General features: G+C 40.9%; 1 protein-coding gene across 1 annotated transcript; it reads right to left on the reverse strand.

The window, feature by feature from the left end:
- Positions 1-18574: 18574 nt before the first annotated feature.
- Positions 18575-52766, reverse strand: LOC110536277 (secreted frizzled-related protein 1). Its single transcript, XM_021621974.2, has 3 exons — positions 51970-52766; positions 42978-43058; positions 18575-20019 (listed from the first exon to the last, which is right to left on the reverse strand). The coding sequence occupies exons 1-3, from the start codon at positions 52493-52495 to the stop codon at positions 19694-19696; spliced, it is 933 nt and encodes a 310-aa protein (XP_021477649.1). The 5' UTR covers positions 52496-52766; the 3' UTR covers positions 18575-19693.
- Positions 52767-72089: the final 19323 nt, after the last annotated feature.

Genomic DNA, 72089 nt, shown 5'->3' on the forward strand with positions numbered 1-72089 from the left:
GCTGAGGCGAAGACCATTTGTTTGATGTATTTGATACCATTCCACTCTTTCCGCTCCAGCCAATATCACAAGCCTGTCCTCCACAATTAAGGTGCCACCAACCTCCTGTGAATGAGGTTCACTTAAACACACCTCCTATTGAAAGGACAGTTAGGACAGCATGCAACTAGGAACAGGTCCGTCTACATGTTGGTCCATGATGATGAATAAACAATGACTGTGGGGATTCGTCTGGGAGATGTCTTTGAACTATAAATCTGTTATATTATTTCTAACTGAAATGATCCACCCACACAGACAGTGTGTTGAAGGTGCAACAGCGCCTCTTCAACCTCATGAGGCTGAAGAAATTTGGCTTGACCCCTAAGGCCCAACGCACACTGCCCTCCAGGACACCTACAGCACCCAATGTCACAGTAAGGCCAAAAAGATATCAAGGACATCAACCACCCGAGCCACACCCTGTTCACTCTGCTATCATCCAGAAGGCGAGGTCAGTACAGGTGCATCAAAGCAGGGACCCAGAGACTGAAAAACAGCTTCTATCTCAAGGCCATCAGATTGTTAAATAGCCATCACTAACCGGCTACCACCCGGTTATTCAACCCTGCACCGTAGAGGCTGTTAACCTATAGACATGGAATCACTGGTCACTTTAATAATGGAACACTAGTCACTTTAATAATGTTTACACAATCCTTTACTCATCTCATATGTGCATTCGGGAAAGTATTCAGACCCCTTCACTTTTTCCACATTGTATTACGTTACAGCCTTATTCTAAAATGAATTAAATTGAACATTTTCCTCATCAATATTCCATAATGACAATGCAAAAACAGGTTTACACAAACACATTTATTAAAAATAAAGACAGAAATGCCTTATTTACATAAGTATTCAGACCCTTTGCTATGAGGCTCGAAATTGAGCTCAGGTTTCCATTGATCATTCTTGAGATGTTTCTAAAACTTGATTGGAGTACATTTGTGGTAAATTCAATTGATTGGACATAATTTGGAAAGGCACATACCTGTCTATTTAAGGTCCCACAGTTGACTGTGCATGTCAGAGAAAAAACCAAGCCATGAGGTTGAAGGAATTCTCTGTAGAACTCAGAGAAAGGATTGTGTCGAGGCACAGGGGAAAGGTTCCAAAAAATTGCTGCATTGAAGGTCCCCAAGAACATAGTGTCTGCCAGCATTCTTAAATGGAAAAAGTTCGCAATCACCAAGACTCTTTCTGGAGTTGGCAGCTCGGCCAAACTGAGCAATCAGGAGAAGGGCCTTGGTCAGGGAGGTGACCAAGAACCTGATGGTCACTCTGACAGAGCTCCAGAGTTCCTCTGTGAAGATGGGAGAACCCTCCAGAAGGACAACCATCTCTGCAGCACTCCACCAATCAGGTCTTTAGGGTAGAGTGGCCAGACGGAAGTCACTCCTCAGTAAAAGGCACATGACAGTGCGCTTTGTATTTGCCAAAAGGCAGCTAAAGACTCTCAGACCATGAGAAACAAGATTCTCTGGTCTGATGAAACCAAGATTAAACTCTTTGGCCTGAATGCCAAGCGTCACGTCTGGAGGAAACCTGGCACCATCTCTACAGTGAAGCATGGTGGTGGCAGCATCATGCTGTGGGGATGTTTCCAGAGGCAGGGACTGGGAGACTAGTCAGGATTGATGAGACTAGTTCAGGACCTCAGTCTGGGGCGAAGCTTCACCTTCCAACAGGACAACGACCCAAAGCACACATTGAAAACAACGCAGGAATGGCTTCGGGACAAGTCTCTGAATGTCCTTGAGTGGCCCAGCCAGAGCCCGGATTTATACCCAATCAAACATCTCTGGAGAGACCTGAAAATTGCTGTGCAGCAACGCTCCCCTTCCAACCTGACAGAGCTTGAGAGGATCTACAGAGAAGAATGGAAGAAACTCCCCAAATCAGCTGTGCCTAGGTTGTAGCTTCATACCAAAGTAGACTCAAGGCCTTAATCGCTGCCAAAGGTGTTTCAACAAAGTACTGAGTAAAGGGTCTGAATACTTATGTAAATGTGTTATTTCAGTTTTTCTATTCGTAATAACTTTGCAAAAATGTCTAAAAAACTGTTTTGCTTTGTCATTATGGAGTTTTTGTGTGTAGATTGATGGCTGTAATGTAACAAAATGTCAATGGGTCTGACTACTTTCCGAATGCACTGTATATACTGTATTCTATTATACTGTATTTTAGTTAATGCCACTGACATTGCTTGTCCTAATATGTATATATTTCTTAATTCCATTCTTTTGATTTAAGATTTGTGTATTGTTGTAAATTGTTAGATACTACTACACTGTTGGAGCTAGGGACACAAGCATTTCGCTACACCCACAATAACATCTGCTAAATATGTGTATGTGATTTAATAACTGCATTACAGTATTGTGCAAAAGGTTGCGTTTTAATCTTTGGAAGATTGTAAGATGGCTCCCTCTTGTGGAGAGTGCTTGCCATTTGCTTCATTGAGCACATCCCTTTTATAAAGGGACAGAAGCAACGTTTTTGACTAGTACTACTGTAGTTGTCACATAAATTCCCCTGTATTTTTTTAAAACTAGGCAAGTCAGTTAAGAACAGATTCTTATTTTCAATGACAGCCTAGGAACAGTAGGTTCGGGGCAGAATGACAGATTTTTACCTTGTCAGCTCGGGGATTTGATTTTGCAACCTGGTTACTAGTCCATCGCTTTAACCACTAGGCTACCTGCCGTATTAGCAATAAACAGAGACAGAAACTATTCATTATTTATTACATCATCTACCATATTTAATTTTTTATTTCCTTTCTGTGCAAAGCAAATACTTGCTTTAGGCTTTCTACATTGTATAAACTTTTAATCTGTAAATGTGTCAATCATCAAAATGAAACAATGGAATGAAAGTGAGTTAATAGCATCTGTCTAGTGTAACACTAACACACATGGCAGTTAATTGAAAAAGGTAGTTCTTATATGCTACACACCTTACAGCGCTGTAGAAAAATGTCACTGTAAAGCAATTCTCAAAGTGGTTGAAATCTATGAGGAAGAAAGTACTTAAGGGGAATATATATCAGGGTCACCCCTCCACACCTCATTTGATAGCATTTCAATTCTGACCACAGAAGAGCCAACCCTCCAAAACCCCACCCAACTCAGGAGGACTGTTTTTTTTTTAGCATGGGGGGTTTCAGAAAAATCTGGGCTAAAATACAAAATGAAGATTTCAGTGAATGCGCATGGCTCTCACCTAAGAGAGAGAGAAAAGGCTGGAGCAGGAGGATGAGTGTGGGCAGAGGAGTATGAGACCAGCGCCAGGCTTGCCCACAGGGATGGAGGGGAGCCATAGCAGCGGCAGCCTGTTTGTCTTGGAATACCACACTCACTCTGGAGCTCTAAAGAAGACGAGAATCCCCTCAATCTGCTTCCAACCGGAGGGTCAAATGTGTGGTCTGTCAAATGTGTAAATGTCCGACAACATCTCACGTCTCTTGATTCCTGTCCTGACCTGGATGAAGGCGCAATGGCCTGAGAGATGACTGGCTGCGTTCCCTATGGGCCCTGGTCAAAAGTAGTGCACTATATAGGGAATAGGATACTATTTGGGAGGCATAATTGTCTGATTCTGCTCTGTCCCTCCCCACAATAGAATGGATTTTTGGAAAGTTTTAATTACCATTCAACCCCTGCAGGCAGTAGTGTTCCGATTCATAAAACATTGAGGCCTATTACATTTGGCAGATTGTATCTTTGGGTTTCATCCTCCGTGGATGTCACCTTCTCAGCCCTAGAAGAGGTTGCTCAACACTTTGTCCATGATGTAGTGATCCTGTGTGGCTCAGTTGGTTAAGAGCTAAGCTAAATTGTATAGCTTCGGGGGGTTGTGATTCCAATTCATGTAGGGATCACATACCAAAACTACTACAATTTCTTCACTCACTGTACTGTATGTCGCTGTGGGTAAAAGCATATGCTAAGCAGCATATCCTACAGTATGTTAACCCACTGTTCTCTGGGCGCTGATGACGTGGCATGTCAAATTTTTTTAACCATGTAGGCGATTTTTATTTAACCATGTAGGCGAGTTGAGAACAAGTTCTCATTTACAACTGCGACCTGGCCAAGATGGAGCAAAGCAGTGCGACACAAACAACAGTTACACATGGGATTGTCACGTTCTGACCTGTATTTCCTTTGTTTTGTATTTATTTAGTATGGTCAGGGCGTGAGTTGGGTGGGCAGTCTATGTTTGTTTTTCTATGTTTCGGCCTAGTATGGTTCTCAATCAGAGGCAGGTGTCATTAGTTGTCTCTGATTGAGAATCATACTTAGTTAGCCTGGGTTTCACTGTGTGTTGGTGGGTGATTGTTCCTGTCTCTGTGTTTGTTTGTTCACCAGATAGGCTGTTTAGGTTTTCTTACATTTGTTGTTTTTGTTAGTTATTTCATGTGTAGTGTCTTTATAAATTAAAGAACATGAATAACCACCACGCTGCATTTTGGTCCGCCTCTCCTTCAGATAAAGAAAACCGTTACAGGGATAAACAAACGTACAGTCAATAACACAATAGAAAAGTCTATGTACAGTGTGTGCAAATGTAATAAGAATAGGGAGGCAAGGCAATAAATAGGCCAATAAATAGGCCCCCACACCTCTCTGATTCACATTTCAGGTTAAGGCAGCCCCCCGCACCTCTCTGATTCTCTGATTCACATTTCAGATTAAGGCAGCCCCCTACACCTCTCTGGTTCTCTGATTCACATTTCAGATTAAGGCAGCCCCCCGCACCTCTCTGATTCTCTGATTCACATTTCAGATTAAGGCAGCCCCCCGCACCTCTCTGATTCTCTGATTCACATTTCAGATTAAGGCAGCCCCCCACACCTCTCTGATTCTCTGATTCACATTTCAGATTAAGGCAGCCCCCTACACCTCTCTGGTTCTCTGATTAACATTTCAGATTAAGGCAGCCCCCTGCACCCCTCTGATTCTCTGATTCACATTTCAGTTGTACAACTGACTAGGTATCCCCCTTTCCCTTTATACAGTAAAATAATTCAACTCTCCCAGTAATAATGGCCTATAGCCACCAACAGAGGGAGATCTGAAGCCACACATTAGCTCCATATAAGGGCTTAAGAACTAACTGGATCCTGTTGACTGCTTGGGCAACGATAACTGAATGACCATCAGTTCAGTGTCCCTCTTTGTCCATTTTATTTATACAGTTTATCATTTTTTTACTGGCACTGAGTTTCCATTCCATAAACACAGGCCTCAAGTTTCTGCAAGATAGTGTTTCCTAATTCTTCTACTGACCATTACAATGAGGAATTATCCCTGAGAAAGAGAGAGAGAGAGAGAGAGAGAGGGGGGGGGGCGGGGGCAGAGAGAGAGAAAGAGAGGGATGAAAGACAGGAATGACGAGTGATTATTTGTCATAATTGTCCCGTCCATTAATTTGTGGGAGGGAAGTCAAGATTACCTGAAGGCGGCAAGTTATTTCTCAACTGTCAGGTCGAATATTCCTCCTGTGGCTTTCTGTTACAGAGAGGTTTAGTACTCTGCTCCAAGGGGACACAAGATCCATACGCATATGTGTTAGGATCACAGCAGTACTGTTCTGACTCCTACTCTACCCTCCAAATGTCTTCAATGTTTTGCTGACACAGCTGATCTATTACCTGGCACTGCTGTTCTAACAGAAACATGATGTAGTTCATTATGCAGCCTGCAGGCTTGGACAAATAAGAGTTCAATCTTCCATTCAGCAGGCTGAAATATGAGCAGGCTTTTTTCTAGACACACTTGGGATTGTCCCTCAGTCTACAGCGACCCCCTGGGAGTGGGGTACCTACGAAGGTTCATGCAGACATTCCTCTATTTTTATTGTAACTGAGATCATAATGGGGTTTACATCATGGGACAGGATATATTTGTAGCAAAAGAGGGCTATTTATGTTCCTCAAGGGTTCATGCTGATATTCAACCCCATTTAAAAGGGAGAATACTAAAACATATAGTAATGAACATGTAAATGATTAGGTCTACAGTACTGGGCATGTATTACATCGGAACATTTCTTGTGAGTCAGAGAAGCATGACATTAAAAGATCCTGGGACACTATCTATTTTATAGATAATTTGACACAAACTAGCCTACTCATGAATGAATGAGGGGGTCTGGGACTCTTTTTTTCTGAACTTGTTTGAACTAAGCTAACTAAATGGATTCAGAATAACAAGCAATATAAGTCTAATTGCTTTGTATATGAGAGCTCTTGGCAGATCTTCAGCACATTGTAAATCACTATGAGTCACAGCCAGGTGCTACACCAATGGCTGACGGAGACTTTGATTGTGTCCCAAATCGCACCCTATTCCCTATATAGTGCACTACTTTTGACCAAAGCCCTATGGTCAAAAGTCAAAAGTAGTGGACTGGTGAGTCTAATTGCTTTGTAAGTGAGAGCTCCGGGCAGATCTTCAGCACATTGTAAATCATTACGAGTCACAACCAGGTGCTACACCAATGGCTGTTGGAGACTTTGACTGTGTCCCAAATCGCACCCTATTCCCTATATTTTGGACACATCCCTTGTGCTTAGCAACATCCCTTCATAGTAACTGTAAGTAGAGAACACACACACACTGTAGAACATATTGTTATGACAATGGGACTGATCTGCCACTTCACAGCCATATTCATAAAGCAGGACCACTATTTTGATTTATTTATTTAACCAGGCAAGTCTGTTAAGAACAAATTCTTATTTTCAATAACGGCCTAGTAACAGTGGGTTAACTACCTTGTTCAGGGGCAGAATGACAGATTTTGACCATGGCAGCTCAGGGATTCGATCCACCAACCTTTCAGTTACTGGCCCAACGCTCTAACTACTAGGCTACCTGCCGCCCCTACTATAAAAACAAACGAATGTTGAACAGTTCTTAACAACTCCAACTGTGAGAGAGAGAGAGAGAGAGAGAGAGAGAGTGTGTGTGTGAGAGGGAAAGAGGCCTCAAGGGATTTTTATTTTAAGTGTGTTGGAATATACTCCCAATTAAATATCATTCTGACATTTAATTTATGTGCGTTTTGGTAATTGTTCATGATTTCTTGTTTTCTTAATCAGAAGAACCAAGAAGTGTAGAATCAACTGACATATTGCTAACAAAGCATCTGGATGTCGGAGAGCTGTGCTCAGGCTTGATATTCCCATCGCAGATAGCATTCTGGGAGGCAATTGTTATATCAGCTTTGCCTGAGCCATGATTCTAGATTAAACTATTAAGCAAAGCACAAAAGGTTAAACAACAGAACAATTTATTACAGTGATATCTGTTGATAGATGCTCATATCTCAAACTACACGTTAGCCCATTCTTTTTGATTACACAGACATTCACTCAAACTATGACACCAATTTCTCCAACATGCTAGGTTATTCAACCAACCAAGCCACGCAGACAGTCAATATATGTTAGAGCCAGCTAAAATAATTGTTTACGTAAGGGCAAAGCTACCATTCTAATTTCCTCTCACACACTAAACAATCCCATTACCATATGTAATGTTTATGGTGTATTTCTAGAAAGCTAACTGTTTCACTTCCCTGCTCCATCTGGCATGGGGAAAAGTGTAATGTTGTAAATGATCAAAATGTGCATGTTCCTCTTGTGGAGCCCACCACCCCCCAGGCTGAGAATAGAATTTAGAGAGAAAATGTACTTTGTATTATTTACTCATAAATTGAACTACATGGTATAATAACCAGTGTTGGGGAAGCTACTCTGAAATGATAGTTCACCAAGCTACCAATTACTTCACACTGGAAGAAAAGTTACACTAAAGCTATCCTTAAGAAAAATATAGTTTAACTATAGTTAGTTATTTTGAAAAAGTAGTTCACTACATCCAAACTACTTTGTGAAAAACTATCATACATCAATCTGAAATGTAATTATGAGCACGAGCACAGGCACAAAACATCACATACACTACCGTTCAAAAGTTTGGGGTCACTTAGAAATGTTCTTGTTTTTGAAAGAAAAGCAATTTTTTTTGTCCATTAAAATAACATCAAATTGATCAGAAATACAGTGTAGACATTGTTGATGTCATAAATGAGTCCTCAACTGTCAGCTTCATTAAATAGTACCCGCAAAACACCAGTCTCAACATCTACAGGGAAAAGGCCATATCTCAGACTGGCCAATAAAAAAATAAGATTAAGATGGGCATAAGAACACAAACACTGGACAGAGGAACTCTGCCTAGAAGGCCAGCATCCCAGAGTCGCCTCTTCACTGTTGAAGTTGAGACTGGTGTTTTGCGGGTACTATTTAATGAAGCTGTCAGTTGAGGACTTGTGAGGCATCTGTTTCTCAAACCAGACACTCTAATGTACTTGTCCTCTTGCACAGTGGTGCACCGGGGCCTCCCACTCCTCTTTCTATTCTGGTTAGAGACAGTTTGCGCTGTTCTGTGAAGGGAGTAGAACACAGCTTTGTATGAGATCTTCAGTTTCTTGGCAATTTCTCGCATGGAATAGCCTTCATTTCTCAGAACAAGAATAGACTGACAAGTTTCAGAAGAAAGTTCTTTGTTTCTGGCCATTTTGAGCCTGTATTTGCCTCCCACAAATGCTGATGCTCCAGATACTCAACTAGTCTAAAGAAGGCCAGCTGTATTGCTTCTTTAATCAGGACAACAGTTTTCAGCTGTGCTAACATGCAAAAGGGTTTTCTAATGATCAATAAGCCTTTTAAAATTATAAACTTGGATTAGCTAACACAACGTGCCATTGAAACACAGAAGCGATGGTTGGTTAAAACGGGCCTCTGTACGCTGTGGTAAACCGTGGGGTGTTGGGTTGAGCGTACAGAGATTGACACAGAGACAGGGAGGCTTTAGTCCGCAAAAACAACTTTACTAAGAAAAATCACTGAGGTTTTGCTCGGTCCTTCTTCTCTCCTTTCGCTTGGTGTCGGTCTCTCCCCGTTCTCCGTTGCGGTGTGCCCCTGTGCTCCTTTCATTTGGCCTCCACGTCTGGTTGGCACTTTCCTCAAATTACCTCCACTTAGAGCTGTCAATGTTGGTGTGCCCAGCTCCCGTATTCCCAGCAGAGGGAGCCAACGTTGCCTCACGTACCTCCCCTCTATTACCATCCCCCGGGGTATACCTCCTGGGATACCGCAACGCCTATGTAGATATTCCATACAAAATCAGCCGTTTCCAGCTATAATAGTCATTTACAACATTAACAATTCCTACACTGTATTTCTGATCAATTTGATGTTATTTCAATGAACAGAAAATGTGATTTTCTTTCAAAAACAAGGACATTTCTAAGTGATTCCAAATTTTTTAACTGTAGTGTACATAATTTTTGTCCCGTGCGAATCTGCCAACAGATTACAAATGGTTAGAACAAATCACTTTGGTGTCATATGTTAACAGAATGTATAATATAGCCTATTAAACACATGTATCAAGTGAGAATTAGACAGGTCTGATGCCTTCTTCAACCAAATGTTATTTTGCCATAAAAGCAGCTTGTAGTTCCAGTAGTTAGCTAGACCACTACATTGCTAAACGGGTAATTATCTAGCGAAAACACTACCTAGATATGAATGTTGCTCAACTACCACCAAGCTACTGTAGAATGTAGTTAAACTACTAGTAGAATTACATCTAGTTCACTACTCCCCAACACTGACAATAACACACAAAGACATACTAGTGAATGTTAACTTTCTGAAATAATGTATAATCAGAATTGACATATAATAGGAAATAATCCAAATAAGATGAAGTCAATGATAAATTTGACCATAAACCACACTACAGTAATGTACAGGGCAACATTTCAAGTTGAAGTATACATTTGTGATGAAATGGTGAAGTGTTTTGAATTTAAACTTAATTTCATGAGTGGTCTATGATATGGTCTACATTTAGTTCATGACTGGTCTATGGTATAGCCTGCATGTAGTTTATGACTTGGCTATGGTATAGCCTACATACAGTCATTTTTCATTTGTGGTACCTGCAAATCATCTCTGTGTCATGTGCACTCTTCACTGCTGCCTATGGAAATTATACATCATGCCCTTTCATGATTACAGCTACTGATTCTGTTAATGTTTTTAAAGACCACCTATAACTTTGTCCTGTTCCAAAGAGATGCAGCCAAGATGGAAAAGTACATATGTAATGTGCTGAATGTTAATTTCAGATGGAAAAAACTATAAAGCTGTCTTTTTTTCATAAATATATCAAGATAAAGCAACCAGGCGGCTGGAGTTCAAAGCTGTTTTGGAAGGCGAAGGTAGAGTAGACATGGAGACTAATCACTGTGCAGAGCAGAGCAGCCCTGCAGATGTGATGTGAGGAGAAGTAGACCTCTCAGTGTAGCTACCTCTCAGGGATGAAAACTGAAACAAGAGAAAACATGGTGTGCATCCCAAATTGCATCCTATTCTCTATTTAGTACACAGCCTCCCTGGTTAAAAGTAGTGCACTAAATATGTAATAGGGTGCAATTTGAGACACATACATGGATCTAAATCAGCACTAATTTATAGAAAAAGGAAATATATGCAAAGTAAGTTACGGATGAATGAGACTGCACATCGAACTACTGCCATAAAAATGCCTTTTTTTGTCTTCACTTTTAGTACGAGTATTAGGTTTAGTATCAATAAAGATGTAAGATGGCTCTGCTCACCCCATTATGCAACAGCTGTTGGTGGTTTCTCTGTTGGAAGATTGTTTAGGAAATTCCCTTAAAATTGTTGACATGCAAAGCTGCGGAACACATTAGAGCAATAACTGAACTTTATGATGTCAACATGGGGTAGGCTGCTTGAAAGTAATGAATTTCCTCATGTGGCTACTGTGCTCTCTGGACAAAACATAGAAGACCTATAGGAGATTATAAACATGTCTTCTACATGTAGCTGCATTCATCAACTTCATGTGGGCTGCATGGTCTAATGTCATCTCAAATAACTGGCTGTATGTAAGGCGTGGTGTGGTCAAAGTGTCTGCTGTGTCCCTGAACACAAAAAGTCATATTGCAAAATGTGAAGAAATTCATTTATCTAGTGTGTAAAATGAACATGCCTACTTGGAATACATTACTTTTTGAAAAATAAAAGATTTCAGATTCCACAATACAAAAGTGATCCTTGAATTCTATCACCTGCTATGTAATATGCTACAGCTATCAGAATTTAGTTTTGCCTACATTGCCTCAACATACCCAGTCCTTTTCAGATCAGTGGTCATTGAAGACAACACACACTCAGGTGTGCTAGACTCAAGTCAGATCTCAAGTCAGCGTAAACAGATCTGGGACCAGGCTATTACATTTGCACACATTTACATAAATAGAATCTCCCATCAACATCATACCATCTGACACTGCAGCTGCAAAGGAATTATTCAGATTTTCATTGCTGTAGTTTAGACAGGATTGATGCATTTTTCACTGAGAAATTATTCAGTCTCGTATTTTTACCCAAATATTTGAACAAGTCCGTCTGGAATTTTGGGGGTGGTTGGTCATACTGGTGACAAATATAGAAGAGCTTCCAAAAATAAAATGACTGGGTTGACATTGGCATCACCACACTTTACTCAGAGGTGCTTATTTGCATTTGCCTTGCCCAGTGCTCGGTGACAGTGAGGAAAATAATCACTGAGAGATTGTTACAGGTAACTTCATGTTGAAAGCTGACAAAGAGGAGTTCTATAAATGAATCAAACTTCACAGTGCTAATGTTTTACTTCACGAGGATACAGATTCTTCAGAGCCAACCATTTTAACTTCAACTGGAGGGGTGGAGTGTGTAGCTTACACTGACCTAATGTTTTATATTTTTACTGCTAATATTTTATTCCCTGTAAATGACATGGCAATGTAACAATCTTTCATGTATGTCGGGAATCCTATCGTGTGAGAGAGCAGAAACAGGACGGAATGAAGGAATATGGTTACTGGAACAACAAACCTACCATGACATCATACTCTTAAACTGAACGGCTATTACTCAAAAACACATGGCAGTTGGTGCAGTGAGTTTGCTTCAACATCCCCCTTCTCGCTGTGAACCATCTCAAATGCTAGCCTCATGTTTGAGAGAAACACCTCCCGTGTTTTAACAGAGGGTCATTCGTTGCTGTCTGCTTGAGCAAATGCAGAAGTTTAAATGCATGATTAGATGCTTCTGAGAACAACAAGGAAACATTTAAAACTATTACAAGTCCAGAAAAGAAAGTGCCTTGGAGGCCTGAGTTGGTCAAAAGTAGTGAGATTAATATGAATGATCTGCCAAATTGACTCCATTCCAAGAATTCTACGCCTGGCCCAAAATGCAGCCTGTATTAACCTATTCCTCCCATGTTAGAATGCTGTAGACAATCCCAGGAAAACAACATCAGAATAGCTGTTTGAAACTAGGATACAGATACTACCTATTACATATCTATTACATTGTGTTTGTATGACAATGTTTTGGATTGTGCAACATGGTTCTGGTGAGAGGTTTGCATGCCAGATGGGCAAAGCAGAGTACACAGCGGAGAGCAGACCACCTCTGTTGAAGCTTCATTGTTCATTGGAACATGTATATTGTATACGGTCGGTTCATGGCTGTAAAAAGGTGTTGTTCAACTGCAAGAAAAGAACACCAAAAGCTTATTGGGCGGCAGGTAGACTGGGCCAGTAACCCAAAGGCCGCAAGTTCGAATCCTAGAGTTGACAAGGTGAAACATGTGTCTATTTTTCCTTAGAGCAAGGCACTTAATCTTAATTGCTTCAAGGTTGCCATTTAAAATGGCTGGCTGTGACCCCACTCTCTGAGGGTGTCTCAGGAAGACTTGGGATATAAAAACAAACTCAATTCACATACAGTTGAAGTCGGAAGATTACATACCCTTAGGTTGGAGTCATTAAAACCCGTTTTTCAACCACTCCACACATTTATTGTTAACAAATAATAGTTTGGGCAAGTCGGTTAGGACATCTACTTTTCTACATCTACAATTGTTTACAGACAAATTATTTCACTTATAATTCACTGTATCACAATTCCAGTGGGTCAGAAGTTTACATACACTAAGTTGACCGTGCCTTTAAACAGCTTGGAAAATTACAGAAAATTATGTCATGGCTTTAGAAGCTTCTGATAGGCTAATTGACATCATTTGAGTCAATTGGTTGTGTACCTGTGGATGTATTTCAAGGCCTACCTTCAAACAGTACCTCTTTGCTTGAGATCTTGGGAAAATCAAAAGAAATCAGCCAAGACCTCAGAAAACAATTTGTAGACCTCCACAAGTCTGGTTCATCCTTGGGAGCAATTTCCAAACGCCTGAAGGTACCACGTTCATCTGTACAAACAATATTATAAACACCATGGCACCACACAGTCGTCATATCGCTCAGGAAGGGGACGTGTTCTGTCTCCTAGAGATGAACGTACTTTGGTGCAAAAAGTGAAAATCAAACCCAGAACAACAACAAAGGACCTTGTGAAGATGCTGAAGGAAACAGGTACAAAAGTATCTATATCCACAGTAAAATGAGTCGTAAAATATCGACATAACCTGAAAGGCCGCTCAGCAAGGAAGAAGCCACAGCTCCAAAACCGCCATAAAAAAAAGTCTGACTACGGTTTGTAACTAAACATGGGGACAGAGATCGACATTTTTGGAAACATTTCCTCTGATCTGATGAAACAAAAAAAGAACTGTTTGGCCATAATCACCATTGTTATGTTTGGAGGAGAAAGGGGGAGGCTTGCAACCTGAAGAACACCATCATCATGTTGTGGGGGTGCTTTGCTGCAGGAGGGACTGGTGCACTTCACAAAATAGATAGCATCATGAGGTAGGAAAATTATGTGGCTATATTGAAGCAACATCTCAAGACATCAGTCAGGAAGTTAAAGCTTGGTCGCAAATGGGTCTTCCAAATGGACAATGACCCCAAGCATACCTTCCAAAGTTGTGGCAAAATGGTGAAATGACAACAAAGTCAAGGTATTGGAGTGGCCATCACAAAGCCCTGACCTCAATTAGTATTTGGTCGCATTGCCTTTACATTTTTCAACTTGGGTCAAACGTTTCAGGTAGCCTTCCACAAACTTCCCACAATAAGTTGGGAGAATTTTGGCCCATTCCTCCTGACAGAGCTGGTTTAACTGAGTCAGGTCTGTAGGCCTCCTTGCTTGCACACGCTTTTTCAGTTCTGCCCACAACATTTCTATGGGATTGAGTGTATGTAAACTTCTGACCCATTAGGAATGTGATGAAAAAAAAATAAAAGCTGAACTAAATAATTCTCTCTACTATTATTCTGACATTTCACATTCTAAAAATAAGGTGGTGATCCTAACTGACCTAACAGGGAATTTTTACTACTATTAAATGTCAAGGATTGTGAAAAACTGAGTTTAAATGTATTTGGCTAAGGTGTATGTAAACTTCCGACTTCAACTGTATGTGTTTTAATACACACTTGAACATTTGTGAAAAAACGAAATATATGAGCACCAAATTAATAACCAACATTTATTTGAAATGTAAGTACTGTGGAAGTCATGTGCATGATTTACCGTTCAGCATGATTCCCTCTCTTGTCTCACATGTCTTGGTGTAGTTTATTTTACGGCTGCTTATATCATGGATGGGTGCCTACTCCAAACACCTAAAATGACCCTTTTATGTTGTTGGTTACTGATGGGGCTCCATAAAACAAGAGAATACAGCTATACCATTAAACACAAAGAATGTTTTTTACTGGAGTTCGAGGAATGGTTTTGATGTCTTTGAAGGCCCTTACGTGGATGAAGAACAGAGAACTAACTGCCTTACTTTTAAAAACCTGCAGGCTCAGCCATGGTAAAGAAAAGAGAAAACACTCTTCGGTTACAACGACCCATTTGCTGCCAAAAAAAGTCTAAATAACACTTTATGGTTTCCTCCAGTTAATGTAAGGGCGTGGAGTTGCATCCTGACAACAACAGATAGTAATTACCATAAGGCTACAGATGTGGCGAGGAGGGCAGATTGTCTCCCAAATGTGCAGCCTGGGCACCTCTCTAAACGGAACAATTCCATACCATGAAAAATACATTCTTCCCCAGCCGTTTATTTCTTTCACAGCGGACGGATCTGTAAGACTCATCCAACCCTTAGCGTGAAGATAACATTTACATTTGAGTAATTTAGCAGACGCCCTTATCCAGAGCGACTTACAATAGAGCGCATGCATTTCCATACTTTTATTTTCTTGTTTTTATATTGACAGTGTAGTGCGTATGTGTAAAGACGTTATGTTATTGTTCCAGTGTTGAGTGGAATGACCTCGCCCATTTTAAAACCTTGTGCACCACGGGAAACATGCCAAATCTGCACAATCTTCTGCAAACAAATAATTTCATTTTGACAATTGATTAGACAGTGTTGCTTTATTCCCTCAGCATTTCACTCTCAACATGAGTTGTTAATGATGTATATCTCAATTGATTTTGTATAATATACACAACATACCAGGCGCCCAACAGCCTGTGAAACCACAGAAACCACACTAACATTCAGTTAGTGGAAGAGACAAGAATCTGTATACTTTGAAAAACAAGGTCTCAAGAAAATAAATCAAAACAGCACGCATGAGAGATCAATTCTTTCTATAAATATGGAGATGTAAAAATGGATCCACCAAGAACAACTCCAATCTGTTTGACAGCCAAGACAGTCCTGCATGCCATGATGAAGACTGACTTTGAACTCCCACAAGTTATTCTGTCTGGCATAGGATCTCCTGTTTCTGTCTTTACAGCATCAGATAACGTGCATCACATCATATTAAAGTTGACTGAACGTTAAGACTTCACACTTATTTTAAGATAGACTGCTAGGCTACTCTTAAGAGCAGTGTCAATGCTAAAAGTCTCTTCATACATAGCTGCCAGCGATAACTGAGGTCCTCCTCATGAAGTGGAACTAATTATACGGAAGCTGCAGATCCCTGACAATTAAGTCAGCATGAGCATTAAAACGAAAGTTCAGTATGTTAACCCATTGCGTACATGATGCATACAGTATGTGTGAGGGCTCAGGTTTGTGTCAGCGTGTAAGATGAGATAATGACTTTACCATCCCGTTAGGAAATGTTGTTTATGGCCCTGTGAATACTTTCACAAAACGGCAAACACACAAGCCTCAGGTCGCCACGGAGCAGAGCCCTTCGGAAGGTCTAGATTGTACCACGGTCTACATATACACTACCTATCGGAAGTACTCACCCCACTTGGATTTCTTCACATTTTATTGTGTTACAAAGTGGGATGAAAATGTATTTAATTGTCATTTGTCAACACTACACAAAACACTCTGTAATGTCAAAGTGCAAGATTTTTTTTTACAAGATTAATGACAAATAAAACACTAATATACAGTACCTTCATTAGATAAGAATTCACCAATACATGTTAGAAACACCTTTAGCAGCAATTACAGCTGCATGTCTTATTAGGTAAGTCTCTAAGAGCTTTGCACACCTGGACTGTGCAATGTTTGCCCTTTATTTTCTTCTGTCAAGGTGTTGGGGATCATGGCATGAAAGCAATTTCCAAGTATTGCAATAGATTTTAAAGCACATTTAAGTCCAAATTGTAACTTGGCCACTCACTGGAACGTTCACTGTCTTCTTGGCAAGCAACCAATGTAGATTTGGCCTTGTGTTGTAGGTTATTGTCCTGCTGAAATGTGAATTCCTCTCCCAGCCATTGAACTATGTAGCCATTTTAAAATCAACAATGGCCTCGTGGTGACATCCCTGAGCAGTTTCATTCCTGTCCTGCGGCTCAGTTCAAAAGGATGACTGTACCTTTGATGTGTCTGGGTGGTTTAATACATCATCCACAGCATAATTCTTAACTTGAACATGCTAAAGAGATATTCAATGTCTGATTTGTTATTGTTGCCCATCTACCAATCACTGCCATTTTTTGAGGCTTTCGAAAAGCTCCCTGGTCTTTGTAGTTGAATCTTTGCTTGAAATGCAATAATTGAGTGAAGGACCTTACATGCTGTATGTATAGGGGACAGAGGAAGGGGTAGTCATTCAAAAATCATGCCAACCCCTATTATTTTACAGAGTGAGGGAGTCCATGTAAATTATTTTGATTTGTTAAGTCAAATGTTCCTCTCCCTGCGGGCGGCGCTCGGCGGTCGTCGTCGTCGGTCTACTAGCTGCCACCGATCCTTTTTCCTTTTCTTTTGGTTATGTCTGTTTTGTGTTTCACCTGGTTTCATTTTGGTTAATTAGGGGGGGTATTTATCTCGACATTTCCTTTGGGGTTTTGAGCGGGATTATTTTTCGTTTGACACTCAGTGAGTTTGGGTTTCGTTTTCATTAGTTCATGTTTAGCAGGTGGTTTTTCTCTGGAGTGTGTCTGAGTGGGGTTTCGTGGCTACTGCTGTAGTCCGGTGTCCTGTTATTTTTGAGCTGGTTGAATAAAACGCCCTTTTCTTCGGAACTTGTTTCTCCTGCGCCTGACTCCACACCCACATCTCCTTGGGGAGATCTGAAAGTTACTCCTGAACTAATTTAGGTTTGCCTAAGCAAAGGGGTGAATATTTATGCAAAGACTATGCTTTATTTATAATTTGTTTTGTACATTTTTTTTAGAATTTTCTTTTCAATTTGGCATTATGGAGTATTTTGTGTAGATCAATGACAAAATAAATCACAATTAAATCTATTTCAATCCCACTTTGTAACGCAACAATATGAAAAAAATCCAAGATGGGTGATATCCACAGTATGCTTAAATCTTAGAACTGAAAAAATCTCAAGCTGTACAAGCATAGCCAAGAATTCTCATCATGTGCAAATAGTTTGGAGGTTTGAAAATCATTATAGACATTACACGCAGGAAGCTGATATTCCAAAAAATAAACTGTATAGTACTGTGCCATGTATGTGGTTGTCACGCCCTGACCTTAGAGATCATTTTATGTCTCTATTTTGGTTTGGTCAGGGCATGAGTTGGGGTGGGCATTCTATGTTGTGGGTTCTATGTTTTCTATTTCTGTGTGTTTGGCCAGGTGTGGTTCTCAATCAGTGGCAGCTGTCTATCGTTGTCTCTGATTGAGAACCATACTTAGGTAGCCTTTTCCCACCTGTGTGGTGTGGGTAGTTGTTTTCTGTTTCGTGTCTTTCTGCACCAGACAGAACTGTTTCGGTTTCGTTCGTTCTCTTCGTTGTTTTTTTTGTTAATCAGTGTTCAGTTCAGATAATAAAGATGAACATGTACCACGCTGCACCTTGGTCCTCCACTCCTTCCAACAGCCGTTACAGTGCTTTCCCATTTTATTACTGTGTTGTATAAGCTGTGGGTATCATTGAAATACTAGCCACACCTGATACTTCATTCCAGCTTTAACTGCTTGAGAGCAAGCAGTACTGGGAGTAATATCTCCACAAAAATAGTATAGGTCACACAATCTGAAATGGAAAGAGCATTCCAGACAACATATCATTGTTTTCTATATTTATGTAAAATGTGTATGTACATAACGGGCAGCAATGCACTGCAGCCATAAAAAAAAATCTGTAATTTAATGTGACAGTGCTAAGATGTACCATCAATACTGAACAAAACAATTAAAAATACAGATTTGTTAAGCAACTATATGCACTTTCAAAGTTGTCACAAACTTAATAAACATCAATCTGGAGGGACAGCAATTGAAGACTGCATTAACAAAAAACAATAAGAAAATGTTTGGTCAAATATTATCTGACATCATATACAAATACAAGGGATTTATTTAATTATTCTATACCAGAGTGGCCACTCAAGAGACTGTCGTACAATTGAATTGAAACACCGAACAATGCATGCATTATAACATACAGAGTTTGGCACACAGTACAATTAATATACTGTACCATTAGGCAAAAGGTATTTTCACTCAGATGATGCAGTTGATGTTCTGGAATTGATTGGATTGACATTTGTATATATTTGTTAAAGTCAAAGAAAATGTCAAACAAATGAGGCAACTGAAAAGAGGACGACATTCTTAATATCAACTGTAGTGCAGTCATTATTTTGATGAGACAATCAGGTGAAGGCACGCTATCATAATATCATCAATAAGTTATTCAATGACCCTATCCATGCCTCCTCTATAATGTGGCTTTTAAAGCTAAAATACCAGTTATCATTGATTCTGTATAATCTATTCAATGTGATCTAATTGATGATTCTATTATCTACTTATCCATGTTCAGAGCAAGAGAAGCAAGTCCATCCACTTCAGCAGAACTCACTGAATTGTGGTATTTTTACTGCACATTCAGGGAGTGTGTAACACAAGTATCTACATACACGAAGTGGAAATGGTTTCAATAGAGGAGGAAGAGGGTGCAGTGTCATTAACTTTTTCAGATAACTGGAAACCACTATCGCAGGAGGTCTCAATGATCACAACGCTCCACTGCAAAATGGATGGTGGAAAAATGTAAAGCAGGACTGTAAATATAGAAAGATATACAGTTTATATAGATATATGAACAAAAACAAAATGTGGATTGTTGGTTGTGCAAGTTCTTGTGTACGATGAGATGCTTCTAAAAAAGTTGGGTCTGATTATTTAAAGACATTCTCGAAAGCTGGACACTTGTGTGTCTTGAGTTTCTTGATGGCCTTTTTGAACTCTTTGCTGGACTTGTCCCACTTGTGGATGCCCGTCAGGAGGAACTGGGTGTCCACCTTGCGCCCCATGATCAGGTAAGTGTTGCCCAAGTTATCCAGCTGCTGGCAAGGGCAGTCGGCTCCATTCTTCAGGTACAGAACCAGCTTTTTTAGGTCATTCTTCTTTAGGTTTCCCAGTTTCAATGGCTTCTTCCTCTTCTGCAGAATTACCTTGCGGTCCATGCCTTCCCGTCTCACCTCCTTGATCTTGGTCCTGATAGCTAAGATCAAAAGAGACATCAAAAGAAAGAAGGTGGTTGTTAAAAACAATAATATATGGGCACAGACATCAGTTCAACGTCTATTTTTATTTACATTTGGTTGAGTTGTCAAGTAACGTGAATTCAACAAAAAAGATCACCATGACATTGGATTTAGGTTAAAAGTTGTGTGAAAGACAAAATTCCCTTACGTTGATGACTTTTTACAAATCCAATCAATTTTTCACGTTGATTCAACATTATCACATAGATTTTTTTGTTATTGAAATGACAATGCTGATTCAACCAGTTCTTGCCTAGTGGGATGCGCCTTTAGAAAGTATTCATACCCCTTGACTTATTTCACATTTTCTTGTGTTAAAGCCTGAATTCAACATTGATTAAGTATATTTTCTCACCCATCTAAACACAATAACCCATCATGACAAAATGAACGTGTTTTTAGACATTTTAGCAAATGTATTGAAAACGAAATACAGAAATATCTAATTTACATAAGTATTCACACCCCCTATTACTGCTTTGAGTCGTCTGTATCAGCTTTGCACATCTGGATTTGGTGATTTTCTCCCATTCTTCCTTGCAGATTTTCTCAAGCTCTGTTAAGTTAGATGGGGACAGCAGTCTTCAAGTCTTTCGACAGATTTTCAATGGGATTCAAGTCTGAGCTATGGCTGGGCCACTCAAGGACTTTCACATTCTTGATCTGAAGCCATTTCAGTGTTGCATTGGCTCTATGTTCGGGGTCATTGTCCTGTTGGAGGTCATTTACACTATGAAGCAGGTTCTCGTCAAGACTTTGCTTGTATTTTGCTCCATTCATTGTTCCCTCTATCCTTACCAGTCTCCCAGTCCCTGCCGCTGAAAAGCATCCCCATAGCATGCTGCCACCACCATTGGGATGGTGTTAAAAGGGTGATGAGCTGTGCCTGGTTTTCTCCAGACATAGCAAAGAGTTACATTTTTGTCTCATCAGACAACATAATATTTTGCCTTACGATCTCAGAGTCATGTGCCTTTTTCTCAGGAGTTGCTTCCATCTGGCCACTCTACCATAAAGCCCAGATTGGTGAAGTGCTGTAGAGACTTCTCCTTCTGGCAGGTTCTCCCATCTCAGCCAAGGAACTCTGTAGTTCTGTCAGAATGGTCATTGGGCTGTTGGTCACCTCCCTGACCAAGGTCCTTCTTGCCAGATGCTCAGTTTGGTTGGATGGGCAGAACTAGGGAGAGTCTGGATAGTTCCATATCTTCTTCAATTTCTAAATGATGGAGACCACTGTTCTCTTTCAACACTCTAGAAATTATTTTATACCATTACCCAGATAGAATTGTGATGAGCCTTATATCTCGGATATCTAAGGACAGTTCCTTGGACTTCATGATATAGTTTCTACTCTGACATGCAGTGTCAACTGTGGGACCTTATATAGACAGGTGTGTTTCCTTCTAAATCATGTCCAAACAATTGAATTGGCCATAGGTGGACTCCATTCAAGTTATAATGACACCGCAAGGATGCTCAAAGGAAATTGGATGCACCAGAGCTCAATTTGGAGTCTCATAGCAAAGGGGTGTGAATACTTACAGTATGTAAATGAGACATTTCTGTATTTCATTTTCAATATATTTTCTAAACTGCAGTGTTCCTCAAAATGCTTACTATCGTGCTCTGAGCACACAATTTGGAGCATGGGAGCGTCGGAGTCCAAATCAAAGTATGCGAAGCGAAGCATAGAGGGCTCCGTTTGTACATATTTTGAAGCATGCGTCAATGCAAGCTTCAATGGAAAGTATGCAAAGAAACATGACTCGACCACATAAAAATTACATTTTTTTTTCAATCAATGGTGGCAGTTATTTGAGCTGAAACGAGAGAAAATACACTCCAACTTCGGAATGAAACGATGCTTATTCACATATCGTATGTTGCTTGACTACAATATTTTGTCTTGATACATTAATAAATACATGCAGTGTTAATTGTGGCATGTTTACCTGCCTACATACTTTAGATTGCAAGTCCATAATGAATAAATAGGTTTATCTAGTACTGTTATCTAGCCAGATAGCCACAAAGAATTGTTAGCTACCTACCCACGAAGAATTGACATCTAACTTTAAAAATATTATTATTAGGTAATTTTTGCCTGTTAAATATCTGGTGAGCTAGATAATTATGATTCACATATAGCTAGCTGATAGTTATGAAGTAAAATGGTTGCTTGTGTATATCTTGTTTCATTTCTACTGCCATTGTTGTTCTGGCTGGAAGATGGTTCAGTGAAGTCCATAGTAAGTCAATAGGGCTAACCGGCTAGCTATCTAGCCACAAAGAATTGGTGGATACCCACAAAATAAATTACATCTACCTTGGATAACATTGGTTTTAGGTCATCTTTGCCTGTTTAACTAGCTAGATTATTACAATTCACATATCTAGCTGATAATTATGAAGTAAAAAGTTTGCTTTGTGTATATGTTGGAAGAAGGTTCAGTGAATGGCGAGGTGAAGCGTGAGGTAATACAATAGGGGGAACATGAGATTGTAGAGCACGGTAGTATGCATATTGAGAAACACCCATGAATTAACTTTGTCATCATGGGGTATTGTGTGTACTGTAGATGGGTGAGAAAAACAGATAAATGTAATCCATTTTGAAATCAGGCTTTAACACTACAAAATGTGGAATAAGTCAAGGGGTATGAATTCTTTATGAAGGCACTGTGTGTTGCGGTAAATATGTAGCTCGTGGGCAAGTTCAGCATGTTGTATCATATCTATGGTTAGCCTGAGGAAGTGTGCGGAGTAAACAAGTATCGTAACGAATTTGGGCAATATTCTGGATGCTATTATGATCGAGTATTTTTTTATTATCCTTGATCGGGGAAAAAAATGGCTAGTTTGCCTGTCTGTAGAGAGAAGGGTGGGCTGTACACTGTACGCTGCTCTGATTGGATAGAGTGATGCAGTATTTCTCCATCTACTCGCTTCATAATTGGACACAATCACTTTTTCCTGCATGTTTTCGGTCTGATCATTTAGATTGCTGCTGCCTGCTACTATATGAATCACATGGCAAGGACAATTGTTATCAAGCAATCAATGTGCATAATATCTAACTAGTGGGGCAAGGGCAGGGAAAACAGATGAAATGCTGATGTGCAATCTGACTTAGTGCCAGGAAATTTGGCTGTCCGCTGCACGTTAAGGACACAGACATACATAAATACACACACACACACACACACACACACACACACACACACACACACACACACACACACACACACACACACACACACACACACACACACACACACACACACACACACACACACACACAGACACACACACACACACACACACACACACACACACACACACACACACACACACACACACACACACACAACAAAAAAAAACGGAAGTGTTTTAATATGACTAAATAGATTTTGGCAAAATACTACCCTGCATGTTCTCACTGCTAAAAATCAACAGATTTTTCACACACACACCCTTCCCCGGAGCAGCGTGGGGAGGTGTGTGTGTGTGTATGTGTGTGTGTGTGTGTGTGTGTGTGTGAAAAATCTGTTGATTTTTTGCAGTGAGAACATGCAGGGTAGTATTTTGCCAAAATCTATTTAGTCATATTAAAACACTTCCGTTTTTTTTTTCTGATCACGAGTATCAACCGATCCGACTGTCAATTTACAGATACGATTAAGAATACGAGTCGGCACACCCCTACTGAGGACTATGGTTAGCCTGAAGACTGTGGTTAGCCACTTTTCCTTTTAGCTGTGTTAATATTTAATGTCAGAACAGAATGACAGTCATATAAACATTGTGTATGCATTGTACCAGAGCCTGGGGCTCTGAAGAAAGATGGCAGGCAGAAGGGTTGGGTTGCGGAGCAGAGGGTATCAGTGGTTAGATAGCTAGGCCCCAGATGCCCAGGACCATTAAGGAAAGATAAGAGGGATTACACAGTGACTCCATCTGCATCTCAAATGGAACCCTATTCCCTATATATGGCACTACTTTTAGTCTAAGCCTTATAGGTCCTGGTCAAAAGTAGTGCACTATAAAGGAAATAGGGTGACATTGCCAGAGGTATGGCTATTGGTATGGCTATTCTATATCAACCTCACCCTGCAAGGTCTTGGGGGTAGTTATGATAGGAAAAGTATTTATGTGTTTCATGACTAAGAGACAGCATCCAGATGTATTCATCTCTATGGGAAACTGATCAGTTTACATTTGCTGTCCTTTTCCATGGACAGGAATGTTCAAATGACTGCCTATCTGCCCTGTGCCCCTCCAGCTGTAACAGGACTTGTTTTTTCCCCCCTTGAGTACCTCCTCTCTCTGTCTCATAGGCTTTTAGGGAAGTGGCCCTGTACCTCAGTGAGCTAGACTTCAAATATATTGAGTGAGATTAATGATCTATTTGTGAAATGCACCACCTAGAGTTGGAAAATTCTCGTAACTTCCCCCAAATTCCTAGTGTTTTCCACAAATCCTGGTTGAACGATTCCGTATTTCCTGCTTATTTCTTCTGGTTCCGGGAATCTTCCAATCAGGCTTTCTGGAAGACCTGGACATGTTGGGAAAGTTACCATTTTGCAACCATACCATACCTTTAAGTTCAATGGATGGGTGGGATGACAACTTCGCAAAAATTATGCGCACACATCTTGGAGGCTGAAGGCTGTGTGTTGTTAGGATTCTGAACGGTCACAATATGGCTAAAATTCGCTAATTGGCAAACAACCCACCCGTCAGTGGAAGCTGCTGAGGGGAGGATGGCTCATAATAATGGTCGGAATGGAGTAAATGGAATCAAACACATGGTTGTGTTTGATACCATTCACTCAATTCCAGCCATTACACTTCATTCCAGCCATTATTATGAGCTGTCCTCCCTCAGCAGCCTCCACTGCCACCCGTCTATACCACTACTACTACTCCCACTTCAATACCACCACTGATTGGTTACTGAACGAAAGTGGAACATTTGATGCTACAGTACATTATAACCCTGACTCTCATTGTCCCTTGATATAAGGCCAAGTATTGCCACAATTTTAAACCCACCAAATGTCTGAATAATCATAATCAGTTTTTATTCACTTATATCTCTCCAAATCTTACCTCTGAATTGTCTTAAATCAGTCTGATCTTTCACTAAACTTAATTTAACCTCCTAATCGTCTTGGTTCCTCCACCTCACCTCTTGAAATGGTACACGAGTCAACCCCATGGTGGTCCAAATCTCAGCCTCCATGGATGAGTCCCAAATGACACCCTATTCCCTACATATTACTCTTGACCAGGGCCCAAGTCAAAAGTAGTTTACAATATAGGGAATAGGGTGTCATTTCAAATCAATTTGTATTTGTCACATGCTCCGAATACAACAGTAGACCTTACTGTGAAATGCTTACCTACAAGCCGTTAACCAACAATGCAGTTCAAGAAAGAGTTATGAAAATATTTACTAAATAAACTAAAGTAAAAATAGAAAGTAATACAATACAAAATAACAATAACGAGGGGGTACCGGTACCGAGTCAATTAGTTATTTTGAACATGTAAGTAGATAATAAACAGCGAGTAGCAGCAGTGTAGAAACAAAGGTGTGGGGGGGGGGGGGGGGGGGGGGGTCAATGTAAATAGTCCGGTGGCCATTTGATGAATTGTTCAGCAGTCTTATGGCTTGGGGGTAGAAGCTGTTAAGGATCCTTTTGGTCCTAGACTTGGTACAGCTTGCTGTGCGGTAGCAGAGAGAACAGTGTATGACTTGGCAATTTTTGGGGCCTTCCTCAGACATCTCCTATTATATAGGTTATGGATTGTAGGAAGCTTGGCCCCAGTGATGTACTGGGCCGTGAGCACTACCCTCTGTAGTGCCTTGCGGTTGGAGGCCAAGCAGTTGCCATGCCAGGCGGTGATGCCACCGGTCAGGATGCTATCGATCAAGCAGCTGTAGAACTTTTTGAGGATATTTTCAGTCTCCTGAGGGGGAAAAGGTGCTGTCGTGCCCTCTTCACGACTGTCTTGGTGTGTTTGGATCTGGTTAGTTTGTTGGGGATGTAGACACCAAGAACCTTGAAACTCTCGACCCGCTCCACTACAGCCCTGTCGATGTTAATGGGGGCCTGTTCGGCCCGCAATTTCCTGTAGTCCACAATCAGCTCCTTTGTCTTGCCTACATTGAGGGAGAGGTTGTTGTTGTCCTGGCACCACACTGACAGGACTAAGCATGCACCCGAGGGGCCCCAGTGTTGAGGATCAGCGTGGCGGATGTGTTGTTACCTACCCTTACCACCTGGGTGCGGCCCGTCATGAAGTCCAGGATCCAGGTGCAGAGGGAGGTGTTTAGTCCCATAAATCCTTAGCTTAGTGATGAGATTTGTGGGCACTATGGTGTTGAACGCTGAGCTGTAGTCAATGAACAGCATTCTCACAAAGGTGTTCCTTTTGTCCAGGAGCATGATTGAGATTGTGTCATCTGTGGATCTGTTGGGGTGGAATGTGAATTGGAGTGGGTCTAGGGTTTCCGGGATGATGACCAGCCTTTCAAAGCACTTTGTGGCTACAGACATGAGTGCTATGGGATGGTAATCATTTGGGCAGGTTACCTTCGAGTCCTTGGGCACAGGGACTAAGATGGTCTGCTTGACGGCTCTCATGCATGCTTCAGTGATGCTTGCCTCGATGCGAGCATAAAATGTATTTTGAGATGCAGACTCAGCCATTATGGGTATAGGCCAACCTCTTCATCTCCCCGCGCATGTAGGCTAGGCTACTAATGTATTACTAATGTAATGTAGGCTACTGCGTGGTAGTAAAATAGACTACTACACCAGTGAAGGTGAACTTGATACACAGTAATATCAGGAAAACATCTGGTAGGTTGCTGTGATGACCAGATTAGTGACCACCTTGTGATCTATTAATACAGGAATTTGCACCTGCACTTGGTAAAATGACTGCTGCTTGAGATTTTAGTTCTGAATGATCTGTCTTTGAATATCTGATAAAAAAAATTATATTCATAGGCCTATATGTAACTAAAATAAATTACATTATTATCAGTGTAGCTAACAGGTAGGGGTAAAGACTGGTACAAGAAATATTGGCTACTATATCTGAACTAAATAGGCCCCTACTTAAAATGCAACATGGTCCTCGATAAAGACTTGAATAGCTAAAGCATGAAACACACCGAGCATCTCACTGCCAATAGACTGCCGATAGATACCTATCACAGTGGAAGGCTTCTCTTGCAAGAAATAAAGCGGTACCTGCCCCGTGCCGACTCGGTAGTGAAGAACCTACCGATTGTACGTGGAAAAGCAAACAAAAAAATAGATTTAAAAAATGACATTTTCTGGCCAAGTGCACAGACACAATGCACACAATACTAAATACTTCCTCCAAGCTAGCTACCCACTGTAGCTAGTATTGACATTATAACTAAATTACAACGTATTAGCGAGCTTCCATGAGACAGCTGCCTGTGTTAGTTACCGAGTTAGTGCAGTGACCTTTGCAAGCTAGCTATGTTATGCTAGCTAATGAATATGTAGCTTTGAATCTAGACCATAATTAACACTTATGGATATGCAATGCCAAACAGCGCTACTGCCACCTTCTGGTTTGGAGTATTTTAACAAGACTGAGTGAACACAAAAGAGATTGACTGCTGACACTCTGTTCAGAGGTGCTAAGCACTGTCGGCAGGCAAACATTTGACAATCCTTCCAGTGTGTCTTAGCTTTAAAAAGCATAAAATATATCAGAAGTTGTATACAAGCAACTCAAGTGAGACCAGTCAACACGTTTGAAAGTTTGAACAGTGTTTCTATCTTAAACAGTGTAAGAAGAGGAGTAGCATGCTCAAGAATAATAATAATGACTAAATTATAATTGTAAATGAAATACAATTGATGGGACTTTCTTTAACTCTTTAATTTTGATTTTTGTGGTAGTAGTAAAAGTTTAAAAAGGTTTACTTTACCATTTAAATCAAAGCAGTTTTCAATGATTTATGGATTTGAAAAACCTTATAGTAGTGGTAATCTCGGTTTCCCAGAAGTAAAATTATTGCAAAAGTTGTCACTTTGCATTTAACTTCTGGGGGGAATGACACTCACAATTGTGATTTCTGTTGTGTGAAGGAAGGAAGCGAAGTTTCCTCCCTCGCAAAAGGAAACTCTCGGCCAAATCCGCCCCTTCTGCTATTTTCACCCGTGTTTATGATCCTTGTGGACACGTGCAAAGCAGTAAACATGGAAGCAGTGAGTTAAGATGTTTTCAACACAGCTATTTCCAATCTTATCTGCTGTAACAGTTGTGCTTAACCTCTCTGCGCACGGAACCCGCTAGCGGGCTGAAATTCCACAACATACGGTGATCGCTACATAAATAGTCATATTAAACATTAATGAAAATACAAGTGTCTCACATGTATCGAAAGCCTAGAATCTTGCTAATCCAACTGCGTTGTCAGATTTAAAAAAGGATTTACTGCGAAAGAATACGATGCGATTATCTGAGCATAGAGCCCCATAAAAAAAATGTTTTAACCTGCACAGGCGTAACATATTCACAAACTGCATTAAGGTATAGGGGGCAGCATTTTCACTTTTGGATAAATAGCGTGCCCAATTTCAACTTCCTGCTACTCATGCCAAGAATATAAAATATATATATTGTTAGTAGATTTGGATAGAAAACACTCTGAAGTTTCTAGAACTGTTTGAATTATGTCTGTGAGTATAACAGAACTTATGTAGCAGGGAAAACCCCAAGGACTAACCTTTCAAAATAGTTTTTTTTGGTCTCCGTCTGTTCACTGGTTCTCATTGGCAAATTAGATTTCTTAGGAACCTGGTTTCAGTTCCTACCGCTGCCACTGGATGTCACCAGCCTCTGGAATTTGGTTGAGGTTATTCATTTGTGCAATGAAGAAGTAGGCCATCTAGGAACTGGGTAACACTGTTGAGTGTGCAAGATGTGAAAAGTAGCATGGTTTGTTGTCTTCTTGTATTGAACACAGATAGACCTGTCTACAATTTGATTGATTACAAAAGTAGTTTGAAATATTTTGGCAAAGTTTATAGGCAACTTTTGAAATATTTTGTAGTGAAGTTGTGTTTTTTGAAGCTGTTTTTTTCTGGATCAAACGCGTCAAATAAATGGACATTTGGATATATACAGTGGGGAGAACAAGTATTTGATACACTGCCGATTCTGCAGGTTTTCCTACTTGCAAAGCATGTAGAGGTCTGTGAGAGACGGAATCTAAAAACAAAAATCCAGAAAATCACATTGTATGATTTTTAAGTAATTAATTAGCATTTTATTGCATGACATAAGTATTTGATACATCAGAAAAGCAGAATGTAATATTTGGTACAGAATCCTTTGTTTGCAATTACAGAGATCATACGTTTCCTGTAGTTCTTGACCAGGTTTGCACACACTGCAGCAGGGATTTTGGCCCACTCCTCCATACAGACCTTCTCCAGATCCTTCAGGTTTCGGGGCTGTTGCTGGGCAATACGGTCTTTCAGCTCCCTCCAACGATTTTCTATTGGGTTCTGGTCTGGAGACTGGCTAGGCCACTCCAGGACCTTGAGATGCTTCTTACAGAGCCACTCCTTAGTTGCCCTGGCTATGTGTTCCGGGTCGTTGTCATGCTGGAAGACCTAGCCACGACCTATCTTCAATGCTCTCACTGAGGGAAGGAGGTTGTTGGCCAAGATCTTGCGATACATGGCCCCATCCATCCTCCCCTCTATACGGTGCAGTCATCCTGTCCCCTTTGCAGAAAAGCATCCCCAAAGAATGATGTTTTCACCTCCATGCTTCACGGTTGGGATGGTGTTCTTGGGGTTGTACTCATCCTTCTTCCTCCAAACACGGCGAGTGGAGTTTAGACCAAAAAGCTCTATTTTTGTCTCATCAGACCACATGACCGTCTCCCATTCCTCCTCTGGATCATCCAGATGGTCATTGGCAAACTTCAGACGGGCCTGGACATGCGCTGGCTTGAGCAGGGGGACCTTGCTTGCGCTGCAGGATTTTAATCCATGACGGCGTAGTGTTACTAATGGTTTTCTTTGAGACTGTGGTCCCAGCTCTCTTCAGGTCATTGACCAGGCCCTGCCGTGTAGTTCTCGGCTGATCCCTCACCTTCCTCATGATCACTGATACCCCACGAGATGAGATCTTGCATGGAGCCCCAGACCGAGGGTGATTGACCGTCATCTTGAACTTCTTCCATTTTCCAATAATTGCGCCAACAGTTGTTGCCTTCTCACCAAGCTGCTTGCCTATTGTCCTGTAGCCCATCCCAGCCTTGTGCAGGTCTACAATTTTATCCCTGATGTCCTTACACCCTCTCTGGTCTTGGCCATTGTGGAGAGGTTGGAATCTGTTTGATTGAGTGTGTGGACAGGTGTCTTTTATGCAGGTAACGAGTTCAAACAGGTGCAGTTAATACAGGTAATGAGTGGAGAACAGGAGGGATTCTTAAAGAAAAACTAACAGGTCTGTGAGAACAGGAATTCTTACTGGTTGGTAGGTGATCAAATACTTATGTCATGCAATAAAATGCAAATTATTTACTTAAAAATCATACAATGTGATTTTCTGGATTTTTGTTTTAGATTCTGTCTCTCACAGTTGAAGTGTCCCTATGATAAAAAATTACAGACCTCTACATGCTTTGTAAGTAGGAAAACCTGCAAAATCGGCAGTGTATCAAATACTTGTTCTCCCCACTGTATGGACGGAATTAATCGAACAAAAGGACCAATTGTGATGTTTATGGGACATATTGGAGTGCCAACAAAAGAAGCTTGTCAAAGATAATGCATGTTTTATATTTTATTTCTGCGTTTTGTGTAGCGCCTGCAGTGTTGAAATATGCTACCCTCTTTGTTTACTATTGTGCTATCATCAGATAATAGCTTCTTATGCCTTCGCCGAAAAGCCTTTTTAAAATCTGACATGTTGCCTGGATTCACAATGAGTGTAGCTTTAATTGAGTATCTTACATGTTATTTAATGAAAGTTTGATTTTTATATAATTTTTTTGAATTTGCCGCGCTGCATTTTCCCTGTTTTTTGCCCAAGTGGGACGCAACCGTCCCCTATCCTAAAGAGGTTTTAACCCCTTATGTCTGGCACTAAAACGTCTCCATGTACAGTGTACCTCTATACATTTTTTCAACTGGTACTGGGGGACCTTCAAACGTGTCTTGTGAGGCCTATGGGCAACACAACCGACATGTACTGTACATGTTTGTGAGTCTCACAAATCATTTTAGTGAGTAGCCCAAACTGTTTGAACGCTATAGACAGAAGTTGGCAAATTGGCTGTACGGACTTCAGATGAGTCCCAAGACGCTTGTCGTAGAGCAAAATGGAGAACACCATCATGTTCGTGAGAGTCTCATCTTTCCATACTAGTTTGTAGGTCTAACCGTTCAGATCCTACAGAGGATTTTGTGAGAACACCGATATTCGGGATGTATCATGGTCTGATAAGCACCACTCTAGCACCACTCTAGCTCTGTCACCTTTCACCGTATCCTCCCCTTCCTCTACACTAATTGAAGTGGATTTATCAAGTGACATCAATAAGGGATCATAGACTGACCAGGTGAATCTAGGTGAAGGCTATGTCATGGAAAAAGCAGGTGTTCTTAGTGTTTTGTACACTTTAGAAAAACAAAGAAATGCTATGAGCCCATACAAACACATTGAATAACATTCACTACATGGAAAAACAGATAGTCCCCCCCCAGATGCGGTGGATTGATGCACATCCAATGCAAGAAAACATATCTCTAGCTTAAACTGACAGATTTTTGTGGGGCCTCGGAAATCGGCTCTTAAAATTGAGTTTGCAATTATAAAGCTTCTATAGAAACCAACTGCAGTCCACTTAGCTAGGTGAACTCAACTGGTGGGAATTATGGTGGGAATTAACGTTGGCTAGCATTCCCTCAGCAGTTTCAATCTAGTGAACTAGTTAAATATATGCGGGGGGGGGGGGGGAAATAACTTATTGATCTTAAATCTCTCAGATATAGCACAGACACTTCAGAACAAACTTCCTTTAGATTTTTTTTTTGGGAGGGGGGTTACTCCCTGTTGCTCCATGTGTTGAATGTTATTCAATGCATTTGTATGGGCTATGTGTTTATAAAGTGTACAAAACACTAAGAACGCCTGCTCTTTCTATGACTTAGACTGACCAGGTGAATCTAGGTGAAAGCTATGATCCCTTATTGATGTCACTTGATAAATCCACGTCAATCGGAGTAGAGGAAGGGGAGGATGTAGGTTGAAGAATAATTTTTAAGCCTTGAGACAACGGAGACATGGATTGTGTATGTTGCCATTCAGAGGGTAAATGGAAAAGACAAAATATTTTAAGTTCCTTTGAACAGGGCATGGCAGTAGGTGCACTGGTTTGTTGTAAAGGACTGAAATGCTGCTGGGCTTTTCATGTTCAACAGTTTCCTGTGTGCATCAAGCATGGTCCATCACCCACGCAAAGGACATCCAGCCAACTTGACACAACTGTGGGAAGCATTGGAGTCAACATGGGCCAACATCCCTGTGGAGTGTTTGACACCTTGTAGATTCCATATGCCAACGAATTGAGGCTGTTCTGAGAGCAACTCAACATTAGGTGTCCTTAAGGTTTTGGACACAGTGAATATCAGAACTCTGAATAGGCCTCTACATGAACTAACACTACCAGGACTGAGGGTTCATCTATTGCCCCCTTCGCGTATGCTCTCTCTCCGGCACTCTAGGTCGCAATGCTCACGCACCTCAGCCGGATCGACAGGTTCCCGCGCCCATTGTTTCTGTTTCAGTTTCATGTCTGTGTGTTGTCCGTGTTTTGTGCTATGTTTCATTCTTTTATTAAATTATTCACTCCCTGAACTTGCTTCCCGACTCCCAGCACAACGTTACAGAATAATGCCTCACCAAAGGGAAGCATCAGGGAGTGTTGTTTGTTTGGAGGTGATGTCGGGTCCGTCTATCAGTACCGGAGCTACCACGGAGGCCTCAGCGGGCTCGACAGGCTCCCATGCCTCAGCGGGCTCGACAGGCTCCCGTGCCTCTGCTGGGTGAGCTGGTTCCCGTTCCTCGGTCGAAGCAACTGGGGAGTTTTCAGCCGGCTTATCAGGCTCTCATGCCTCAGCCGGTTTGTCAGGTTTCTGTGCCTCAGTGGAGGCGACCGGTCCACTCCTGATCCCCGGGATCATCCCTTTGGTTGGCGTCCTGCGGCTGGAGCCGCGTGCCGGAAAGGGGGTACTGTCACGTATGCTCTCTCTCTCTGAAACTCTAGGTCGCCATGCTCCCACACCTCCGCCGGATCGACAGGTTCCCGCGCCTCAGCAGAGGTGACCCGTCCACTCCTGATCTCCATCATCCCCATTGTCATTTTGGTCGGCGTCCTGTGGCTGGAGCCGCGCGTCAGGGAGGGGGTACTGTCACGTGTGCTCCCTCTTTGGCCTCTAGATCACCAGGCTGCTGATTATTGCGCACACCTGTCACCATCGTCACATGCCTCATGACACTCACCTGGACTCCATCACCTCCTTGATTCCTTGATTACCTGCCCTATTTATGTCGCACCCTTTGGTTCCTTCCCCAGGCGTTATGGTTTCTGTTTCAGTTTCATGTCTGTGCGTTGTTCGTGTTTCTTGTTTTGTATTATGTTTTGTTCTTTTATTAAATGATTCACTCCCTGAACTTGCTTCCCGAAATTACACCCCCTATCTTTCCATTCTTACACCCTCTATCTTCCATTGCCAGAAAAAGGAGAGTCACAGTGGTTTTCCAGGTATTAACAGTGCCTATGGTAGGGGTTAGGACCTTCATCAACCATCTATGGTCCCTGAAAAGTCTCTGTGAAGAGGCTTAGTGTTAAATGAAACCAAAATGGCCAGCTTTCATAATTAGCGAGTCATAAAATAATTTCTATGCCATCCCTGAAACCACTTTATCTGGATAAATCCAGCTCAAACTGGATCCAGCTGAACTTTCTTTGCATCTTGGTTGTTTGTGTGCATAATCTCCCTTCCAGCCAAAGTGTACAGTGACTGACCAGCTGGCTATGGCATTTAATGTTTTAACTGTTAAGGCTCAGCCATTGATGAGTTGTGCCTTCGGGGCAGTTAAACTAGAAGTTAATCTAACACATTCTGGGCATGTGTTTTGGAAAACTGTTCTCACCAAACTATCATCTGACACTAGAGTTATAATCATTTCACAATATTCCTTTCAATGTTACCAGGGCGAAAATCGGAAATAATGCAAAAACAGCAAGCTTCAACTGTCATTCTATATTCAACATCATCTCCATCTGTCAGAGGTTACAGGTTTGGACAAATTCAGAGCAATCAAACTCTCTCCATCAATCAGGCAATGCTTTACATTTTGTGGACATCTAGGCTGCAACCTTTGTCTCCGAAACTCAACCTGATTTCCTCTCCTGGTTTAGAAAGCAAGACAGGCTTTCAGCCAGCTCAGATGGTGTCATAAACCCAGCAGGAAAACAACAATGGAATAACACAGCTCTGGCACATTCACAACCATGGAACCTGTCTGCCCCCATGACCCAATGTATGCGTCCCAAATGGCAACCTATTCCCTACATAATAGAAGCCTGGTCAAAAGTAGTGCACCATGTTCCCTGGTCATAAGTAGTGTACTATATAGGGAACAAGGTGCCATTTGGGAAGCAACCTATGTAATCAGTTTATAGCAGGGCCAGGGCTGTTGCACTTTTATTTAACGCATTAGAATGGGGAGGGATGGATGGTGCAATTGCCTATACCACCAGAGAGAAAGTATCTGTCTGAAGTAGAGCAGGGTGGGTTTGAATTGAAGTGTTCTGTCACTGTAACAAAGAGCTGCAGTAATAACAGATTAACTATGGAGATAAATCACAGTGGGGAGAAAGTGTTGAGTTGGATGTACCATAAAACCATCAGCAGGTCAGAAAGCACCAATTACTCTGTTAAGAAACAGATTCATGAAATCAAAACTGGTTGGTGTTCAGAGATACATGTAGATGAGAGGGGTTAAGTGGAGTTGAACTAAAAATGACAAGATAACTAATGTAAAATATACTGTTTCCGTAAAATGTATATATAGTGCATTTTCTTACGTTACAGCCTTATTCTAAAATTTATGAAAAAAAAGTATTATCAATCTACACACAATACCCCATAATGACAATGTAAAATCGTTTTTTTATAAATGTTTGCAAATTTATTTAAAAAAATTTAAACTGAAATAACTTATTTAGATGAGTATTCAGACCCTTTGCTATGAGACTCTAAATTGAGCTCAGGTGCATGCTGTTTCCCTTGATCATCATTGAGATGTTTTTACAACTTGATTGGAGTCCACCTGTGGTAAATTCAACTGATTGGACATAATTTGGAAAGGCACACTCCTGTCTATATAAGGTGCTACAGTTGACAGTGCATGTAAGAGCAAAAACCAAGCCATGAGGTTGAAGGAATTGTCCCTAGAGTGCCGAGACAGGGTTGTGTCGAGACACTGATCTGGGGAAGGGAACCAAGAAATGTCTGCAGTATTGAAGGTCCCCAAGAACACAGTGGTCTCCATCAGTCTTAAATTGAAAAAGTTTGGAACCACCAAGACTCTTTCTAGAGTTGGCAGCTCGGCCAAACTGAGCAATCAAGGGAGACGGGCCTTGGTCATGGAGGTGACAATGACCCAAGGGTCACTCTGACAAGACACCAGAGTTCCTCTGTGGAGATGGGAGAACCTTCCAGAAGGACAACCATATCTGCAGCTCTCCACCAATCAGGCCTTTCCGGTAGAGTGGCCAGAAGGAAGCCACTCCTCAGTAAAAAGGCACAACAGTCTGCTAAAGGACTCTCAGACCATGAGAAGCATTATTCTCTGGTCCGATGAAACCAAGATTGAACTCTATGGCCTGAATGCCAAGCGTGACCAAGCGTCACGAAACCTGGCACCATCCCTACGGTGAAGCATGGTGGTGGCAACATCATGCCGTGGGAATGTTTTTCAGTGTCAGGGACTGGGAGACTAGTCACGATCAAGGGAAAGATGAACAGAGCAAAGTACAGAGAGATACTTGATGAAAACCTGCTCCAGAGAGCTCAGGACCTCAGACTGGGGGCAAAGGTTCATCTTCCAACAGGACAACGACCCTTAGCACACAGCCAAGACAATGCAAGAGTGGCTTCGGGACAAGTCTCTGAATGTCCTTGAGTGGCCAAGCCAGAACCCGGACTTGAACCCGATCAAATATCTCTGGAGAGACCTGAAAATAGCTGTGGAGCGATGCTCCCCATCCAACCTGACAGAGCTTGAGAGGATCTGCAGAGAAGAATGGGAGAAACTCCCCAAATACAGGTGTGGCAAGCTTGTAGCGTCATTCCCAAGAAGACTCGAGGTTGTAATCGCTGCCAAAGGTGCTTTAATATAGTACTAAGTAAAGGGTCTGAGTACTTATGTAAAATGTGCTTTTTCAGTTTTTTATGCATATGCAGAAATGTATAAAAAACAGTTTTCGCTTTGTCATTATGGGGTATTGTGTGTACATTGATGAGGGGAAAAACACTTTAATCCATTTCAGAATAAGGCTGTAACCTAGAAAAATGTGGAAAAAGTCAAGGGGTCTGAATGCTTTCCGAATGCACTGTAGGTTCATGCTAGCTAGATTGTTATCTTCCTCATGGTTGATCATGGTCACCAACACGTAACATTGGTTAACTGAACTGTTGATTTTTTTGTTTGTCTTTGCATCTTCACTCTTCAATTGGAGCTGAAAATGCAGTTCAGTTACTCAGGCAAACTGCGGTCCCTACTCAAGTCACTGCTAAATGGCATATATTATAGTACATACAGCATGGTCACACAGACCTTCAAGAAACATCCCCTTCTACTTACATTTTTTACATTTAATTTATCTATTCCTCCATTACTTTTTCAAACACATGTATTCTTCCTCTGCCAGATTGTCTTGTATCCAACCACAAAGCATAAAACAACTCTTGCCTCATCTCAAAATACTCCAACTTCATCAAGATAAATTCTCCTGAGAATGTCAAAACTGATTGTGAGATTGGAAGGAGGCAATTATTCATGACTTCAAACAATGGCACACAATATTAATAAGCCTCTCGTTCACACTTAACTTTCATGTTAAATGAGAACAGACCTTTCGCAGTGAGATGTTTCCAGGAACTGAGTGTTTCAGTGAGCAAAAATGCTCATTCTGTGCCAGCAGAGGCATTTTTTTGACATGATTAGTCCATGCAGATTAATAAAACTGACCTCGATGTAAGTCTCAGATTCCTCCAGCTTGCTGCCCTGACTGAGGTAACCTATCAACTACACAGTCTGAAGTTATTCAAAATGTACCTATACCAGGCCTAAGGTTATGCTGTGGTCTCTACAGTACCTGTAAATATATGGGTATATACATGTACCCTTTATGTGAATAGTAGTGATAAAAAGTGTTACATTCAGCATCCCTTGCTTGCCAGGCAGGCAGGATATTTCATAGTGAAAGACTAGAGTAGTGCACTTAACTTATCAATTGGTGTCTATTATAAGCTATCCCTCCCTCTTATCCATTTTGGTCTGACCAAAAGTGGCTTGATGAAAGCGTAATAATAGATTGGCTCACAAGTCACGACTGACATGACCAGATGCTTTGTTGAGGTCAAAACAGATCAAATCATGTCCTAATTGCTTCCACATTTTACTCATATCTCCCTCCTCGGACAAAAATGTATGACAGATCTTTCACACCATATAATAAATAGTTGTTTTCGAGTCAAGCCCAACCTTGCATCAGTTTTAGGGCAAAATAAGAAGGGCTCAAGCCAGTTCGGAGGAACATCACGTCAGACAAATTATAATGAAAATCATCTAAATCTGCACAATGTTAATGCTTTAAAAAAAACATGACCTAATGTTTGTCCCTCCAGAAGTTTAATCAAGCTAAAACCATAGGTTACTGCTTACATTATTGATTAACCTGTAGCAGCCATCTTAGAAGCCTGCTTTCTCATTTCTTTAGTCAATTAGAACATCTCTAGGGAGCATAAACATTGCTTGTTTACATGTTGCCCAACCGGTAGAGCAAAGCAAAGTAAACTAACCACCATATAGCCCATGGCATTGCCACACTGCAAGAAGATCAGCTCATCAGCTCCTGACAGTGACCCAAATGTCACCCTATTACCTACATAGTGCACTACTTTTTAACAGAGCCTTTTGGGCCCTGGTCAAAAGTAGTGCACTTTATAGGGAATAGTGAGCCATTTGGGACATAAGCCCTGTTTTTTCTCATGGGAGTTGGGACTCTCCCTTTGTGGGCCACTCCTGCTGTGATTACGTCTCATGGATGCAATAACAGTCTCATTTAACCGCCATTGTCAGCGGCCATGCTCAGTCTGCCTGGATAAGCTCAGGCATCAAGCGTTAAAGAGATTATGACAAGAAATCAAAACAAAATCTATCTTAATCATAGATGAAACAGACCATTAATGTGCCACTCTCTCTTGGCAAACCAGGGAGGGTTTCTGAGGACAGAAAAGTGAGGCCAATCATTGCAGTGTAACAATGGGACACTTCATTTAATAGACCTAACTTTGTATTAGCTGTTCCTGAGAACCACTCTGAAAGAAAACTTGTTTTTAATGCACAAAGTCTGTCTTCCCAACGTCTGCTGCTTGGAATTGATTTGGAAACCACCAAAAATGCGAGAGGCCAGCTACAAGCAATAAAAAATAAGGCACAGCATCCTGTAAACTTGTGCACATTCTCACTGCACACAATCAGAGTCTCAAGGTGGGTTGAATTTACAGTGTCCCTGCATGCGAGAACCTATCAATGCATTTTAATTACATTCAAAAACAAAACATTCCAACAGCTGTTGCTTTTCTGCATTGACACCCTGTGGATAGAATGGCATAAAGACATGGCCATACATGTGACATCAGTCCCATGTGACATCAGACAGTCTGTGATATGGACCAATAGGAATTCAACTTTAAAGTACAACCCTGCGGACACCTCCAGAATACCAGACAGCAAAACAAACATACCGATTTACAGCTTTAAATACCTGCCAAATAAAGACTTTAGGGCCACAATTCGATAGTTACAGAATATTAGCCTTTAAATGTTTTTATTTATTTTTATTTAACCTTTATTTAACTAGGCAAGTCATAACTGTGGTAATACATATGTAAAGCTATGAGAATTAAGCATCAGTTGTATGAGCAAGAAAACAAGTTTAACTGTACTTTCTCAATAAAAGCCTGCCTTATCTCAGCTCACTGGTCACCATAGCATCACCCAACGGTAGCATGTGCTCCAGCAGGTATATATCACTGGTCACCCCCAAAGCCAATTCCTCCTTTGGCCGCCTTTCCTTCCAGTTCTCTGCTGCCAATGACTGGAACGAATTGCAAAAATTACTGATGCTAGATACTCATATCTCCCTCACTAACTTTAAGCATCAGCTGTCAGAGCAGCTTACAGATCATTGCACCTGTACATAGCCCAACTACCTCATCCCCATATTGTTATTTATTTTTTTGTTCCTTTGCACCCCAGTATCTCTACTTGCACATTCATCTTCTGCACATCTGTCACTCCAGTGTTTAACTTCTTGGATATAGGGGGCGCTAGTTACATTTTTGGATGAAAAACGTTCCCGTTTTAAACAAGATATTTTGTCACGAAAAGATGCTCGACTATGCATATAATTGACAGCTTTGGAAAGAAAACACTCTGACGTTTCCAAAACTGCAAAGATATTGTCTGTGAGTGCCACAGAACTGATGTTACAGAAAAAAACCAGGTAAAAATCCAATCAGGAAGTGCCGCATTTTTTGAAACCGCCTCATGGCAATGACTCCTTATATGGCTGTGGAGGAGCTAGGAGTCAGCTTACGTTTTCCACGTTTTCCCCAAGGTATCTGCAGCATTGTGACGTATTTGTAGGCATATCATTGGAAGATTGACCATAAGAGACTACATCTACCAGGTGGTCGCTTGGTGTCCTCTGTCGCAATTATTGCGTAATCTCCAGCTGCAGTATTTTTCTGTTTACTCCTGATGAGAGAAACCAACTGCCACGAATGATTTATCATCGAATAGATATGTGAAAAACACCTTGAGGATTGATTCTAAACAACATTTGCCATGTTTCTGTCGATATTATGGAGCTAATTTGGAAAAAAGTTTGGCGTTGTAGTGACTGCATTTTCAGGTTTTTTTCTTAGCCAAACGTGATGAACAAAACGGAGCTATTTCTCCTACACAAACAATCTTTTTGGAAAAAATGAACATTTGCTATCTAACTGAGAGTCTCGTCATTGAAAACATCCGAAGTTCTTCAAAGATAAATTATTTTATTTGAATGCTTTTCTTGTTTTGTGAAAATGTTGCCTGCTGAATGCTAGGCTTAATGCTATTATAGGCTATCAATACTCTTACACAAATACTTGTGTAGCTTTGGTTGAAAAGCATATTTTGAAAATCTGAGATGACAGTGTTGTTAACAAAAGGCCAAGCTTGTGTTTCAATGTATTTATTTCATTTCATTAGCGATTTTCATGAATAGGAAACGTTGCGTTATGGTAATGAGCTTGAGGCTATGATTACGCTCCCGGATACGGGATTGCTCGACGCTAGAGGTTAATTGCTAAATTGTAATTATTTCGCAACTATGGCCTATTTATTTCCTTACCTCCCTAATCTTACCTCATTTACACACACTGTATATAGACTTTTCTATTGTGTTATTGACTGTACGTTTGTTTATTCCACGTGTAATACTGTGTTGTTGTTTGTGTCGCACTGCTTTGCTTTATCTTGGCCAGGTCGCAGTTGTAAATGAGAACTTTGTTCTCAACTGGCCTACCTGGTTAAATAAAGGTGAAATAAATAAAATACTCAGACAGAACAACTACCCTGAGCACTGTCTGAGAGTAGGCTCTGTGAAATGTTGGTCAAAGCCACATAATTTCTACGATAATTAAAGTTTTTTAAAAACAACAATGTCCCATCCATCCAACAAGCATGAAATTGAGCAAATCTTCTTTAAAATGAAACTATTCTTTGCTGAAAATATGCTTGGACCTTTGAAACGTAAAGCATGTTTACGCTCGTTCATCGCTAGGCTAGTAAAGCAAGTTTATACTCATTCATCACTATGCTAGTAAAGCATGTTTATGCTCATTCATCACTATGCTAGTAAAGCAAGTTCATACTCATTCATTACTATGCTAGTAAAGCGTGTTTATGCTCATTCATCACTATGCTAGTAAAGCAAGTTTATACTCATTCATTACTATGCTAGTAAAGCATGTTTATGCTCATTCATCACTATGCTAGTAAAGCAAGTTTATACTCATTCATTACTATGCTAGTAAAGCAAGTTTATACTCATTCATTACTATGCTAGTAAAGCGTGTTTATGCTCGTTCATCACTATGCTAGTAAAGCGTGTTTATGCTCGTTCATTACTAAGCTAGTAAAGTGTGTTTATACTCATTCATTACTATGCTAGTAAAGCATGTTTATGCTCATTCATCACTATGCTAGTAAAGCAAGTTTATACTCATTCATCACTATGCTAGTAAAGCATGTTTATGCTCGTTCATCGCTAGGCTAGTAAAGCATGTTTATGCTCGTTCATCGCTAGGCTAGTAAAGCGTGTTTATACTCATTCATTACTATGCTAGTAAAGCATGTTTATGCTCATTCATCACTATGCTAGTAAAGCAAGTTTATACTCATTCATTACTATGCTAGTAAAGCATGTTTATGCTCGTTCATCGCTAGGCTAGTAAAGCAAGTTTATACTCATTCATTACTATGCTAGTAAAGCATGTTTATGCTCATTCATCCCTATGCTAGTAAAGCAAGTTTATACTCATTCATTACTATGCTAGTAAAGCATGTTTATGCTCGTTCATCGCTAGGCTAGTAAAGCATGTTTATGCTCGTTCATCGCTAGGCTAGTAAAGCATGTTTATGCTCGTTCATCGCTAGGCTAGTAAAGCATGTTTATGCTCGTTCATCGCTAGGCTAGTAAAGCGTGTTTATGCTCGTTCATCGCTAGGCTAGTAAAGCATGTTTATGCTCGTTCATCGCTAGGCTAGTAAAGCGTGTTTATGCTCGTTCATCGCTAGGCTAGTAAAGCATGTTTATGCTCGTTCATCGCTAGGCTAGTAAAGCATTTTTATGCTATAGAGTAGTAGAAGGAGGTGGGTTTGTATTTTCTTCACCTTGTAAATCTACAGTCAGCTGGTACTAAATCCATGAGCCTCTATGAGACTTAATGTCGAACTGATCCCTTTTTCTGTTTTTCTTACAGTTAATCTACATTAACTGGCTTTTCTTTTCAGAACCCTTCTGTTTCCAATAGACTGGTTAACCCCACTAAATACCTCACTTTTAAGATCATACCAAGAGTTGACTGTGCAGTGCTATGGGCCATCATCTATAGCTGAGATAAAGCAAGAGATAAAGCAAAAGGCAAGAGTCGGGAATGCATGTAAGTAAGAAAACCTAGTGCCAAGAGTGTCACTTTAACTTCTCTAAGCTTGATATGTAAATATCTTACTATGTACTTTGTCGACATAAGGTGGGTGGGAGGAAGGGATCATTAGGTCTGTCTGAGGCATATATTCCAGAGCTGTAAGGATAAACATACTGCTGTAGCCTACTGTATGTGGTTCCAGGTGTATAGGCTACTATCCTGTGGTGTTGGCAAACATGATCCACAGGTATGGTAGCCCATAGGAAAACATGTCATGACAAAACGTGTGTGTGCATGTGTATCATCGGTATGTAAATGGTAGTGTTAGGGTTAGGAGAAGCTTACCAAACTCGCTGGCACACATGTGCTCTAGAATGATGTCTGTTTTCATTTCATTGTCACATGGGGGACATATGGGGGAATAACCTGTGAAAAGGAGGGAGGAGAGACAGTCTATTTAGAGGGTAAGACATGTAGCACTGACACAGTAATCTACCAGTTAACATAGCTCTGAAGAAAATGGAACAAGACTGAAAGGATCAGCAGGAAATCCAGTATCCTCAAAACAGGATTTCTAGAATACCTACCAATTCAAACAGCTGTCAGGCAATACAACTGAATCCCTAACAGACCCAAGCATTGTTCACACCTCTATTTACTTCAACATCAGCTCATTTCCCATGGTAGTAACACTGTTTTACCACCTATCTCCCTGCCTGTGCTTCACATCAGTCTTGCAGACAAAATCTTATGTAAACACCTACAGTACAGTTCAAAAGTTTGGGGTCACTTAGAAATGTTCTTGTTTTAAAAGAAACCCACATTTTTTTTGTCCATTAAAATGACATCAAATTGATCAGAAATACAGTGTAGACATTGTTAATGTTGTAAATGACTATTGCACCTGGAAACGGCTGATTTGTAATGGAATATCTGCATAGGCAAACAGAGGCCCATTATCAGCAATGTCACATTGTGTTAGCTAATCCAAGTTTATTATTTTAAAAGGCTAATTGATCATTAGAAAACCCTTTTGCAATTATGTTAGCACAGCTGAAAACTGTTGTCCTGATTAAAGAAGAAATAAAACTGGCCTAAAATAATGTACTTTACTCAGAAAAATAAACAGCCAATAAATCCACGCAGGGATAACAAACCCCAACACAAAAGACTAACACAAAACCAGGAACAATCACGCACAAAACATAATGGAAACCAGAGGGTTAAATAGGGAAATAATAGTAACGTAATGGTAACCAAGTGTGTACAAGACATAACAAATGGAAAAAGAAACGTGGATCGGTGGCAGCTAGAAAGCTGGTGACGACGACCGCCGAACGCCGCCCGAACAAGGAGAGGCACCAAGGAGAGGAACAAGGAGAGGCACAAGTAAAAAAATTGTTTAAATGTTTACAGACAGATTATTTCACTTATAATTCACTATATCACAATTCCAGGGGGACAGAAGTTAACATTCACTAAGTTGACTGTGCCTTTAAACAGCTTGGAAAATTCCACAAAATTATGTCATGGCTTTAGAAGCTTCTGATTGACTGAAATTATGTCAATTAGCCTATTGGAGATGTACCTGTGGATGTATTTCAAGGCATACCTTCAAACTCGGTGCCTCTTTGCTTGACATCATGGGAAAATCAAAAGAAATCAGCCAAGACCTCAGAAAAAAATTGTAGACCTCACAAGTCTCTTTCACCCCTGGGAACAATTTCCAAAAGCCTGAAGGTATCATGTTCATCTGTTCAAACAATAGTACGCAAGTAGAAACACCATGGGACCACACAGCCGTCATACCACTCAGGAAGGAGACGCGTTCTGTCTCCTAGAGATGAACATACTTTGGTGCGAAAATTGCAATCCCAGAACAACAGCAAAGGACCTTGTGAAGATGCTGGAGTAAACAGGTACAAAAGTATATATATATATCCACAGTAAAACGAGTCCTATATTGACATAACCTGAAAGGCCGCTCATCAAGGAAGAAGCCAATGCTCCAAAACCGCCATAAAAAAGCCAGACTACGGTTTGCAACTGCACATGGGGACAAAGATTGTACTTTCTGGAGAAATGTCCTCTGGTCTGATGAAACAAAAATAGAACTGTTTGGCCATAATAACCATTGTTATGTTTGGAGGAAAAAGGGGGAAGCTTGCAAGCAGAAGAACACCATCCCAACCGTGAAGCACGGTGGTGGCAGACTGGTGCACTTCACAAAATAGATGGCATCATAAGGTAGGAAAATTATGTGGATATATTGAAGCAACATCTCAAGACATCAGTCATGAAGTTAAAGCTTGGTTGCAAATGGGTCTTCCAAATGGACAATGACCCCTAGCATACTTCCAAAGTTGTGGCAAAATCGTTTAAGGACAACAAAGTCAAAGTATTGGAGTGGCCATCACAAAGCCCTGACCTCAATCCTATAGAAAATGTGTGGGCAGAACTGAAAAAGCGTTTGCGAGCAAGGAGGCCTACAAACCTGACTCAGTTACAGCAGCTCTGTCAGGAGGAGTGGGACAAAATTCACCCAACTTATTGTGGGAAGCTTGTGGAAGGCTACCCAAAACGTTTGACCCAAGTTAAACAATTTAAATGCAATGCTACCAAATACAAACTGAGTGTATGTAAACTTCTGACCCACTGGGAATGTGATGAAAGAAATTAAAGCTGAAATAAATCACTCTCTACTATTATTCTGACATTTAACATTCTTAAAATAAAATGGTGATCCTAACTGATCTAAGACATGGACATTTTATTAGGATTAAATGTCAGGAATTGTGAAAAACTGAGTTTAAATATATTTGGCTAAGGTGTATGTGAACTTCCGACTTCAACTGTACATACACATTCCCTGTTACTTGAGACTTTTAAGGAAGATTAGGCCTTATTAATCACTGTCAGAACAGATTCTGAAGAAAAAGTCTGTGAACCCTTTGGAATTACCCGGATTTTTCTATAAATTGGGCATCAAATTTTATCTGATCTGAATCTCAGTCACGGTAATAGACAAACATAGTGTGCTTAAACTAATAACACACAAATTATTGTATTTTTCTTGTCTACATTGAATACATAATTTAAACATTCAACAGTGTAGGTTGAAAAAAGTATGTGAACCCCTAATCTAATGACTTCTCCAACAGCTAATTGGAGTAAGGAGCCAGCTAACCTGGAGTCCAATCAATGAGACGAGATTGGAGATGTTGGTTAGAGTTGCCTTTCCCTATAAAAAAAATCACAAAATTTGAGTTTGCTGTTCACTTGAAGCATTGCCTGATGTGAACCATGCCTCGAACAAAATAAATCTCAGAAGACCTAAGATTAAGCATTGTTGACCTGCATAAAACTGGAAAGGGTTACAAAAGTATATCTAAAAGCCTTGATGTTCATCAGTCCACGGTAAGATAAAAAGCTCAGCACTGTTGCTGTTCTCCCTAGGAGTGGCCGTCCTGCAACGATCTGCAAGAGCACAGTGCAGAATGCTCAAAGAGGCTAAGAAAAATCCTAGAGTGTCTGCTAAAGACTTACAGATATTTATTGAACATCCTAACATCTCTGTTGACTCTGTCTGTCTACGATACGTAAAACACTAAACAAGAATGGTGTTCATGGGACCCTCCCATGAAACAAAAACATTGCTGCACATCTGAAGTTTGCAAAGGTGCACCTAGATGTTCCACAGTGCTACTGTCAAAATATTCTGTGGACAGATGAAACTACAGTTGAGTTGTTTGGAAGGAACATACAACACTATGTGTGGAGAAAAAAATGAACAGCACACCACCATCAAAACCTCATCCTAACTGTAAAGTATGGTGGAGGGAGCATCATGGTTTGGGGCTGCTTTGCTTCCTCAGGGCCTGGACAGCTTGCCAACCTCTGACGGAAAAAGGAATTCCCAAGTTTATTAAGACATTTTTCAGGAGAATGTTAGGCTATCTGTCCGCCAATTGAAGCTTATCAGAAGTTGGGTGATGCAACAGGACAACGACCCAAAACACAGAAGTAAATCAACAACAGAATGGCTTCAACAGAAGAAAATATGCCTTCTCGAGTGGCCCAGTCAGAGTCCTGACCTCAACCCAATTGAGATGCTGTGGCATGACCTCAAGAGAGCAGTTCACACTAGACATTCTAAGAATATTGCTGAACTGAAACAGTTTTGTAAAGAGGAATGGTCCAAAATTCCTCCTGACCATTGTGAAGGCCTGATCTGCAACTACAGAAAACGTTTGGTTGAGGTTATTGCCGACAAAGGAGGGTCAAGCAGTTATTAAATCCAAGGGTTCACATACTTTTTCGACCCTGCACTGTGAATGTTTACACGGTGTGTTCAATAAAGACATGAAAACGTATCATTGTTTGTGTGTTATTAGTTTAAGTAGACTGTGTTTGTCTATTGTTGTGACCTAGGCGAAGATCAGATCGAATTTTATGACCAGTTTATGCAGAAATCCTGGTATTTCCAAAGGGAAATAGAGTCTTTCTTATAGTCTTTCTTTCCACTGTATGCACTGACTGTGCAGATGGAGAGATGACTGAATGAAGCTGGAAAATCTTCCACTCAGGGTTCGATATTTATTTTCAGTTACAGGAGCCAAGTTACACATGAAATGTTTAGAATATTTTGACATTATGATTTAAAACAATGAACGATTGTGACTATATAGTGTAACAACTATGGATAGTGTCTTTGTCAAGTGATGTTCATGAATTTTCTGATAATAACTGTTCTGTTCTTTCTCAAACAACATTTGGAAGGCTGCAAGGTTTAACATCTAAACTCTAAACAAATGAACAGATGGTGAAATATAAATCAATACATATTAACACGCACGTATTCTGTTTTGTTGTGATTGCTAGTTGTCCATGATGTGTGTTTGACAGAACCTTGTGAAAGTTACACCCAGGTGGAAAGAGCTTGTGAGAACAGGCACTGTTTACAGAGTCAGAGAGTCACTATTTTCTATTTCATCTTGTTTCTACTCTAAATCAATTACTGCTTGCTTCATACATGTTCAGCAGCAGTGGAGAGGCTCTTTAAATAAAATACATGACCCACTGGGCAAAACCTGGTTGAATCAATGTTGTTTCCACATAATTTCAAGAGAAAAAACTCAATGATGACGTTGAATAAACGTGGAAAACTAATTGGATTTGCAAAAAGTCGTCAACGTAGGGGCATGCGTTCCAAATGGCACCTTATTCCATATGTAGTGCACTACTTTTGACGAGAGTCTTTGTGACACACATTGTGGATCTCTGTGTGGTCCCAAAGCTCCAACAGGAGACCTTTCTCAGGCTGCTGGGCTACTGCCCAAACAGCACACACACCACCATGTTGGCTCCACAAACACCACCATGTTGGACCCCCCCTCAACCCAACACGTCCCAGTAGCAGAGGGACTACCTCAGATATACAGTAAGTGCTGTGTAACTGCAGCACCATGGAGTGAGAAAGACCTCTTCATCGGGTGCTGGACTGTTAAGTCACCAGTCACCATATCAATGTAATCCTGCTGTAAGACAAGTCATTCATGTTCAGAATGGAGGAAATGTTTGAACACTAAGCTAACACTGTTTTGCAGCATGCATATGTTATACAATGTAGATCAAAACGTAAGGAGGTTGATGATGGAAAGTCCCTTTTAATTTATGAGCAACTCTGGATGAGGTGGTTGTACTTCCCCTTCTCTGGGACACCTCTAGTTAAAGAGCAGAGCAGAATTTCCAACTCATCCAGATTCCTGCCAGGGACACTGGTATGGCAATAAAATACTACAACCCATGGCAGGAACAAGAATTGTAGACACAATTTGTCCTTTCATTGTGAAAGGCCTTCTGTAGCATTGATTTCTGTTGTAATTTCGTGATTTTTGTTTTGTTTGTTTACAAAACATATCTAAACCATTGTTACTACCAAGCTGTTGGGTAAATTTTGTCATTTTGACCACTGAAGCTGCATCCCAAATGGCACTCATTTCCCTTTATAGAGCACTACTTTTGACCAGAGCCCTAGACAGAAAGGCAGCATGGGTCTGAGGTCTTTTGGAGTTCACTGTAGCCTTGAAACACCGTTTATTACATTAGCGAAATTGACATGGCCTGTTTTTCATTTTTTTTTTATCTCTCATCGTGGCCCTCTGGTATTCACTCTTAGAAATACCACTGTATCTGCTCATCAAATTAAGCTATAGGGTAATTCCACATTAACAACGTGATGCCGAGACTCAGATTCTTCATGTTAAAATGTATGTCAAACAAAAACCATGATTACAAAGTTAAACAAACCATACAACTATTTGCACAATGACTACTTTTAATAATTTCTACTGACTATTTGACAAAAACACATTTACTTGGTAACAGAATGACAGCACAAACAGCACAAACTGTCGTTCTGTTACCAAGCTTTGCATCTGCACTACTCTTCACCAGAAGTGGGCGGGCAGAGCAAACAGAGCGAGGCGGTGGAAAGGACGGGACAGGCAGAGCAGTGACTGTATGGATAGTCCATATCTCCAATCATCTTTCTTTATAGTGATGTTGTGTTTCCATAAGTGAATGAATTAGTCTAATTTACAGTGGCTTGCGACAGTAAGTAAACCTTGGCATTTTTCCCATTTTGTTGCCTTACAACCTGGAATTAAAATTTATTTTTGAGGGGGTTGTATCGTTTCATTCACACAACATGCCTAACACTTTGAAGATGCAAAATATGTTCTGTTGTGAAACAAACAAGAAATAAGACAAAAAACTAAAAAACTTGAGCGTGCATAAATATTCACCTCCCCAAAGTCAATACTTTGTAGAGCCACCTTTTGCAGCAATTACAGCTGCAAGTCTCTTGGGGTATGTCTCTAAAAGCTTGGCACATCTAGCCACTGGGATTTTTGCCCATTCTTCAAGGCAAAACTGCTCCAGCTCCTTCAAGTTGGATGGGTTACGCTGGAGTAGAGCAATCTTTAATTCATACCACAGATTCTCAGTCAGATTCTCAATTCTCGATTGAGGTCTGGACTTTAACTAGGCCATTCCAAGAAATTGAAATGTTTCCCCTTAAACCACTTGAGTGTTGCTTTAGCAGTATGTTTAGAGTCATTGTCCTGCTGGAAGGTGAACCTCCGTTCCAGTCTCAAATCTCTGGAAGACTGAAACAGGTTTCCCTCAAGAATTTCCCCGTACTTAGCGCCATCTATAATTCCTTGAATTCTGACCAGGTTCCCAGTCCCTGCCGATGAAAAACATCCCCGCAGCATGATGCTGCCACCACCATGCTTCACTGTGGGCATGGTGTTCTCAGGGTGATGAGGTGTTGGGTTTGCGCCAGACATAGCATTTTCCTTGTTAGCCAAAAAGCTAAATTTGTGTCTCATCTGACCAGAGTACCTTCTTCCATATGTTTGGGGAGTCTCCCACATGCCTTTTGGTGAACACCAAATGTGCTTGCTTATTTTTCTTCTTTAAGCCATGGTTTTTTTCTGGCCACTCTTCTGTAAAGCCCACCTCTGTGGAGTGTACGGCTTAAACTGGTCATATGGACAGATACTCCAATCTCCACTGTGGAGCTTTGCAGCTCCTTCTGGGTTAGCTTTGGTCTCGTTGTTGCCTCTCTGATTAATGCCCTCCTTGCCTGGTCTGTGAGTTTTGGTTTGTGGCCCTCTCTTGGCAAGTTTGTTGTGGTGCCATATTCTTTCAATTTTTTTTAGAATGGATTTAATGGTGCTCTGTGGGATGTTCAAAGTTCTGTATTTTTGTATAATCCAACCCTGATCTGTACTTCTCCACAACTTTGTCCCTGACCTGTTTGGAGAGCTCCTTGGTCTTCATGGTGCCGCTTGCTTGGTGGTGCCCCTTGCTTACTGGTGTTGCAGACTCTGGGGCCTTTCAGAACAGGTCTATATATGCACTGAGATCATGTGACAGATCATGTGACACTTAAATCCACCTGTGTGCAATGTTGTGACTTCCCGAAGGTATTTGGGTGCACCAGATCTTATTTAGGGGCTTCATAGCAAAGGCGGTGAATACATACGCACACACCACTTTTCTGCTTTTTATTTTTTTCATTTCACGTCACCAATTTGGACTATTTTGTGTATGTCCATTACATGCAATCCAAATGAAAAGACAATTTAAAGTATAGGTTGTAATACAACAAAATAGGAAAAACGCCAAAGGGGATGAATACTTTTGCAAGGCACTGTAGCATGTACAGTATGGTAAAGACAACCAATCGCCTGCCTGCCCAGCTGGGTCATTACAATTCAAAACAATGCATTCTAAAATAAATGACACACTCACTTTTGGTGAGTTTAGGCCATAAATGTGTTTTTGTCAAATGTTCTGTTGAAATTGTTAAAAGTAGTCCCTAGGATTGTTTAACTTTGCAATCATTGGTTTTTGTTTAACATACATTATAAAGTGAAAAATTGGGGTCTCAGCATCACTCACTCTGTTACCGTGGAATTGCCCTATGCACCTTTCTTGGGAGTTCTAAAGGAAGAGGTCAGTAATTGAGAGGTGGTTATTAATAGATGTATCAGTTATTTGGCTGGACTCCCAGTATTCAACAAACACCTTGAAATTCATTGCTACCATCTGTTAAGGAGTTTTACAATATAACTTGTTTGTCAATAGCGAGCAACTTAACATTTGCTCGAAAGAGAGGTTATCTCTTGGTAAAGACAGAAGCGTATATTGCTCTGAACTAACGAAGTAAATGCTTTACTATCTCACTCTTATATTCTTTGAGATAATCGAATCGAGAAATAATCTAAGCAGTCATGGGAAAAATGATCCCAAAAGGTTGTGAATGGTCGTTTGCATGAGGTTTGAAATCAACAAACATATTTTAACCCCTGAAACAACAATCTGCTGCCTACTGCATGGGTGTTGATTCTCACACTTTTTCAAAGCAGTGACTGAGTGTTCTCAGTCAAGTACTGCAGCTATATGGTGTTCACATTAGTTTGTGTTCCCCAATCCAGATATTTGATAATGCTTATTACAGATTATCATGGTTTATTCACAAAATTGATTCAAAAATGTTTATACAATTGAAAATAAATCATAATAAAAACTGCTTCCAAGTGAAGAATGTAATGTCAGTTGAACAATACAGCTTACAAACTCCTAGCCAACACCTCAGTTATTTAAGCATTATGCCAAGCAATGGCACAGTTTCAGATCTGGTACCAGGCTGAGAGATCTTATAAATCACATAGGGATTTTATATGTAATTATATATATATAGACATGATGACAGGCATGATGCCTGCTGGTAGGTAGGTAGGTAGGTAAGTAGGTATAGCCTTACCTGTGGGCTTGGTAGCTTCAGTGGCGTTGGGTGCAGTCATGGCAATGCACACGTCATCCTGGGGAAACTTGTCACAGGTGAGCATCTCAGGCCAGGGGAAGCCGAAGGACTCCATGATAGGGGTGCAGCCATCTCGTACAGCCTCACACAGCCAGCGGCAGGGGTATATGGGACGCTCCAGGCACACTGGGGCAAACAGGGAGCAGAGGAACACCTGGGTACCCGGGTGGCAGCTCTTATGCACCAGGGGCACCCAGCTGCCCGCCTGCTGCTTCACCTCAGCCATAGTCTCATGCTCCAGTAGGTTAGGCAGCAGCATCTGGTTGTAGCCCACATTGTGGCACAGCCTCAGGTCCTCTGGGATATCCACACATTGAGGAGGCTTGCCATAGCTGCGACCACCATTGTACAAGTCCGATTTCCAGCTCAGGTATTCATACTCAGAGGCTCTGCTCGTAGACACCACTGCCATGGTCAAAGCCAGGGGGATGATTCTCCAACGGCACAAAGGTTCAATGGACCTCATTGTTCACAACAGAGGAGAGTCTACAGGATAAAAGTAAAATGCAACTCACTGGAGCTTTCAGTATAGAATAGAACAGACCTGCTTCAAGAGAAAAAATAAATGTAGAAACGCTCCAAGAGTCCAGTGGATAAATGTTCTCTGAATAGAAAGTTTCAGGTTTCAGTATAACTCCACTCCTGCCTCCTCTTGTTGCACCCCCGCTGTTCTGTTCCCTTCTGCAGGGACTGACTCACACAACCGCCTGTAAAGATAACTGCCTGGAGTATGGCAGCTGGGAAACAAGAGGAAATTGTGAAGTGTGCTTCGGCCAATCCGAAAGCGTCTGCGCCTTTTGGCACTCACATGTCAATCAAAGTGCTCAATTACCCACTGCGTAGAACACGGCTCAACTTTCCCTACCCCCTTCATTAGCCTTTCTCTTCCTTTGTCAAAACAAAGACCTTTTCTTGACACCAAACCAAAAAAAGATTTAATAGTGGGTCAAACGGACGCGCGCAATCAATTGACAGCCATTACGCACAGTAGCCTACATTTTTTTTAGCGATTTTGGACAGTTATTTGGAGAATTATATTTGACAAGAAACAGTATTTACTTCCAACGTCAATATGCAGAAATACAGTATGCTCAACAAATATAAGGAACTAGGCGAAAAACTTTCAAAAGTTTTAAGTCAAAGTAAACTATGTTAAATATATCTGAAAACAAAATGAGTTCAGACCAATAGTGTTTAAAGATACTTAACGTCACACATTCTAAATGTAAATAACAGTCATATTGTCCTGACGTGAAGAACAGATAATACTGTTAAATTAAATATACATTTTTATTTCAGTCTAGGCTACTTAGATGTAATTCGATTTTGTTCAAGTAAAAGTGTCCATCTGCATGTCACTCCAAGTATTATTAATAGCTTTCCCAGATTAGACAGGACTAAGACAAAAGATGGGGAATCTACCAATTTAAATGTGCATTAATTTCCATGCCATTGTCTTGTTAATAACGTAACCCAATGAAACACTCCACATTAGAAAACAAAGCAGACAAAGGTGGTCCCTATAGCCTAAACATTAAATCGCATTGGTCTTTCCATTTAGCAGAAATACTGTGAGCTTTAAAATAAAATAAAAATGCATCTAGATTTGACATCACAGAAGCCATGGTCTTCCACTATAGCCACATGTGGTTAGTTTAGGTGACACATACTTTTTCATTTATAATGCAATTCCAATCTACAGGATCATCATAGAACTGCCAATAAACTGGGATAAGGGTTATGCTGATATTATGTCTGTTTAGCAGTGCTGCTACATAGACAGCTTAATGAGGTTTAGGCACCCAACTACAGTTTGCACACAGTAGGGATTGCTAAAGCAAACTCCAAGTATTTAAGACTGGGGTGGAGGTGAGGGGAGTCTTTTAAATTTATTTTCTTCTCTCCTCTCCAGACCTGGCTTCACTCAGATGAATGAGAAAACTGAATTCCTTGGCTGCAATCGCAAATGGCACCCTATTCCCTATAAATAGTATACTACTTTCAACCAGGGCCTGTAAATCTCTGGTTTAAGGAAGTGCAATATGTAGGGAATAGGGTGCCATTTGGGATTCCTACCATGTCTGTCAGGAATAATGTGACTAACTGTGAAGCCAGCAGCTGAAAACAGTCTGTGACTGGGATGTTCCACATACATGGAGCTAGGTAGCAGCAACCTAAAACCATTTCAGAGTACAGCCAAGAATAAACACGCAAAAATGACTATAGACCAATATATCAGCTTGTGTGACATTGGATGTCAGAGTCTGGACAATTTCTAATGATACCATGTTGAGTCTAAACATACAGTACCAGTCAAATGTTTGGGCACACCTTCTCATGCAAGGGTTTTTCTTTATTTTTACTATTTTCTACATTGTGGAAGACATCAAAACTGTGAAATACAGATATAGAATCATGTAGTAACCGTAGCCACCCTTTGCCTTGATGACAACTTTGCACACTCTTGACATTCTCTCAACTAGCTTCACCTGAAATGCTTTTCCAACAGTCTTGAAGGAGTTCCCACATATGCTGAGCACTTGTTGGCTGCTTTTCCTTCACTCTGCGGTCCAACTCATCCCAAACCATCTCAATTGGGTTGTGGAAATCTGATGCAGTGCTCCATCACTCTCCTTCTTGGTCAAATAGCCCTTACACAGCCTGGAGGTGTGTTGGGTCATTGTCCTCTTGAAAAACAAATTAAATTCCCACTAAGCGCAAACCAGATGGGATGGGGTATTTCTTTGCTGCAATGCCTCCATGAAGGCCTGATTCACGCAGTTTCCTCTAAACAGTTGATGTTAAGATGTGTCTGTTACTTGAAATCTGTGAAGCATTTATTTTGGCTTCAATTTCTGAGGCTGGTAACTCTAATCAACTTATCCTCTGCAGCAGAGGTAATTCTGGGTCTTCCTTTCCTGAGGCGGTCCTCATGTGAGCCAGTTTCATCATAGCGCTTGATGGTTTTTGTGACTGCACTTGAAGAAACTTCATGAAATTTTTCACATTGACTGACCTTCATGTCTGAAAGTAATGATGGACTGTCGTTTCTATTTGCTTATTTGAGCTATTATTTCCATAATGTGGACTTGGTCTTTTACCAAATAGGGCTATCTTCTGAATACTTTGTCACAACACAACTGATTGGCTCAAATGCATTAAGAAGTTAAGAAATCCCACAAATTCACTTTTAACAAGGCACACCTGTTAATTGAAATGCATTCCAGGTGAAATGCATTCCTACCTCATGAAGCTGGTTGAGACAATGCCAAGAGTGTGCAAAGCTGTCATCAAGGCAAAGCGTGCCAAATATAAAATATATTTTAATTTGTTTTTGGTTACTGCATGATTCCATATGTGTTATTTCATAGTTTAACTATCATCCCTATTATTCTACATTTTAGAAATTAGTACAAATAAAGAATGAGGAGGTGTGTGCAAACTTTTGACTGGTACTGTATGTATATTTTTTTATTATAGAAATAGACATTACATCTGTGAAGTGGCTTGCAAGGTTTGTGAGAAAAAAAATCTTACGACACACCACAACAGTCATTTGCAGAGAAGAAAAGGATATTCAACATACTATAGTCCTAGTTTTCCAGTGGAAGTCATTGTTAACAACACATTGTTAAGCTAGAAAGCTAGACTGATTCATATTCATGTTGTATGAACTTCAAAAGGAGCACTTAGATTGGGGTTGCATATGTTTTAACAATAGAGAGACTAAATATTTGAACTTTCAGGGCCCAAGAAAAACTTGTTTGCGATTAGATCTTTAACAATCATCCATCTCAATTCAACAGTGTTTAACTACATAATCTCACATACAGTACATGTTCATGTATAGTATCCCCATTTTGGTAGAGCAGAGCTAACATATATGTTGCTAAACATCAGTCATTAGTGTTAGCTAAACACCAGCTCTCCTCTAGGCCATAACGTCTTAGTAAGTGTGACAAGTTGTATGTACACTGAACAAAAATATATGTTTATTGAGCTGAAATAAAAGATACCAGAAATGTTTAATACGCACAAAAATATTATTTCTCTAAAATATTGAGCACAAATTTGTTTACATCCCTGTTAGGGATCATTTCTCCTTTGCCAAGATAATCCATCTACCTGACAGGTGTGCATATCAAGAAGCTGATTAAACAGCAGGATCGTTACATAGGTGCACCTTGTGTTGTGGACAATAAAAGGGCAATCTAAATGTGCAGTTTCATTACACAACACAATGCCACAGATGTCTCAAGTTTGAGGGAGCTTGCAATTGGCATGCTGACTGCAGGAATGTCCACAATATCTGTGGAGAAAAAATGTAATGCTAACTTTCTACGATAAGCCACTTCCAACATTGTTTTAGAGAATTTGGCAGTACATCCAACCACCCTCACAAGCGCAGACCACGTGTATGTTATTGTGGGGGCCGAGCGGTTTGCTGATGTCAACGTTGTGAACAGAGTGCCCCTTGGTGGTGGTGTTATGGTATAAGCTATGGACAATGAACACAATTACATTTCATCGATGGCAATTTGAATGCACAGAGATAACGTGACGAGATCCCGAGGCCCATTGTCTTGCCATTCATCTGCCTTCATCACCTTATGTTTCAGCATTATAATGCACACACCCATGTCGCAAAGATCTGTACACAATTCTTTAAAGCTGAAAATGTCACATTTCTTCCATGGCCTGCATACTCACCAGACATGTCACCCATCAACGTGTACAACAGCGATTTCCAGTTCCCGCCAATGCCAAGCAACTTCACACAGCTATCGAAAAAGAGTGGGACAGCATTCCACAGTCCACAATCAACAGCCTGATCATGAGTTGCGCTGCATGAGGCAAATGGTGGTCACTTCAGATACTGACTGGGTTTCTGATCCACACCCCTACCATTTTTTAAAGGTATCTATGACCAACAGATGCATATCTGCATTCCCAGACATGTAAAATCTGTACAGTGCCATGCAAAAGTATTCATCCCCCTTGGCGATTTTCCTATTTTGTGGCATCACAACCTGCAATTTAAATGGATTTTTATTTGGATATCATGTAATGGACACACACAAAATAGTCCAAATTGGTGAAGTGAAAAAAACAACTTGTTTAAAAAAATTCTTAAATAAAAAAACAGAAAAGTGGTGTGTGTATTTACCCCCTTTGCTATGAAGCCCCTAAATAAGATCTGGTGCAACCAATTACCTTTACATTTATTTTACCATTGCATTTCATGGGTGGCAGGTAGCCTAGTGGTTAGAGTGTTGGGCCAGTAACCGAAAGGTTGCTAGATTGAATCCCTGAAATGACAAGGTAAAAGTCTGTTGTTCTGCCCCTGAACAAGGCAGTTAACCCACTGTCATTGTAAACAAGAGTTTGTTCTTAACTGACTTGTCTAGATTTTAAAAAATGTTCTGAGAACATAATCAAAACCTCCCAGGTAAACTTTCAGGGAACCATAGTAAAATGTTCTCAGAACCCCAAAAAATTAAGTTCCCTGAGCACGCAAAATGTTCTCAGAATGTAAAGAAACGTTTTTGCGGTCAGGAAACTTATGGCTTCGTTCCCAGAACCAATGGGAAACCAAATATGTACATTCCCACAACTTCCAAGGAACCAAATGTGCTAGCTGGGATAGCCCTGATACTGTATGTTGTGGCCAGGCACTCTCTACACAATGTGGGCCAGATAAGCAGTGTGCTCTCCCCTGCTGAGCAGTAATCCTGGAGTTATGTGAGAGGTATTTTGGCCCCAATCTTCAGGAGAACAGAAGCTTCTGTAACCTTGAGTAACCGGAGCAGCCTTTTTTTGTATCCAATCAAAAATCTCAAATCACCTGCATTAGTCATGGACAGGGCAGTGCATCCAGACAAGCCATCACAGGCCACGCTGCCATGCTACCTTACTGTCTTATGAAATTCCCTCAAGGTATAGAAGAAACATGTGCTTTGATTTGGCGATCACAACCCTTTAAGTAGCAGCAGAATGGAAGTACAATGGCAACATGTTCAGTATTCCTCTACTTCTGCACAAACAGACATTTAAAAAAAATGTAAATGCATATTTTGATAGGATTGTGATCTGTTTCAGTTCCATTCACTTCTACCAAGGTAAAGGTTCTATTTATCTTTACAGCTTATCATTGTAAAGATAGGGATCCAATCTGCATTTTACCCCCTAATTGACCTTTCACAATGGGCCAGCTTCCTATGTGTCAATCCTGTTTGCGGTAAGAATGAATTGTTTTTATTTCTTAGCGAGAAGATATGCATAATTTGATAAGGATCTTCATCATTACTCCTACAATAGCCTTACTTTAACATTAATGGACGATCAGCATGGACCTCCAGCTGTTAAGCTTTGTTTACTCTAATGTCATGCAAAGAGTCTTATCAAGAGGTTGTTCTCCATCTTATGATAAGTCAAATACCCACAATGCAGGTATTATGCAGTAACGTTAGCTTAACTATCTCAGACTCTACTCAATGCCCATGAGCACAACCCACAAAGGTTGTCAACTGTGACAGAGACAACACTTGGCTCTCTAAAGTAAGACATGAGCGAGGGCTACACTCTCCCAGCGTTAAGGGAAAATTCCACCCCAAAACTAGGTTTTGGTATTTGTTTTATTAGTCCATTGTTGATACAGTCCTATAATATTTTGCATGTCAGCAATCAAGTTTTCAAAATCTAGATCTTTCAAAATACAGCCGGTTTAATACATTTTCTATGACACATTTTAGCATTTGGTTTTGGGTGGAGTTTTCCTTTAGGTGCTACCTGACAAAAAGCACTTGTGGTTGCTGTTTCAAAACATTTTCCTTTTCCTCTCCCCCTCGGACATTCCAGAGTTTTTCAAGCTGATCATTTTCATGTATACCTTCATGTATACAGTCTCAAATCTCTGGAAGACTGAAACAGGTTTCCCTCAAGAATTCCACTGTATTTAGTGCCATCCATCATTCCTTCAATTCTGACCCGTTTCCCAGTCCCTGCCGATGAAAAACATCCCCACAGCATGATGCTGCCACCACCATGCTTCACTGTGGGCATGGTGTTCTCGGGGTGATGAGAGGTGTTGGGTTTGCGCCAGACATAGCATTTTCCTAGATGGCCAAAAAGCTCAATTTTAGTCTCATCTGACCAGAATACCTTCTTCCATATTTATGGGGAGTCTCCCACATGCCTTTGGTGAACACCAAATGTGTTGCTTATTTTTTTATTTAAGCAATGGCTTTTTTCTTGCCACTCTTCCGTAAAATCCAGCTCTGGGGAGTGTGCGGCTTAAAGTGGTCCTATGGACAGATACTCTGCTGTGGAGCTTTGCAGCTCCTTCGGGGTTATCTTTGGTCTCTTTGTTCCAACTCAGATTAATGCCCTCCTTGCCTGGTCTGTGAGTTTTGGTGGGCGGCCCTCTCTTGCCAGGTTTGTTGTGGTTACATATTCATTCAGTCTTTTTAGAATGGATTTAATGGTGCTCCATGGGATGTTCAAAGTTTCTGATATTTTTTTATAACCCAACCCTGATCTGTACTTCTCCACAGCTTTGTCCCTGACCTGTTTGGAGAGTTCCTTGGTCTTCATGGTGCCACTTGCTTGGTGGTGCCCCTTGCTTAGTGGTGTTGCAGACTCTGGGGCCTTTCAGAACAGGTGTATATATACTGTATCATCATGGCCCCTCCTCTGCAGTGCAGGGGCGGTTCCTCCTGCAGGCAGAGGAGGGTCGTTAGTGATTGGAGTCACCTGGGCTCAGGGTATTTAAACGGCTTCACTAATCACGCTGCTCTCTCTCTCTCTCTCTCTGCTCGTCCAGGTATGATCCTGTTTTGTTTGTTCCTTTGTAGTTTTGCATAGTTTTCATCCCTGCACTTTACATACACCTTACATTATGATACTTTCACACCTCATTCATTTTTCTTTGTTTAAAGTTAATTGTTTTGGTTTATAATAAAGAACCTTTTTGATTGGCCTATACCTGTTGTTCGCGTCCCCTCATTTTTGCCACAGGCTATGAGCCGGCCTGCATCACTTGGAGACTTAACTTTACGTTCATTCATGTATGTAGCAGCCTGGTCAGACAGAATTTTTGAACTGTTCTAACACAATCAAATTAGACAGACCCTCAAAAGTACTAACTTCAGAAGCTGTACACCAACGATTAAATGCAGTTGTCAAATCACGAACAAACTCAGAATAGGTTTGTGAATCTGTTTCCTGTAACAAAAACGTTGAGGATATGCACAAGCTCGTACCTTCAGAACTGCTGATTTAACTTTAACAAAAACATTACTGTCAGCTACACTCAGTGCTCCAAAAGCCTCACGTGCTTTACCTGTAAGTACACATTGCAACAACATAGTCATGTCCAAATCTGACCAAGCTCTAGCTTCCGCAATACGCTCAAATAAAGCAAAGTATGTGTCTGGATCTGACTCATCAAATTTAGGCAACAAACTAAGATTCTGTGAAACATCAAACTGTAGTAGTCCTTCTGGTCTATTAGCATTTCGCAATCGCACTATCTCCAACGGCATTTGCAACAGCTCCCTCTGCTGCTCAAAAGTTAATGAAGGGCTAGACAGAAAACTTGCACCCTCACTACTAGCAGACTGACCCCAAAAAACACAAATTTCTCTAAGACCCTGCTTTAATCTAGTTAACAGTCTTTAATTTTTTTATCAACAATCTCAATCTGATAATGTTCAGCAATTTAAATTAACTGCTCCTTAATACACAACTCTAAGGCTACCTCTGAAGGAGCTTGAACAAAACTGCTCAGAATGGAATACATTTTCCTCATTTTCCTCATTCCCCCCCCCCCCCCCCCCCCCCCCCCATAACCACGGAGGTGCTCCCGAGCCGATGTAAGGGAAAAGGGAAAGGGATGTTCTAACCACGTTCACTGCCACCTAAAACAAAAACACCACGAGCCTCCTATTGACAGTCGCTGATAAGCCTGAACAGGAGAGGACTCCCACCTGAACAAAACCCAGAAAAACCCAGAGTGAATTGCTAACCAAATTTAGCTACCAAGCTAACTAAACCAAAATAACACATGGCTCTCAAAGCTCTCTTCAACAATATTGGCCCAAACAAAACATCCCCTCAAACAAAAAAATTGGAAATCTGAACTAACTAACCCAAGTTAACTACAAAACAATAATCAAATAAGCCAAATTACAAATAAACAAACGTATCAATAATAAGACAAAGACAATCTAGACAAAACCTTTTAACTTCTTCGGGATCGGTGTCCCTTCCACGAGACTGCTGAGCTAACATAGGCTAATGCAGTTAGCACGAGAAATTTCCCAGGACATAGACATATCTGATATTGGCAGAAAGCTTAAATTCTTGTTCATGTTCTGAGATCCTGACATTAAATCGAACCATGAGGAAATCTGCAAAAAGTTCCGTAAAGCAGAAATCCGCTGGTCACGGGTGACCCTATGCCACCCCACTTCTTGTGTAGTGTTTTTATTTTGAACCAAATTAACTGGGTTGAGGCCTGAGCCGCTTTGCGCTGGCCTGCTGGGCAAGGTGTGTCTTTGCGCTAATCAAGCCTACTCGAATGACCCTGCTGCCCTGGAGCTGGAGAGGAAGTGAAAGTCAATTACACCCTAACGTTACAGCCACGAGATACAAAAAGAGCATGTAGACGAAGCCAACAAGCATCATTCTCTGTTCTTGGATTTGAATCAACTTGACCCCAAAAGAGAAGAAGAAGGAAGAAAAATACCTTTCTCACCAAACTAGAAGAAACATATGGTTTTCAGAACGTTATGTGCTAGCTGGATTTACTGCCTGTTGTGTAGATTGACTCACCAATGGAGCACCACAGTGGAGGTGTCCTAATACCCATAAAACCTAGCGGTCAAACAGGGAAATGTTTTTTCCACCTTTCGTACTGTGGTGCTCTATGATATCAATTCCCAATTTCTGTGGAAATGATGGGTCAAGTTAGTTTGCATGTTAAAGTCATAAATGTGAAAGAAACAACTCGAATTGACAGAATTAATTGGAACAAATCTAATCACACTCTGAAACAGAAACCATAAAGTGGATGTACTGTAGGCCTATTGAGTAAGACAATCCTCTCAAACATATTCTCTTTTACTTTACATAAAAAATGACCTTGACCTCACTGCAAAGTCAGCTTGAATGACATCTTCTGAAGTGAACTGCTCTTATAATTAATTTGGGATGTACTATTGATCTGCACACATAAATATTTCAAGTAGCCACATTTAGGCCTAATTAGGCATGGAAAATGTGAGCTATTTGTGACAATATCCTGATTTATGGTGAAATCACTGAGACCATGCATTTTATATGATATATATTTAAGTTGAGCACAATGCACGGCATGCTATCAGGGGTTGCCAATACCAGACACTGCTTATCTAACCCTCTCCACGTAAAGTATCTTAACACAGCACATTTTTTAATTATCCCTCAGACAGAAATGACAGATTGATTTGTGTAGAGGAAAAAAAAAAAAACAAGTCTTTGCTTTTATTTCTTATACACTGGTATAATCTGTTAGCATTGGTTGTCCTGAGATACCACTCAAGTGAGAAAACATAATCTTTCACCCAGCTAGCCGCTCAAGGTGGAAGGGCCCTGAGCAGGTCTCTGGGTCACTGCCCAAGCCTGGACTATCAATGGAGGTACACCTGTAGTGGTCAATCAGGGCCCGCTCATTCCATCCCGCACCGGCGGCCAGAGTTCGAAAGTCCAGAGTGAATTCTTGTGCGCTCCTCGTCCCCTGTCTGAGATGATACAAGCGTTCCCCCGCCACTCTCCCTTCAGGTGGATGATCGAAAACCGCCCGGAAGCGGCGGGTGAAATCCTCATAGTTGTCCAACGTCGGTCCTTCCCTTCCCCAGAAGGCATTGGCCTATTCAAGTGCTTTACCAGTCATACAGGAGATGAGGGTGTTCACACTATCGCGTCCCGAAGGAGTTGGGTGAACGGTTGCCAGGTAGAGCTCCAGCCGGGGTAGGAACCCCCGGCACCAGGCAGCCGTTCCATCATATACCCTTGGGAGCGCGAGCCGAATCCCACTGGATCCAGGTGAAAGAGGGGTGGACAGTGGTGTGGGTTGTTGTGGGAGCTGGGGTGATGATGATGGGGTTGCTGTAAAACCCCCTCTCTCCCATTGTTCCATGGTTTGCAGGACGCGCTCCTCCACAGGTAGAGGAGGGCTGTGTGCACCTGCTGACTCCATTAGAGGTGCGTGTTTCTGTCAATAGTCTAGGTGATGTTGGTAAGGTGGAGTCAGGCGCAGGACACAGAGATGAGTAATAATCGAAACTTTACTCAATAAGCAATCTTCCATCAAGGAGAACAAAATTCCAGAGCACATAAACGAGACAACTTGACAACAATAAACACGCACAAAACCATGATGGAACCAGAGGGTTAAATAGGGAATAAATGATAACGTAATGGAAACCAGGTGTGTCCAATCAAGACCAAACAAAAGGAAAAAGAAATGTAGATCGGTGGAGACTAGAAAGCCGGTGACATCGACCGCCGAATGCCGCCCCAACAAGGAGAGGCACCAACTTCGACGGAAGTCGTGACAGTAGTACTTTAAAGTGTTTTTACACCACTGCATACAGCCTCCCACAACTTTCTAGAAATGGTGCAGGATAGTTGCTTGGCTTTGTAAAACTCTCACCCATTTAAAGAAATTGAAAAAACATTTAGATTTTCTTGGTATTTCATTACTTTAACAGAATGTTTCCTAAAAGTTCAAACATGGTTATATTTCATAAACATTTTGGTAATTTTCTAGGAACAATTTCCAACTGGTTTGACATTGGGAATGTTTTCAAATTCTCCCAAGAACGTTAAGAAACAACATTGTATTGTGAGAATTTCAGTACTTCAGCATAATGTTTCTGGCAGGTTTCTTTATAGTTCTATGTAAAGTCATGATCTCAAATTGTTCCGAGAAGGTTAAGAAACAACTTGTTTGTGGGAATTTCAGTACTTTCACAGAACATTCCACACAAGATATGGTTCTATTTAATGTCATATGTTTACTACATTCTGGGAACAGTGACTGAAGCAATGTTCTCAGAATGTCCAGAGAATGTAAGGTTCTCTTTTATGTCAGTTCTTGGCAATATTCTGGGAATGTAAAAAAAAATGAATTGTACACATTAAGATCAATAAGCTCTAAATTCTGTTCTCAGAACATGAAGAAAACATTCCATTCAAAACCACAAGAAAACTTTAGTAATGTTCATAAAACATTATAAGAATGTTATTTAAAAACATATGCATTATGTTCTCAGCAATAACAAAACTCTCTCTATCCTCTATCTTGTTAAGTGTGTTCAGGTGTCTTGACCATGCCAATGATGTGTTTGCATCATTAATACCTAAGAAAATGCATTTCCATGTGTCTTATCTGTGCTTGCAGAATAAGCTAGCAGTGTTATTAAAACTCTTACTGAAACTTCCGGCTAAAGAAAAGGAAGTTATTCAAAACCTCCACATAACCTATAATTTCTGTTCTCAGAGCGTTAATAAAACCTCCCAGGAAAACATTTAAGCGTTTAACATTTAACCTCCCTGCAACCTAAAAATAAAATTTTAACCAACAGGCGAAACGTTCACTTCTGTTCTCAGAATGTTAAAAAAATGGTTTTTACCGGTCAGGAAATGCATGGCTTCGTTCCCACAACCAATGTGAAAACAAAAACATACTTTCCCACAACTTCCAAAGAGCCAAATGTGCTAGCTGGGCAAACAATTAGTGGATTCTTCTTCTACCTTTTTCAGTGGATGTTTTAGGTACCTTCTTGAAACTTTTGAAATAAATGGCTCTCTTGTTAGACATAATATTAAACAGTGGGGTGTTTATTACAAATGAAGTTTGTTGTCGAACAGTAAGCAGACTCAAAATGTGGTGACTACCAAACTGCTGAATATCAATATACTATTAACGATGACACAAAATCGCATGATGAATGACTTGACTTAGAAAGCACGGACATAAAATATTAGATTGTTTCTCTGGCTACATTATGCTGTTCTGGATATTATCTTTCACACACAGCAACTAACATTTCCTGACAGGGAAATGTCTCTTTACAAGTTCTCTACAGGCTGACAGCTAGTTGTGATGAGCTACAGATGTATTAACTGCCTCAGAGAACAGTGTGGTGGTTGTAGTCGTTTGGGGGGTGACTGTAGCTTTTGACATCCATCTATGTGTAATTACTTTTGCTCTTCATGGCCACATTTGGATGTATTTATTTTCATCTGATATTTATCTTTGTGTCATTTATTTCCTTTTTAGTAATATGAATCTTGCTACATTCCTTTAAGTTGAAATCAGCCAATAAATAAAAGAGAGACATTTTTACTAGAGGGTGACTGCCTAGCTCCTGTACCTACTGATTTCAGTGTAAATCATTTGTTGCATTCAGGATCAGTTCACTATTATCATGATACAGATTACAACATTTTCTTCAGTATAAAAAATATACAGGTTTTGAGTTTGAGGTAGTTTTATCAGAATTCAGGGAATGCTCACTCACTGTCAAAGACTGTTAAGGCCCATGTAAGAGTAGAAAGCAGCTGAACACTTGTAAAATGCACAGAGCATGATCATGATGTGAGTGAGTGTGGACAGAGCCAGAGAGATATGTGCCATGGCTCCTTGGCCCAGTGCATTCTGCAAAGACATTAGACCACAGTTCTGGTCTCTAGGCTCCCCTCTCTGTCACATGCACGCTGTCTGTTTGACACAAAGCAGTGCTTGCAGGGCACTCTGGTTAACATTAACATGCATAAACATTCACATGAATGGGTCTTTTGTGACAGCGTAAGGCTAACACAACTCTCCCCCTAAAACAAATGTAGTGTCATTTTTCATGCAATCGATTATACCCCATTCTTCACCATGAGGCTAATGCTACTACAGCCCTGTAAATTATAAGCAAACCCAGCCCACCCCCAACCCTCACCCCCAGCCCCAGGCTATGTGCCCCCCCACTAAGTGATTGTATGGTGTCTTTACTTGTTTTCCTACACATAGGATGAGGAAACTGGCCACAGTGAATTGCCCTGCCAACTTGAGAAAAGTAAAACAGCAGTTAAATCCTGCAGGTCGGTCGACCAGGCCATCTGCACCCTACTAACACGATCTGGCTAATCTTCCCCGATTATACTGTTTGTTTAAGTTCAGCTGGGGCATATGCTAATTCACAAACGTGCACACATGCACAATCACACACACACACAAAGAGAGAGAGAGTTTCATCATGTTTTCTCACTGATGGAAAACTACAAATGATTTCTGACTTTTAATTAATGGCTGTACTGATTGCATTGTTGGTAGGGGGTAGAGTTAGTATTGTTGTACTATTCGCTCCAAACTGTACACAGTATATGTGATATATAGTACTGTAGCTTTTTCTAGAAAACATTCGATTTCCAGTGCTATAAAAAGCAATGTCTTCAAGAGTACGTCCCAAATGGCACCCTATTCCCTACATAGCACATTGGCTCCTCTCAAAATGAGTGTCTCTATCAGGACTGCAGACTGTGATCAGTAATTGGTGACATGAAGCAAATAATGATGTCATAGGCCAGTTTGGTAACAGCATCATTCCCCTCATCGTCCTACAGCAACATCACATATGAGCAGAGTTAAGACAGTAATCAAGAGCAGATTTTTACTGGACATTTTGTCACACGCTGGTAAGTAACACCAAAGGAAATTGAGAACGTCTCATCCTTCCAACTTTAAAAAAAAAAAAAAATCCCTTACATAGCAACCCCAATGTGGTTTCATTAGGAACCCATTGCAGTTAACAAGGAAAGCATGTTGCCTTGAGTTTAGTCATCCCCTCCACTGGATGTTTCTACCTACCCCACTCCCCACCCTATACTTGATAGAAATCATGTTACAGTGTTGAAAGTGTGAAACACTTCAACATTTTCTTTGACATGCAAATTCCACTGCAGCTCATTGCAACCATCACTTTTCATATGCTGTAACTTCACAGTTAAAGTTTTTGTGACAATTGCTTAGATCAAAGATGAATCCATTGATACGTATTGTACCTGTAACTACTGTATTTTATCAACAAGTTATTTGTGTGCATCTGTGTAATGTCTCGCATAAAATATCACACACAGTCAAAATGCTCAACATGGGCGCTATAGCGAGATGACTAAAGAACAGCATTGGTTCCATTTCACTCTGCAGTGTTTCTCAAACACAAGAAGCTTCCACCGTGCAAGCAGCATTGACTGACTGGTTGAGCTATGGGGACAACAGGACCAGGGTAGTCATTCCCAGCCTTTGAGCACCATGGGAAAGCCAGCCAGTTGAGTATGGGTCAGGTCAACCTTGTCTCCTCGCCTGACTGTCAAAATAACAGTACTTCTCCCTCAGGCAGGCAGCACGGTCCCTTAAGACACAGCTGCTGAGTGCTATGGCACCGAGGGCTGGAAAAGCAATTAAATCAAACATGGGTGAGTGGCTGCAGGACAAATACCTCGTCAGCGTTTTTCAGCTCGGTCAGAGAAAAGCCTGTGGGGTTTTTGAAGGAGGGGTGTTGAAAGAAAAAGGAGTATTGAAAGTGAGAAAGAGAGCCCTCAGGGAAAAAAAGACTAAGACATTTTGTGTCACCAGGCGACCAGTATAGGCTAAGCTATAGTGAAGGGGTAAGACAGACATTGGTCCAATTCAGCCCCTCTCTGTCTTTCCTCTGGATGGCCTAAAACTTGGGGTCAGACACATTGTCTGACCTTTAGCCCCCTGGTTCTCATCTCCTCTTAATTACCTTTGCGCATCAACTCTCCTGCAACCCCCAATGAAAGACAATGCAACAATTTGTCTTTTCAATTGTCTGTCACTCTCTCTCTTACGAACCTTTTCAGTGGGCGTATGTGGTTTCTTTTTACATTTGTATTTATTTATTTATCTTGCTTGGAGAAGTGGGGGATATCTGGTCCCAGAAACAGGGAGTCTTTGTTTGGGCAGGTTTCACTTGAATATACGCCCCCTCTTCTTCTACCCATGCCTTCACTCTAGCTCTAGACATTCAGGCTTTTCCCTCGGTTTGTTTAGGAGACAGCCTAAAACAGTCTAATCTCAGGGTCATTGTACATGGGATTTCCATGACCATACACAAATGAATTAGGCTTTTCTCTTGATTTGCCTGTAACTCATGGGGTGGCATGCAATTGTAAGCTGTGTGAACAAGGATGTCCTTCTCCTTTCCAACTCACTTTCAAATTATGAGTCAGCATAGAGGTTCTATAGGTAGCATGCATAGAAGGCCTATTAAAAAATATACACCTAAAAGTTTGACCTTAAAAACTGTAGCTAACATAATAACAAACTGAGGTTAAACACTCCCTCCTCCTTTGCTCCCAGACTTTTTTTTAGAGTTGAACAAGGAACACAAAAATGACAGTCGGTTTTAGTATGCCAAGCCTTTCTATCTCCAAATGCTTGATCACAGGCTTCGTAGGCTTCGTACTGTTCATCTATAATACGGCTTATGGACAGGCTCCATCCAAGGCCAAGTCTTTGATGCAGAATTCATGGTAAGTTCTCTGGCTTCTTACAGATCTAAGCCCTGCAAACAATCCTTACAGACAGAGCCATTTGGCAGTTCCTCTATCCAATACAGTACAATAGACAGAACACACGACACACATGCTGATTCATTTTGGTCTCCATTTTCCAACAAATGTCTCATGGTGGATGGGCCTCCACTCAGGTTCACTATTTGACATACTATTTACTGTACTCTGGTATAGATAAGCCAATATACTGTAATATATAATGTAGCCTCAACCTCTGACAGCCAAGGTCCCACACCGACAAGTATAGCTAAAGATATGTGAGTTGTGAATTTTCGAATTGAGAATTGTGGGTATCAACACGGGCTACCTATCAGGCACTAAAGTTAAAAACTATGATTTGGCATGCCATAGCTCTCTGTTGTTCATGATAGCTGGTAGGTACTCTGTTCTGAGACGAGGGTCTCGGCAGATGTTGTCCATGTATGTTTCATGTGGTCTTCCAGGAGGTTTTTGGCCATGAGAGGGTACCCACAGTATGAGTCTCTAGATTGCTGGCAGCCAGCTCAGAATGCCTGAAACAGCGACCAGCGAATATCAGACTCACATAAATTATTTAATGGACACTCATTCTCAGTAACAGTATCTCAATCAGCTAGAGCAGATATTCCCAAACCCCCAGGGATACGAGCAATGCTGTCGTGGGTTCGCCAAATAAAAATGTGATTCAAATTTTTTTTTTATATAAAAAAAAAACATCCATACATTTGGGTGAGTTTTTGTATCACCTGAGTAGCCTCATTTCACTGCCAAAAACAAAATTAAACCATCTAGTGTTCAGCGAAATAACAACACAATGTCAAATACAGGTAGACTAGTCAAATAATTAACATCCAATCACATTAACCGTTACCCTCTCGCAGGAAATGGTTAGAGCATTGGACTAGTAACCGGAAGGTTGCAAGTTCAAATCCCCGAGCTGACAAGGTTCAAATCTGTCATTCTGCCCCTGAACAGGCAGTTAACCCACTGGCTGTCATTGAAAATAAGAATTTGTTCTTAACTGACTTGCCTGGTTAAATAAAGGTACAATAAAATAGCTGCTGCTGAAAATTGATAAATGGTTAAAGAAAGTAAGGCCCGAGTCCATAGGGACATATACCAGCTCGACTGGTAGACAAGTTGTTCTGCTTCCACAAGCACATCAAATGCACATCGGATATTCCACATTTGTTGTTAGCCCAGCTAGAATGGACCCTGACAGTTGTGAATCTGATTCAGCCGAAGAGCCCCCTTACCCGAGACCATCGAATAGGCACAAATATGATGAGAACTACATTAATCAATTTATATTGCCTTTCCTCAGCCAGTGTGTGCAAAATTACTATCTCACAACTCAATGAAACTTTCACTCTTGCACAGACATCTAGAAACAAACATGCCAATTTGAAAAATAAGCCACAATAGTTTTTTGAGCGAGAATTAAGACAACTTTCGAGTAGTAAGTCATGTATAAAAGCAACAGGTACGATTAATAAGAAGGGGCTTGAAGCATCTTATATGGTGAGCTACTGAGTGGCTAGTACAGGCAAGCCCCATGCTATTGTGGAGGACTTAATTCTTCCTGCTGCCGCGTATACGGCAGGGACAATGCTGGGGGGAAAAGGCCCAAAACAATATACAGACAATGTCTTCATCAAACAACACTGTTTCACGACGCATCAGTGACATGGCAGGAGATGTTTTGAAACAATTGCTGCTTCGCATACAAGCCAATAAATTATATGCGTTACAGCTGGATGAGTCAACAGACTTGGCGGGCCCAGCTCCAGGTATATGTCCATTACGTTTATGGGGAGTCAATTAAGGAAGACATCCTCTTCTGCAAACCACTGGAAACCAAGACAACAGAAGATGTTAAAAGTACTGGACAGCTTTGTGACATGAAATGGACTTTGGTGGTCAAGACATGTTGGTATCTGTACTGATGGAACAAAAGCCATGACAGGGAGACATAGTGGAGTGGTAACGCGCGTGCAAGCAGTTTCTCCCAATACCACTTGGGTACACTGCAGCATCCCCCGAGAGGCTCTAGCTGCCAAGGGAATGCCTGCCAGCTTGAAAGACGTTTTGGAGACTACAGTGAAAATGGTTATCTTTGTTCAAGCAATGCCCCTGAACTCTCGTGTATTTTCTGTACTATGCAATGACATGGGCGGCGACCATGTAACGCTTTTACAGCATACAGAAGTGCTCTGTCATCAAGGAGCAAAGTATTGACACGTTTTTTTGAATTGAAAGACGAGCTTAAAGTTTTCTTTACTGACCATAATTTTCACTTGTCTGACCGCATGCATGATGATGAGTTTCTCACACACATCTGGGTGATGTTTTTTCTTGCCTGAATGATCTGAATCTAGGATTACTGGGACTCTCCACAACTATATTCAATGTACGGGACAATATTGAGGCTATGATTAAGAAGATGGAGCTCTTCTCTATCTGCATTAACAAGGACAACAAACAGGTCTTTCCATCATTGTATGATTTTTTTGTGTGCAAATGAAGTCAAGCTTAAGGACAATGTCAAATGTGATACAGCGAAGAACCTGAGTGAGTTGGATGCACAATTACGCAGGTACTTTCCCTAAATGGATGACACAAACAACTGGATTCGTTATCCCTTTCATGCCCTGCCTCCAGTCCACTTACCGATAGCTGAACAAGAGAGCCTCATCGAAATTGCAACAAGCGGTCCTGTGAAAATTGAATTTTATCAGAAGCCACTGCCAGATTTCCGGATTGGGCAGCGCTCAGCGTATCCTGACTTGGCAAATTGTGCTGTTAAGACACTGATTCCCTTTGCAACCACGTACCTATGTGAGAGTGGATTCTCGGCCCTCACTAGCATGAAAACTAAAATCAGGTACAGACTGTGTGTGGAAAATGATTTAAGACTGAGACTCTCCAATACAACCTCATTCTTATGTTTAATAAATGTATCGTATAGTGTGTTTGTGGCAGGCTTACAACGATGACAAAAAACAACATTTGAGAGTGCGCTGACCCTGGTGCTAGAGGGGGTATGCAGCTGGAGGTTGAATGTTTGAAGGGGTACGGGACTATAAAAAGTTTGGGAACCACTGAACTAGAGGAATGCCAGTATCAATTAAACAAAATGTAATCTAATCTGGAATCATGCTTGTGATGACATTCCTGAGTGGGAAATTGCTCTTCATGTTGCAACGAACTACTGCATGATATGGTATGTGTCCCAAAAGGCACCCTATTCCCTATTCCTTATTTCCTAGAGCCAAAATGTTCCATGGTCAAAAGTAATGCACTGCATAGAGAATTGGGTACCATTTAAGCAACCATGAACTGCAGTCAGCATGTTCCTTTGGACTTGATTGTCTCATGATTGTCTCAAAGTGGTGGTCCCGTCACCTTTTGGAAAGCTTAAAGTACAATAGAAAACCTCAGGGAGG

This window comes from Oncorhynchus mykiss, chromosome 11 (assembly GCF_013265735.2).
Source record: "Oncorhynchus mykiss isolate Arlee chromosome 11, USDA_OmykA_1.1, whole genome shotgun sequence".
Lineage (NCBI taxonomy): Eukaryota > Metazoa > Chordata > Actinopteri > Salmoniformes > Salmonidae > Oncorhynchus > Oncorhynchus mykiss.

Coding starts and splice junctions, on each gene's coding strand:
- LOC110536277 (XM_021621974.2), bottom strand. CDS start 52,495: ATGAGGTCCATTGAACCTTTGTGCCGTTGGAGAATCATCCCCCTGGCT. Junction 43,059..51,969: donor TGAAGCTACCAAGCCCACAG/GTAAGGCTATAC, acceptor TCCTTTTCACAG/GTTATTCCCCCATATGTCCC. Junction 20,020..42,977: donor CATGTGTGCCAGCGAGTTTG/GTAAGCTTCTCC, acceptor TTTTGATCTTAG/CTATCAGGACCAAGATCAAG.